The following is a 72,089-nucleotide window of genomic DNA, read 5'->3' on the forward strand; positions in this document are numbered from 1 at the left end:
AGGAATTGCCTTTTTTGAGTATATAAGTCTGGTCTCTCAAAAGAAACTATTAAATCTCCTTGGGTTTCTTATTCCTCTTTAGGGATCTTTTAGCATAACATCCTATGGAAACAATACTTATAATTATGTCTGCCTGAAAAAAAAATGTACTCCTGATTTCCCCGGGATAGTAAACACTATTTTACAATAGATTTATAGTGAGTATATCCAAGGGCTCAAAACTGAAGCATGTAGGGGCACCTGGGTGGTTCAGTTGGTTAGGCGGCCAACTTTAGCTCAGGTCATGATCTCACGGTTCATAAGTTTGAGCCCTGCGTCGGGCTCTGGGCTGACAGCTCAGAGCCTGGAGCCTGCTTTGGGTTCTGTGACTCCCTCTCTTTCTGCCATCTTCTGCTCACTCTTTGTCTCTCAAAAATAAATAAATGTTTAAAACAAAAGAATATTGTTATTTAAAAAAAAACCTGAAGCATGTATGACCCCATTCTAAAAAGGGGAGCCTGCCCAGGTGTGGGGACTCCAGAAGAAACCCTTGAGAATGGGCTTAGGGCAGTGGCTTTTCACAGACCACCACCTCCAGGTGCAAGGGGATTTCTAAAACTGAAACTGAATGAAGGAAAACTTCCTCTGAATCCTCTGTCCTCAAAGCATCACCATGAGCAGACTCCTAAATAAAAAGAAAAATCAAAACAGACAATGAAATGGAATTTCAGAAGAAAAGGATCAAGCAGCCCTCTGTGTAGGAATTTAGTGATAAAGAAATAAGGATCCTTCATTCTCTTCCTCTTCTAATCTGGAATATCCAGACTTTGAAGTGTTTTTGACATACTCAGAATATTCTCTTTTTGTCTCATGTCCTCTCTTGTGAACCAATCACCATTTAACCACTGATGCTGTCAGAAACTCTATGGGAGACTAATATTTTCCTTTTAACAAAAATTGTGATTTTTAGAGATTAAACTTAAATTCGAAATGTAACTACCTCCCTAATATTTTCAAGAATGAGAATTTCTTCTTTAAGCATCGTTATTCTTAACCCTATCCTTCCGAAGATTAGCTTGAAAAGCGGAAATCCTTCCATTTTCAGGTGCGTGCATTTTCAGAAGAGATTTTTAGTATGCCCTCCCCCATAAAGAAAATAAAAACAGTGCAGTGGAGGAAAAGGTTTTCCTCAACACTCTCAGGGTCTCTGGCTGGGACTGAAAATAAAACCAATAAACACAGATTAACAGGAGAAAAGGACACAAATGTATTTTGTGTGTTTATTTATTTGTTTATTTAGCTGTTTCCCTTCCCAGGCTGTGAGCTCTCAATGATGTACTCAGTAAACATTTTGTGAATAATTGAAAGAAATAAGAATAACAGATCAATAGGGGCGCCTGGGTGGCTCAGTCGGTTAAGCGTCTGACTTCGGCTCAGGTCATGATCTCACAGTTCATGGGTTCGAGCCTCGCGTCGGGCTCTGTGCTGATAGCTCAGAGCTTAGAGCCTGTTTCAGATTCTGTGTCTCCCTCTTTCTCTGACCCTCCCCTGTTCATGCTGCCTCTCTCTCTCTCTCTCTCTCTCTCTCTCAGAAATAAATAAAACATTAAAAAAAGAAGAATAGACCAATATTCAAGAACCACTATTTACACAGAAAAGAATCATTTGGAAACTCATTAGGGACATTTTATTTGATGCTGTCTATTATAGTGAGTAAAAATGACCCTTAGAACAATGGGTTCCTGAAACGTACATGAATAGTCTAAAAAAAAATAGCCTAAAAAGGGCAAAGCCGCGTTTTTAAGCCACATACTAAACAAATGAAAGCATTAGTGGCAAATGCATGTTACTGCCTTTAATAATATATGTCAGGCTTATTCTGTCATTATGGAAAAATAATAAACAGAACTATCCCACTGGTCTATGATTCTATATCAAAGGAGGCTTGATTACACTCAAAATCTGTATTCAAATATATTTCATCTCAGAGGCAACTCTTACATGACAAAATATATTTTAGAACCTGTCAAAATCAGTGATGACACTAATGACAACAGTCCTATTTTAGGATCCAACACCTGGTGAAGAAAGCTGGGCCAAAGTATTCCTGCAATAGAAATGTCTGGATGGAGGGCACAGCCCTGTGTCTGCGATTGTCCCTCGCCTGGGAAATGCTGGGAATGCTTAATACTTTAGCAGTCTCCCTAAATTTCCTTTACTCACAGGGTTCCTGCCTCGGGCCCGTCAACACTGCTTCCCTTGCACAAAACGAATTTGACACAGTTCAGCCAGCTTTCTCTCAAGTTTGCAACCACCTTCTCTGAAAAGATATTTTTTAATCTTAAAACATGCTATTTTGCCCTAAATAGCTTCTCTTGTTTTCTTAAGCAAGTTTGAGACATTCTGAATTTTAATGGGCTCTGAAGTAGTATTCGCGTGGTTAATGCATATTCTCCACTGTGGCCAACAGTTCCCAGGTGCCTTTACTGCTGCTGCATGTTGCACAGAATTCCAAACAGGCACAAAGGAAAAAGGAACAGAAGAGGTGTAGCTCTAATGTTGGATCACCTGACATAATGATGAGAAATAACTTACAAGAAAAGTAAAAAAGAACCCAGGATTCCTGTTCCAAGCTTCTGCTTGCTCAGCAGGAATTATTCACAGATTCTTTTTAAAGGTTTGTTTATTTATTTTGAGAGAGAGAGGGTGGTGTGTGTGTGTGTGTGTGTGTGTGTGTGTGTGTGTGTGTAAGAGCAGGGGAGGGGCAGAGAGAGAGAGAGAGAGAGCAAATCCCAAGCCGGCCCCCCACCATCAGCACAGAACCCAACTCAGGGCTCCATCACAGGAACATGTCATCATGACCTGAGCCGAAATCAAGAATCGGATGCTCAACTGGCTGAGCCACTCCAGGGCCTCTCTTCATAGATTTTCTGATACCACTTAGAATTCTTTCCTGGCTTCCACAGGAAATCTCAGCCAGGAATCTATATCTCCATAAGTGTCTCCGTTTACAACAATGAATAGGCCCATTAGCTCTGCCGAGTACAAAGCAATTCACAGTTAAAGTAATGGCGACTCATTTCCCTGCTGACCCTTTCCCTGCCATCTCTTTACTCCTGGTCCAATCCTGCTCTATTGTGGCCCCATCTTTGCCAAATCTAGCTTGTCAGACACCTGCCGTTTCTGTCTATAATACATGTCAACTGACACAAGAACTAACATCTGATTTTTCCAGAGATTGTAGGTCTGAAAGTGAGACTAGGGACTTACTTTGGGAAAACAGGATTACTCTACATGAAACAAACCTCAAGTACTAGAGATGTCCTTGAAGCATTCCAATTATCATTAATAACTTGCGACTTGTCTCCTCCAAGATTGTATTTAAGTCTTTTCTCCCACACAGAGAACTCTACGACATCTTCAAAGAGATCCCATAAGAAAATTTCAAATAGCCTCATCAGCTTTTTCTGGAATATGGTATTGAAGAAAAGCACCATTGCATTCTCATAGAAGGCTTCTCACAGGGCTTATAAATTTTCAACTGTAATATAATTATTCCTTTAAGCTTCATACATGGCTACCAATACTCGATAAGATAATACTGCACTTAAAAGACAAAGCTACATTCTCACAGAAAATCCTCGTCAGAGAATGGGTAAAACTACATTGAAAGAGTTGGACTTTAATTACTCAGTGTATCCAGTAACTTATTTTACCTTAGTGACCTTACTTACCTTAGTAACACAAGGTGAAAAACTAGGACATACTTAGACTGTGCATAAAACCAATAGAAGCTTGAGGGAGAGGCATGAACCCAACATGAAACTGGAAGCCTAAATATCGAGTATTCTTTCCTAATTTTTTCCACCCTTGGCCCTTCCCTCCAACCCATAATCAGCTTAAACAAATTCCACATCTGCACGCAGCAGTGACAATAGGTGTCTGTGTGTTCACCCTTCCCACACAGTGAGATGGAGTCATCTGAACTTGACTTCGGCACCAGCATCTTCCTGGCTCATGCCTGGCACCTAGAGGATGCCCAGAAACTGGTACCAATGGTATGATCTAAGGCATCTGTTCTGGAATCAAGTCTCCTACACTCAGCTCTCTAATTTCAACCTGTTCAGAGGGAATGTGCCAGGCAGCAACAGTGTCTTCCTCAAGGAATTCATGCTGGTTTTTTCTCCAGCATTTTTTAAACGTTTATTCATTTTTGAGAGGGTGAGGAGAGGCAGAGAGAGGGTGAGATTGGATCCGAAGCAGGCTCTAAACTATCAGCACAAAGCCCGATTCAGGGCTTGAACTCACGAACCCTAAGATCATGACCTGAGCCAAAGTAGAACATTCAACTGACTGAGCCACCCAGGTGACCCTCCTCCAGTTTTGTTTTGTTTTTTGTTTTTTTTTTTTTTAATGTGCTTTCACACAGCATCTACATTTGCATTCTTTCTCTCCAGTGTTCACTTACAAAGAATGGACTCATCAGCTGTTTTGGAGATTACTCACTCTAAGGAAAATGTTTTCTGAGTCCTCGTATTTAATTTCTTCTGCTCCTTTCACACTGAAGGACACATGGAACACAAAGATAGTTTTATTTTGAAAGCAAGAAAGTCTTCCTTGAATAGCTAGGGGTTTCTGTGAATTCTCTCATCATTGGTAAACTTCCGTCTTGTGCTAGATTTCACCTCAATTCCTAAGGACACAAAGAAAATAAGTTTTTAGTATTCTTGCCATTTCCTTGTCCTCCACTCCTAATTCTCTATTATGGTTCTTGGAGGACAAATCTTATCTTTTGTCATCTATCTATTCTTCATATATAATTAGACCCCTCAGTTTCCTTTCGCAAGCAGAGCATAGAATTGAGCACATTTAAATAAAAAACTGTATTCTGAGTCATATTGCCAGCATGCTGATGAGTGCTGTTGCTGAGGCTGGCAAATCATAATTATTGGTACTTTTAAAAAATAAAATGGTCTATAACCTTTAAATGCTATATATGAAGTGTTATATTACTCCCCACCACCAAGGCAGGAATGGGCAACAATTGCCTCCATGAGGTTCTATTATAGAAACACCTAACAGTAGGGCATCTGGGTGACTTGGTCGGTTAACCGTCCAACTCTTGATCTCAGCTCAGGTCATGATCTCATAGTTTGCGAGTTGGAGGCCTGCAGAGGGCTCCGTGCTGACTGTGCAGAGCCTGTTTGAGATCCTCTCTCTCCCTTTCTCTCTCTCTCTGCCCCTTCCCTACTCTCTCTCTCTCTCTTTCTCAAAAATAAATAAATAAACTTAAAAAGAAAAAAACCTACCCGTAGCAATTAGGAACAAACACACACACACACACACACACTCACGCACATGCCCAGAGGGAGGGAAGGAAGGAAAAGAGAAACAGAACTGAGATCTATCTTCTTTCTCTTTCCATTTCTCTTTCCCCCAGAATGATGCTATGAAATAGTAAAAATGGTCCAAAAGAACAGGGGCACAGGTCAGGAGACTGGATATTCCAGAATGAACTCCTGTGGGATGGAAGAGTGGCCACTTGTTTCTCCATGTGGCATACAACCCCAGTGCAGGACGAAGGGGCTGATGACAGAGGGTCACCAGCCCTTCTCAGTGCTTGCTTAGTGGTGGTGGTGTTGCTACTGGTGTTTTTAAAGTAGAGAGCCCAAGATTTAAGACTGAGTGGCTCAGTGTGTTGAGCATCAGATCATGGCTCGCAGTTCGTGAGTTTGAGCCCCATGTCGGGCTCTGGGCTGTCAGCATGGACCCCTCTTGGGATCCTCTGTCCCCTTCTCCCACGCTGCCCCTCCTCGCTCCCCTCCTCATGTTGTTTCCCTCAAAACTAAATAAAAGCATTTAATTTTTTTATAGATTTTTTTTTTTTACAAATAGTTTATTGTCAAGTTGGTTTCCATATAACACCCAGTGCTCATCCCCACAAGTGCCCTCCTCCATGCCCATCCCGCACTCCCCCCCCCAATCCATCAGTCCTCAGTTTTTGTCAGCATTCAAGAGTCTCTCGTGGTTTGCCCCTCTCCCTTTCCCCCACTATTTCCCCCCTTCTTCTCCCCCATGGTCCTCCGTTAAGTTCCTCCTAATCCACCTATACGTGCAAACATATGATATTTGTCCTTCTCTACCTGACTTATTTCGCTCAGCATAACACCCTCAAGGTCCATCCATGTTGCTACACATGGCCAGATTTCATTGTTTCTCATTGCCGTGTAGTGTTCCATCGTATAGATAAACCACATCTTCTTGATCCATTCGTCCGTTGATGGACACTTAGGCTCTTTCCATGTTTTAGCTATTGTTGAGAGTGCTGCTATGAACATTGGGGTACATGTGCTCCTATGCATCTGCATTTCTATATCAATTGGGTACATTCCTAGCAGTGTTATTGCTGGGTCATAGGGGAGTTCTAGTGTTAATTTTTTGAGCAACCTCCACACTGTTTTTCAGAGGGGCTGTACCAGTTTTCGTTCCCACCAACAGTGTAGGAGGGTGCCCGTTTCTCCACATCCTCGCCAGCATCTAGAGTTCTCTGATTTGCTCATTTTGGATATTATCCCTTTATCTGATATGTCATTTGCAACTATCTTTTCCCATTCCGTTGGTTTCCTATTAGTTTTGTGGGTTGTTTCCTTTGCTGTGCAGAAGCTTTTAATCTTGATGAGGTCCCAATCGTTTATTTTTGCCCTTGATTCCCTTGCAAATAAAAGCATTTTAAAAATTCATTTAGAATTTGGTAAAATGACTTCAAGCATTTTCTTGAAAATTTTAAACCTGGGAATATTTTCTATCTTCACTTTATCTTTAATGGTTTTTCCAAACAATTTCACTTTTAAATCTTTCTTTTTTTTTGCCAAAATAATAAAACATCTGGAGAATCCAACCAATACAGAAGTAAAAAAACAGAACCTGAAAGCACTTTCACAAACCCTGAAGAGATCTGACTGTATCACACTGGAACTTTTCTATACATTTGCAAACGTATAGATGTATAAGTATAGATGTTTATATAGACGTAGACTAAAATTGGTATATATACATATATATAAAGAGATTTATAGGTATATGTGTTTCTGGGTTTATATGTATTTCTGAACATAGAAGTAAATAGATACAGGGCAAAATTTGAGAAATACATAGCTGTGTGAGGCTGTATTTCTGGGTATATTTGTGTTCATGTGAATGCGTATGTGCATATGTGTATGCATAGATATATGTATACAAATGTGCATATATTACATATATACATATACATGTATTTACACATGTATCTGTTATTACTGGCACTGTAATTCCTCTCAGAGTGGCAACTGTATTTATTTAAGAAAAATGTTTTGCAAGGTCATTTGGGATGGGAGGTGAGATGTTGATGACATAGGTATTTGCAAGAGACAGAGTAACATAAGAGATGAACTAATTTTAAAAATCATCATTATCTTTGCTATGGCTAGTACTTATAAAATACCTACTATACGTCAGATGCTATTTTAAGATATCTAAACCATTCCACTGGAGTATATGAACAAAATGTGCTTCTGCTTCCGGGAGGACAGGAAAAGGGACAGAGTGGCAGAAAGGGTGGGGGAGAAGGCTGTCCAGCTGAGCTCTAAGTGAGGAGCAAAAACAGTGAAGCAGTCCCAGGAGTGAGCCCCATTTTCTCTGCCCATATCTCTTTTCTACATCTTTTTCCCTAGAGCAAAAGTAAATACTGCTCATTTTTTCAGGCAAAGAAACTTGGCCAATCTTTTTTCTGAACTTTGGTCAATGTATTTTTTTATGAGTGGAGGGGAATTTTTGATTTTGCTTTTATTTTTGTTTTGATTGTTGGTTGTCCTTTGGACATAAAGAAAGTTAATTTTCACAGAAGCAAGCTTATTTACATTTTTTTATGGGTTCTGGCTTTATGCTTACTCATAAAGACCTTCCACACCCCCAAAATTATATTTAAAAATTTCTCATGTTTTCTTTTGGCACTTCTGTGGCTTTATTTATTATATTTAAATCTTTGCTCTATCTGAATTTTTTTCTGGATTATTTTGTTTTTAAAAAGTAATGTAGGAGTTTATTAATGACTAAACACTTGTTTTAATATTATTTATTAATTCCCTCTTTTCACCCATTTTACTTCATTTTTTTAAAGTTTATTTATAAAGAGAGAGAGAACATGTATAGGGGAGGAGTAGAGAGAGAGGGAGAGAGGGATAGAGAGAGAGAATCCCAAGCAGCCTCCCCACTGTCAGCCCAGAGCCTGATGCGGGGCTTCAACTCATGAACCGTGAGATTTTGACCTGAGCCAAAATCAAGAGTCAGATGCTTAACTGACTGAGCCACTGAGGCTCCCCCCTTTCTCACTGATTTTAAATGCCACTCTTCTTGATATACTGAAATTTATTAGTTCTTACATTTATCTCTTAATTCTTGATTCCTTTCCATTGATTATACCACCCATTTAGTATAAGTTCCCTAAAGTAATAATTAAGGTCACTTTATAATGACAACAGCAATTTTATTTTGCTGATTTATTGAATGCTTATTATGTGCTGATACTGTTATGTTTTTTACAAGTGGAACATAGGACATAGAGAAGTTCATTAATTTACCCAAGTCCACACAGATATTAAGTGAAGGAGTCAAGATTTGAACCTGGATTATCCAGCCCTAAAGACAATCTCTCTATTTTCAGCTGCCTCATGTCACAATTGGATGTCATAAAGCTATTCTACTTCTGTGACTCTTCTCTCTCTGAATATTCTTTTATGTTTATTTTTCTAGATGAACTTCAGATTTATTTTTGACAGATTTTCCCCAAAATGTTGGCCTAGTTTTACATGGGGATCCTAATGAATATACACATTGATTTAAGAAGAATTGATAAGTCTAAGGAGTCTTCCTTTTCATGAATAAGGTATGCTTCTCTATTTATTTGTCTTCTTTTACATCCCTCTATAGAGATATTTGCAAACATTTTAATGGTAACAGGACTTGGTCTGTCCATTTTATTTCCTGATTATTGGTTATATAGGAAACCTATTAACTTTTGTATAATAAAGCCAAGTAGTAGTAAGGATGGCGTCTAAGTCTTACTTGTGATTTTAACATGAGTGCTTCCAGTGTTTTGCCATACATATAACCTACATTTTGATTTGACAGATATATTCTTAAATATTAAAGGAATGTTCACACCTTCCTATTTTGCTATGATTTTAAAAGTCAGAAACAGATATTAACTTCTTATCAAATACCTCTTCTATACCTATCAACATGATTACCTTTCCACCTTTGACCAATAAAGTAAATTGTTAATAAATATCTAACATTAAGCCTTTTTTAAAGTCCTAGAATAAACTCCACTTAGTTTTGTCTACTTTTTAGTTTATTCTAGGCTTTTATTTGCCTTGTTATTTAGGATCTTTCCATAAACATTCACATGTGAGACTAGCCTATAATTTTCCTTTTTGTGTGCTATTTTTGTCAAAATTTACATGCCACTTTTATTTAAAAAACTCATCTTTTTCTATGTTCTGGTAAAGTTATAAAGGCATCAGAATTATCTATTTCTTGAACATTTGAAAGAATTCGCTCAGGAAAACATTGGATCTCAATACTTCTTAAGGGTATAGCTTTTAGAAAGCCTGAATAGGACAAAAACAAATCTATAGTTAAAGCTGGTACCATTTTTGACAAACATAATAGTTGGCTCAGATTTCCATAGTTTGGGAACAGACTAGATTTAAGTAAATCAAAAAGGTTGTCCATAGAAACTACACAGAGTATAGCCAAGACACACAGCAAAGAGATCACCAGCATCACCCAGGATAACCAGAGGTGCAAGTTTCTGGACTCCAAAAATCCTCCCTAGGAAATGCACAATGCTTAATGGTACTAGAAGCCCAACTTCTCTCCTTCCAGGCAGTCCTAATCTGAAAGTGTGCTGTAGATCACCCCACCTGTGCTGAGGACACCTCAGCCATCATAGAATTATACAGGTAGCAGTAAAATCTCAAGGACAAACACCCATTCATTCTCCACTTCCAAGGCTCTACCAGCTGTGTTCATGTTCATTTCTGAACTCCATACTGGGAACCAGAATAAAGGCTAGTTTTCCAGAAGCCTCTGGGTATCATACTAGCAATCTTTAGAATAGTCTGGAGTGTGTGTATATCTACCTATCTCTTAAAGATAAATATAGTAGGGCACTTTGGGGATGAGCACTGAGTGTTATGTAGAAACTAATTTGACAATAAACTATTTGTAAAAATAAATAAATAAATAAATAAATAAAAGATAAAAAAAAAAAAAAGATAAATATAGTAGTTCCAAGATAGCTTATGATATTGGAAAACTATGTACTTGTCAGATCATAATCTTTTTGAGGCTAGGCTCCAGATCTCATTCAACTCCAGCAGCTCTATAGAGTGCCTGATAATCCAAAAATGATTTTTTAATTTTCTTTAAGTTTCTGTCTGCTTTCTCAATTCTCATATAAAATCCTCAACAATGATGCACTTTAGCCATAATAAAAATGTTTTCAGATTACATCTACACCCATTCCTGCTCTATGTTCTGGTGTTAATAAAGCTTTCTTCTTTCTGACTTTGAAGCAAGCATAGACTAAGATAGCAGAAGTGAGGTCAGAAATATACTTCCTGATAAAGGAGGTAAAATAAATAAAGGAAAAGAGACAAAAAAACAGGAAGCTAGTTCAATGATAAGTTAATGCATTTGCAAAGTTTGGCTTAGAGATTGGTGGGATGTAAAAGCCGGGTGATAAATTAGGGCTAGAAGTTGGAAACTGGGCTGATTTTATTTCAGGAGTAACATGGATAAATTCACATTTCGAAAAGCTCCTCCTGGCACCCAGGGGAAATGTGCATTGGAGATGGAAGATCAGAGAGTGGGGGGAGCAGAGGAGAGAGTTGATGAACACTTCCAAGAGAGCAAAGGCAGGAGGCATAAAGAAAGGAAAGGGAAGACAGACTTAAGATGTGTTGGGAATAACTAGCAGGACTTAGTGACAAACTAGATAAGGGGACTGAAGAAAACAAAAGGGCCAAGGATAAATCCTACTTTTATGAGACTCACTCGAACAAGGAGCACAGTATGAAAGTTCTTATGCAAACATCTTACTTTTAAGGTGACTGTGGGAATATTTACCTAGCAGTCCTGCTGGGCAATCTGGGTTGCTCAGCTGCTAAACAAACAAACAAACAAACAAGCAAAAATGAAACAAAAAAAAAAAAAGAAAAGATGAGTTTCAAGGATGGGGGAGGTTATTTTAAGGACACCAGGACTTGAGGCATAAGTGAAGTTAAAATCAAAAGGAAGTTATTCTTCTCATTATCCACCTCTCAACGTTATCAGTCTTTCCAGGCCACAGGCATCCAGTCTCCACCCTGCAGCCAGAGAGATTCTCCTAAAACAACCCAAATCAGGTCACTCCTGACTAACATTCATGGCCTTGGGAGAGAAGCTCACAATCCTTAATTTGACCTTGGACCACATTCATAGTCAAGCTCTAGCATACCCCTCCACCTCATCACCCACAACTCTGTTCCTTGCCACTGATGGGTCATAGGAGGATTAAAGGACAAATGAAGTCATAGAGAGATGATCTCTCATCTTTTTCTTTCTGCCCATCCGTGCACTCAAGATTTACCTCCTCTAGGAGGATCCAAATCCTGCTCCTCTCCTGTAACTTTTTTTTAAAGTTTATTTCTTTATTTGAGAGACAGAATGAGAGAGAGAGAGAGAGAGAGAGTGCAAGCAGGGGAGGGGCAGAGAGGGAGACAGAGAATCCCAATCAGTGCAGAGCCCAATATAGGGCTCAAACTCACAAACTTGTGAGATCACCGTCTGGGCCAAAATCAAGAGTTGGAGGCTTAACGTACTAAGCCACCCAGGCCCTCCTCTCCTGTAAATTTTCTTGCATGTGTCTCTGGCTTGTACAGACTCACCTGGAGTTCTGACATCATAGGTCTCAGAAATATTTTCTAATAACACAATGCAAAATTTCCTTAATTTCCCTGTTGCAATTCCAGATTCCCATGAGAGAGAATCTGGGTGACTCATTATAAGGGTCAGGTGACCACTTTCATTCCAATCAGCCTTGAATAAGGGCCAATGTCACACAGAAAGTAAGAGCTTTCCCAAGACAATTGGGATGGTCAGGCTCACAGAGTGGTGTAGGCAACCAAGGAAGTGATCTCTATCCCAATACTGTCCTCTTCATATGTGACTACTTTTTTCTAACTCCTCCATTTCTACTTAAATTTTGTTCTAATATTACAAAATATCAGTACCACTCACACAGTGTTTCCATCCCAACCAATTCAGTAGTATATGTGAATCTAACATGCTTGTTCTTGTTTTCCTTTAGCCAGATCACTCACAAAAACAATTTAAAGAGAAATTTGGTTTCCTAGTGTAGCGTCACAGAAGGCTCAGACCTCTTCCCAAAAAAGCCGGTTTGGAAGAAAAATGTTGTTGGGGCACCTAGGTGGCTCAGTCAGGTGAGTGTCCAACTCTTGATTTCACCTCTGGTCATGATCCCAGGGTTGTGGGATCGAGACCTGCATGAGGCTCTGCATTGAATGTGGTACCTACTTAAGATTCTCTCTCTCTCTCCTTTTGCCCCTCTCCCCCATTTGTATGCTCTTTCTCTTTCTCTCAAAAAAAAACCATTTAAGAAGAAAAATGTTAAAAATTAAGATGCTAAAAGCACAAGGTTATTGACTACATCTCTGTAGTAACAGATGGTAATACTAATTGTTGTTCAGAAGTTGCATATTGTTTCAATTTTCTCAAGGGTAAATATGAAAGTAGACATGGACAGATTTTTAATATTCCATTTCTACACTCACCATATGAGCTTTGCAAATTATGTGACTCTTAATAAAATGCATCTTTTTTTGAAGGATGTGGCCCTCTTTTAAGGAGAAACATTTTTAGAAGGTAGCAAAAAATATCACAAACTAGAAAAACTCTGAAATTAAGTTGTCTATTTGCAAGTGAATGAGGTGCTATTTCTGTCCATTTCAATATAATCAGCATTCTTCTTCCAGTAATATTCAAATTGTCATTGCAAATTGCCGTGATGAAGGTCTGCATTTCTCCTAACTCGAGAAGATTCAGAACTCACCCATGGTTCGTGGGCTTCTTTAGCCTTTAGATGAGATTTTCATAGTAGTTGGAAGATAAGTTTACCTCCTTCCATCCATGCCTGTTGGGTGGAAAATACAGCTAAAAATTAAAAAAAGTATATCATGTTAAAGAGGTGTGAGGTGGAGGGCATGTAAATAGTTGATCAAATCAATGTAACAATGTATTGTGCACAGAGGATGAAAGGGATCCTGAGCTTGGGACTTGCCAAATCCAAGCTCCATCTTTGAAAGGACATCTAATCTCCAATTAGATGTTACAATTCTTTTATATCTTGGACTTAAAACACAACCCCTGGACACAACCTAGATAATCAGCTTCAAAGGATGCCAGGATGAACTTTTCTGCCCATCCCACTCCAAACTATTTTACATGCTGCCTTGTCCTTCCCCAGAGCAGGCAAATGTACTGTGAGAGGGCCATCCCTTTGGATTAGGCATTGCCTTTGCTGGGTAGCATCTTTCAAAATGCAGATTCTCCTGAGAGAGGTAATATAAAATATCAGTGACATCGTCACCTGCAAAGGTTTATCAAAAGCTATGCAGAGAGAGTAGGATAGCAAGGGTGAGAAGGAGCAGAAAATGGATGTGCAAGGACACAGGTGATGCTTTCCATCCATGCTGCTTCAATTTTGGGCATTCAGTTGATGCTTTCCTTAGTGAAATACTTCTAATAACACACAAAAAATGTTTCAGGTTTGGTTTCTTCTTTGTTAGACTCATTTAAATCATGAAACTACCCTGATCAGACAGCCCATGTAATTTGGGTTATGTGTGTACCCAAAGGCTTTTCTACCATATTAAATACAGTGATTACCACCACCTTCGCTCCACACGGGGAACCCAAGTAGCCTGTGTGAGTTCATTTGCTAGTCAATCACAATCTTATTTTCCAAATCAACACAGAGTTGATATGAACATGTATATAGATGTTTAGCACCATCCCTGGATGTGCTTTTGGGGTTAGAACTGGGCATCAGAACAAAGATGGCCCATTTGATTTTTTTCTCCCAAAAAGTCGGTAATGAGGGAGGGATGGAGGGAGGCTAAGGAGGGAGAAAGAGAGATCCTGTATGACTGGGACTGGGACAATTCTCTGGACAGTGTGGCATGGCCATATTCCGCTCTTTGAACCCAGAGGTGAGAAAAAGTCAGACTACTAAGAGCAGGATACAGTGGTTATGCACAGAGGGTCCTGGAAGCTTGGCAATTATCAGCCCAAATTCCATACTGAGTCCAGCTGGGGTCCATGAGACACCCTTATGCCCACATAATGAATTTCTCACAACGGCCTTTTCATTTTTGTTCTCAGTCAGCCTGAATTGAATTCTGTAGCTTACAAACAGAGTTGAAACTAATACAGCTCTTAGGATGTTTTGCAGATATACCCTTATCTGTAACGGCAGGCTAAGATGTCACAGAGGAGAATTTTAGATAAGGTTCCCAAAGGGGGATGCCTTGTTCTAAGTAAGGGTTACTGTGTATTTCAGAAGAATGGGATGAATGTCACCCAGAAAACTGAGCCATTGGCCACTCTGTTCAGAGTTAAGGTCCATCACTGGCATCCCAAGAAAATGAAAATATGATAAATAGGATTGTCTTCTGAAGACATAAAACATAAAATCAACACACAATGCATCAGATTAGATACATGCCAAAGTATCATTTATAAAAATCAACGTGGTTCCTATGTCAAAAATTTGATTCTAACATGACTGAATGGAAGAATAATGCTGATTGAATTTTGAGATGAATTTGATCAGCAGCAGCTTGGGCCTGGGCTGGTAGGTTTCTGGTTTAAAAATAAAAGATGAAACTCTCAAAAAGTGTAAAACTTACAAAAAGATAATTATTTTCAATTGGCTTTATCTAGGTGGATATATAATACACTATATACTATTTATGTAAGAAGTATATAAAATTGATACATTGTTTTCAACTTTGATATTCCATAGTAATTTAAGACATGAAGAACCACATAACATCACCATATTTTCATCAATAATTGCACACCTCTGTATCCAATTACAAAAGTTGAATTGTGTTAGAGGAATTGGCAATATATTTGTCTCTATAAAAATATGGTTTAGTTCTCTCTATTTATATGAGTTCCTTTATATCATGAAACATTTACTTTGGTCCTATATATATTTAAATGTTTGAAGTGCCTCAGACTCTTAACATAGTTTCAAAATAAAACTTTCTTCAGTTCTAATAAATTTTGAGTAAAAACTTGAATAAAATCAAAGAGAGAGCCATGACTAATGGCTAAGAGGACACTTAGTAGAAATATGGGTGGAAAAGCATATGTTTACAATAAAAAAATAATAACACATAGTAAGTAGAGTAGTGGTTCTAAAATGTGGTTTTTTCAACCTTGAGAATCCCAAACCATTTTCAGGGAGTCCATGGGGTCAAAATTATTTTCTTAATAGTTGTAAAATTTTATTTGTCTTTTTTTTTTTACTGTGTTGACATTTTGGTGCAAAAATAGTAGTGATTAAGACTGTATGTGATTTAACATGAATCAAGGCAGTGGCACCAAACTATACTATACTGCTCATTACCATAGTCTTTATCACTATGCACTTATAGTTTAAAAAATCCACTTTCACTGAAGATTGTCCTTGATGCTGCACTAAATATGATTAAATCTCCACCCTTGACTACATATTCATAAAGTATTTCTTTTTGATTCCCTATTAAGATAGTTGCCTCAAGGAAAAATACTTGTGCGATTTAGTTACAAGCTGAACTGGCAGCTATTTCTTTTTTCATAGAAATCATTTTACTTCAGAGAATGAGTGACAGGAAACTGCAGTTATTCAGATTTTAGCATGTAGCAGATTTCTTTTCCTAATGAATGAGTCTGTCACATCAAGGAAAATGTTTGGTAATATTGTTGCCAAAGATAAAATTTAAGCTTTCAAGCAAAACTTGGAATTAAAAAATGCTTTTCAATTTTTTTTTTTTTACATTTATTTATTTTTGAGAGACAGAGTGAGACAGAGCATGAGCAGGGGAGGGGCAGAGAGAGAAGGAGACACAATATCCAAAGCAGGCTCCAGGTTCTGAGCAAGCATTCAGCACAGAGCCTGATGTGGGGCTCAAACCCACACACTGTGAGATCATGACCTGAGCCGAAGTCTAACACTTAACCAACTGAGCCACCCAGTTGCCCCTTAAAATTTTTTTTTAAACTATTTATTTATTTTAGAGAGAGACAGAGAGACAGGGCATGAGTGGGGGAGGGGCAGCGAGAGAGGGAGACACAGAATCTGAAGCAGGCTCCAGGCTCTGAGCTGTCAGCACAGAGCCTGATGTAGGGCTTGACCTCAGTAACTGTGAGATCATGACCTGAGCTGAAGTCAAATGCTTAACCTACTGAGCCACTCAGGTGCCCCACAGGTGCCCCACAGAACTTGAAATTTTAGAAAATTTGTATCTGCCACTATAAAAATTTTTTAAAGTTTTAGGACAATACCAATGGTGATTTCACAAATATGATTTTTTTGTATTATGTAATTAAATGTGTCAATATTCAGAATATCTCTATAATTCATAAATCAGTATCATCTATATGACCAATATATGATGCTACAAATGCATACCCAGCTAAAAGACCCATTCAAAGTGTAAGATAAACCAGTGGAATTTAAGGTGACAGAGTACTAAAGTTTCATTGATATGGCTTCAGATTCACCAATGCAGCTAACTTTTATCTGAAAAGGCTACTAAAATACTCTTTTGCCACCTGCATAACTATGTAACTCCAGGTTTTCTTCATATACTTTAATCAAAACAATATATCACAATAGATTGAAAGCAGAGGTAGATATGTATATCTACCTGCACATGTATATCTTATATGGATATAGCTTCTCCATTTTTCATTTGATAAAAGGATATTTAGCTGATGAAAAATTATGCTTTTCAGAGAAAAATCTATTTGGATCATTTTATATGGAGTGATACTATTATTTTTCTCAGACTTAACAAGAGCTTATATTTGGAAAGAAATGGTGTCCCAGGGCATAATCCCACTCCCAATTTCTGCTCAGGTCTTAATCCCAGGGTTGTGGGATTGAGCCCCAAGTCTCTCTCTCTCTCTCTCTCTCTCCCTCTCTCTCTCTCTCCCCTGTTCCTCCTCCTCCCTCCCTCCCCCCCAACCCCACTTCTCTCCCCAGCTCACATTTTCTCTCTCTCTAAAATAAAATAAAATAAGAAATAAAGAAAGAAGCAATGTCCCTAAGCAAATATTCATGGGGTGACAAATGAGTGTTAGAAATCCTAGAGATGAGCCTAAGACGTCCCTGAGACTGAGCAGGTGTCTAACTGGAAAGGAAAGGGGTTCTTCCTCTCAAATGAAAACAAAACGAAAACTAAAAGGAGACCCATGGTTTTAGTTTTTGTTTTGGTTTGAGGAAAGGACATGTCCTAAATCAAGAGTTCTGCTGTGTGCAATTGTCTCTTTCAAAAGAAAGGGAGATGGGAGAGAGAACATCTGGGGTCTATGTTTAGGATAATGGAAAATGGGGAAATGGGAGATTTCCAAGAAGCTGACAAATAAGTTTGAGTCAAGAACTTTGAGAGAAGTGCCACGTACTCTTCAGCAAAATGGTTTTACAGAAAGGGTCCTGTGATAAGGAAATGCTCCTGGTTTTCGTACCTCTACTTTTCTGGTTCACACAATCCCTCTCCCAGACTCTCTACATGTCTTTAATTGGGGAGTATGTGTCCTGAAAAGCTATAAACATCAATTCCTTCTCTTGGGGAGACCTTGGCTAATACCAAGTCTAATATATACAAGAAAAAGTATTTTGTGTGATAAAGCAGGAAATGCTCTAAAAATGGGTCAAAATGGTCAACATTACCATAATCAATGTTAAAAATTGGAGAAATGATAAACCTTCCTTACCATTGTGTATTTTACCTTTGTGTATTTTTATGAACTCTCTGTGAGACAGACTTATCTATTAGAAATATATCTCAGAGTATTTACGATATGGAAAAGTCATTTAAAAAATCCTCCCCAGTTTCTCTTTATTTTGCCTTTTGAAACACTTGTAAACATTTATATGAGATTCTTAGGAGCATTAATCCCCTGATTCAATTTGTATTCAAGGTCTTTGAAGATAGTCATCAGTTTCTGCTCTCTTTAAAATTCCAAAATTACACTAGCACAGCCTCTCCTGACATATGGCAATTGGTCTGATTTAAAACTTGCGGGTTTAAACTTGTACATTCAGTCCTATGCGGACTGAATTCTAAATATAACCCATTTCTCCTTAAGACAAGAGTTCGATGCAATGTGAATTCTACACAGAATTTAACCCAATTTTAGATGTTCACCTTAAATTTACTGCTTAAAGTTCTTAAAACACGGGTCTTTAAATTACCTAATCAGGTCACTGACTAATTAACTACTACTGCACTTAACATGTCAAAGACAGCTATTTTAAAATCTCATTTTGGTACTGCAAAGCTTCCAGTGGACTTATTTCAGCTAGGATCAATACCCAAATAGGAAAAACAGTGCATGATGGAAGACTGTCTAAGTATGTTTTGACATCAGGCACCATATCTCCCATCTGGTTAGCAGCTTTCAATGAGAGGCTGGGGAGCTATGTCTTGGATTCTGTTTTTGACCCAATAGGAGTAGATTAGAGGCTCCTTGGCTGAGACAAAACTCTGTGTCCATGTTTTCTCACCATCCAATTGTCTGTCTTGTCCTAGGTTCCTCCTTTGTGTAGTTTTCTGAGATGAACCTATTTCCTTCTGCAACTTTGACTTGGCTCTCCTTGGACCCAACTTCTTGTCCTTCTTCTACCAGCCCTCAGAATTGGCCTTTCCAATAGGAGCACATGTACCCCAATGTTCATAGCAGCACTCTCCACAATAGCTAAAACATGGAAAGAGCCTAAGTGTCCATCAACAGATGAATGGATCAAGAAGATGTGGTTTATCTATACCATGGAATACTACATGGCAATGAGAAACAATGAAATCTGGCCATGTGTAGCAACATGGATGGACCTTGAGGGTGTTATGCTGAGCGAAATAAGTCAGGCAGAGAAGGACAAATATCATATGTTTGCACGTATAGGAGGATTAGGAGGAACTTGACGGAGGAACAAGGGGGAGAAGAAGGGCGGAAATGGTGGGGGAAAGGGAGAGAGGCAAACCATGAGAGACTCTTGAATGCTGACAAAAACTGAGGACTGATGGATGTGGGGGGGAGGGGGGGATGGGCATGGAGGAGGGCACTTTGGGGATGAGCACTGAGTGTTATGTGGAAACTAATTTGACAATAAACTATTTGTAAAAAAAAAAAAAAAAAAAAAAAAAAAAGAATTGGCCTTTCCACTAAAGCAGTAAGCAGTGGGAACATCAGCATTGGGAAACCACATCCACCTTCTTCATTCCCTTCACTTCACATGTGTTCAGTTGCCTTACTGAACTCACCCTGCAGCAATCACATTTCAGTCTCTTATCTTCTTTCCAACCCACTATTCTTTCATATTTTTCCCTAAAAATAATTTTGTTGGCTACTCTTCCCTCCTTTCACCCTTTCTCCACCATATCAGTCTTCTGGTCTTTCTTCTTCCTAATATGTCTGTTTCTATGTCTCTTCTTTTTATTTTATGCTCTTTCATTGTTTTCTTCCAGTTTTTTTTTTTCTTTTCTCTTCACTTCTTTTTCTGCCACAACCAAAGTATTTACTCTGATACTTGCCAAGCAACAAGTATTGCCAAATGTGTGGTTTTGAATCAGACAGCCCCCATATTGGAGCCTTTTATCTGGGAAATCAGATGAGAAAATACCAGATACAATGGTTTCAAATTACGTAAAATCTGCTTCAGTGTATTTTGAAATGACCTCACTCCATTGTCCTAGGTTGCTCTTTGGGGCTCTACACACCTCTGCTCTGATTCTCCATGAGAATCTCACTAACCCTTGATGCTGGCACACAAATCATGGCCTCATAGTTCTAAATTGTCACGAATAACACCTACCAGTCAGAGGAATTACAACTTCTTAGTTTTGCAGACTATTTTCCTTTTATACACATACTATGCTCTACCCTTGAAAGGTTTATTTTTCCAAACATCACAGAACTTTTAAATGAAAAATCCAAGTTTAATCATAAAAAAAGAATAGCATTTTATTTATTTATTTTTTAATATTTTTATTTATTTCTAGGATAGAGAGAGACAGCATGAACAGGGGAGGGTCAGAGAGAGAGGGAGATACAGACTCTGAAACAGACTCCAGGCTCTGAGCTAGCAGTCAGCACAGAGCCCGATGCGGGGCTTGAACCCACGAACCACAAAATGTGTCTCCCTCTCTCTCTGACCCTCCCCTACTCAGTCTCTCGCTCTCTCTCTCTCAGAAATACATAAAACATTTTAAAATAAAAAAAAGAGTTTCCTACTTAATGGGAAGTACCTAATGCAGTGCCTGAATAGGATACGTATAATAGGTAGTTTAGCTGGTGGTGTTAGTTATATCTTGTTATCACCAAAAATTTATCAAGAATTTATTGAAAATCTATGACCACTCTGAGGACCTGTCTAAATTATACAGAGGCTTCACAACAATATCTGACAATGTGAAAAAAAAATTAATTGAGGACTCACAGAAAGTGATAAAAAGGAAGAGGAAGTTGATGGATCCATAAAGTAGAAGATACCAGTAGATAGGAGACAAAGAAAAGGAAGTAAACATGGAAATCTGAAATAAAGGGGAAGTAAAAGACAAACTAAGAAAATAAAGTAGCCTAAAAATATATCTGGTGAAACTGCACAGTGCTAGGATGGGAAGACAGTCAATAATTCAGGAACAGGAAACCAAGAACTATAGTGACCTGGTGATTTAGAGCAGTGCTCAGCAAACCTCTCAGTGTCTCCTATTGCTCAGGATAAAAGCAGCCTTTTGAAAAGTCATGCAAGTGGGACTTCCAAGAGCCTCAGTAGGCCCAAAAAGCACGTGGATTCTGAGGTCTCTCCTCTATCACCCACACCCCATACCCCAGCCTTTGCATTTAGCTAGTTCCAGAATCCTATAGCCTTCAGTTGGCATCAGATGATGAAAATGACAAAACAGGCAACATCATTTAAAAATAACTATGGCTATGAAGAAAGTAAGTTTTGCCCTATGGGAAGAGGATGGAGAGAAGGAAGAGAGAAAGAATAATTTGTCTCATTTCCACAACCTTGCATTACACCTACAGTGGGTGGGGAGGTGGTATTGTATAAAGAGTTTTGGTCAATTTGGATACACAAATGTTTAGTGATGTATATGAAATAGTCAAATACCTACTTGTTGATAATATTTTGTTTTTAATGTGATTACATATATACACTTCAGTCACATATTATTAAACACCTAATTCAGCAACGTTGATTTTTTCCACACTCACATTATATTAAAAGATTGTATTCAAGTTATTCACCTGTGCCTTTGGCATTATCATATTCACCATTATTCAAATTACTTTGTGAGTTATTGAGTACAGTTCTCTATAGCACAATATTGTCATATTTTATAAATATGATTCTGGCTCTGAAATGTTTATTCTAAGCCATCAATAACCATTCACAGAATACTGTCAGTTGGCTTTTTCACTCATCTTATACTTGCATAGTCTTAATCTCTAATCATTACCACCTGATGTATGATTCTTTAGAAAAATATATTAAATATTGAATAAATACAAAATATTTATAACATGTGAGTTATAATGACTAATTAGTCCAAAGAAAAATCTCATGCATCCTACCCTCAGCATAAGAAATGAGCACTGGGTGCCTGGGTGGCTCAGTTTGTTGAATATCTGACTCTTGATTTTGGCTCAAGCCATGATCCCAGGGTTGTGGGACTGAGCCCTGCATATGGCTCTGTGCTGAGTGTGGATCCTGCTTAAGATTCTCATTAATCTCAGTCCTTCCTCCCTACAAACTCAGCTTCCAACAGTATTCCACCATTTTAAAGTTTGTGTTTATCATTACTTTATATGTTTGGTTATGGTTTTAGCACTATGGTTGTATCCTTGTACAACATATGGTTTCATTTTGCACAGTTTTATTTCTTTAAAAACAAAATCATACATATCCTACAATTTATTTTTTGGCTTGATGTTTTATTTCTAAGACTTATCAATACTGAATGCATACAACTATAGGTAATTTATTTTCATTATTGTAGCATTCTATTTGTTAGTCATACCAGCATGTATTCATACTTCCAGGTTGTTTCCAGGTTTTTCCACTACGAACAATGCTACTATGAATATTCTTTTGAAGTTTCTGTGTACATTTGAGAGCTTTTTCTATGGTATTTTATTGGTTTGGGTACAGTTTCAGAGAACAGAATCTCTTCTGTATAATCTAAAGGTTCTATTTACAAAGTATGAAACAGATTTTAAGATAAGCTTCCTGTTACAACTCACAGCTATATGAAGAATGGGGATTACTTCTATACACTAATATAAAATGATCATCAAAATATAATCTTAGCTGGAAAAAAACAAGAAGAATATACATAGTATTAATCTAAGAAAAGGAGAAGAGAGAGAGAAAGAGAGAGAGAGAGAGAGAGAGAGAGAAAGAAAGAAAGAAAGAAAGAAAGAAAGAAAGAAAGAAAGAAAGAAAGAAAGAAAGAAAGAAAACATGTGCGGGGGGGAGGGGGACAGAGAGATAGAGAGAGAGAGAGAGAGAGAGATGATAGTAAAATAACCAACCTAAACTGATGCATGAATTTAGCAAAATATCAGAGAGATAATTGGGTACTGAAGAGTTGACCAAGATGGCAATATAGGAGGCTCCTGAGCTCTCTTCCTCCCTCCTCCTTATGGACACACCAAATGTAGAACTCCATACAGAGCAAATCCATCTAAAAGAGATTCTGACGTTAGCTGAGTGACTCCTACACATTAGACAAATGAGAAAATACATTGAAACAAATGGGAAAAGCTGAGATATTCTCTTACCATAAACCCCACACCCAGTACAGTGCCATACAATTGGGAGGAAACTCCCAACTCTGAGCTTCACCCTGAGTGAAGAGTTTGGACCCCATATCTAGCACCCTAACTTTAAAGACTCCCCCGAGAAGTCGGGGCTTTTAAAAAGCCCAGCTCTGAAAGCCAAAGGCTTGTGTCCATGAGACTTACAAGACTATAGCAAACAAAGAATCAACTCTTAACAATGCATGAGCACTCACTGCAACGACCCTCTCCTCCAGCCTAAGTGCAGAGAACATAAGAAAAATTGCCAACTCTAAGTCTTTCCCTGAAAGAAAGCCTGCATCTAGGTAATACCTGTAATCCACCTCTTGAGAACACTGATAGGTCTTGTTATACCCTCAACTACAGGAAACCATCTAGAAAGAAGGAGGTTTGGACAATCACAAAAATTTTGAGAGGCAATCAGGAACTCAAGCCAGGCTGATTAATGAGGCTCATTTTTCTTTTTTGAGTTTTGAGTATTTATTACCTTTGTTTTGAAAGTAACTTAATTGTAAGTTTATATCATTTAATTTTTTTTCTTAAATAGTTTATTGTCAAGTTGGTTTCCATATAACACCCAATGCTCATCCCAACAAGTCCTCCTCCATGCCCATCACCCCCCTTCCCCTCTGCCCCACCCCCATCAGCCCAATGAGGCTCATTGTCTAAGACTGGGAAGGGAAGCTGTTTATTTTATGTGCAGAAACCAACACAAAAAATAAAAATAAAAGAAAGTGAAAACACAGGGGAATATGTTCCAAACAAACAATAAGATAAATATTTACAAGCCAATCTTAATGAAATGGAGATATATCTTTTGCCCTATAAAGAGTTCAAAATAATAATCATAAAAATATACAACAAGGTTGGGAAAGCAATGCATGAGCAGTGATAATTCAACCCAGAAATATAAAATATTTAAAAGCCACCAAACAGAAATCACAGAGCTGAAGAATATATTAACTGAACTGAAAAAATTCAGTTCAGGGGTTTAATGGAAGAGTAGATGAAGCAGAAGAAAGGATTGGAGAACTCAAAAACAGGGCAATGGAATTCATCCAATCAGAGGATCAAAAAGGAAAAGAATGAAAAAGAATGAAGACAGTTTAAGAGACTCCCAGTACTCTATCAAACACACCAATAGACACACAAGATCTTCCATGATAACTCCTAGCTATGAGATAGAGCAGGGACTAGATTCCAGTCCCCTTAATCATGACTACAAAATCCAGCATTCTTTCGCTGCCTCCATAAGGAAAAGAAAAGGCTAAAACGCTATACCTCTTGAGTAGCGTATTCTGCGGGAATGCATAGGGAGGATGCTTACTGAAAGGGGGATGCTTCCTACAAAGACGGGTGAAGATAAGACCATTACAGTCTTCTCCAAGATGGACTTCAGACCTGAACTTTCACCAGCTTTTTTCCTAATTGTGATATTAAAAATCACCCCCAGGTGTGGTACCATGTTAATTAAACATGTGATGCATGAAAAAGCATGACCTTTAAGTGCACCGGTGTTAATAAATCCCTGCCTCTACATGCTTATATGTCACCCTTTTCCCACCCAACACTCTCTTAAAAACTCTCCCTGATCAGTGAGTCAGCCTGAGGATTCTTTCCTTTGTGCTGCTTCACTTGTACTGAAGCACAAGCCTCAATATAAAGTCCTGCCTGAAACTCCTGTTTGGCCTCTTGTCGATTTTTATTGCTTAGAAAGCCCCAAGGTTGGCCTGGTTTGGTAACAGCTAGATATTCACCATTATATAGTATGATGATATGATATAATTATAATATTAAATTATGTATTAATTTATGTATTAAATTATGTGTAGATCCTTAAATGAGTCCTTTTTTCCTTTTATTTTCTTTTTTCTTTTCTTAATAATGTTTTCTGTCCCTGAATGTCTTTCATGCCCCCTTCATCTAGAGGTATATTTCTAGACTCATTTCACATTGTTAGCATTTCTGGAGAGCCTCTTGTTTCACAAGAATAGTATTGTAGAAAGTACTGAAGAGCTTATGCTTCTAAAGAAGAAACCTTTTTCTTGGAATTAATTATTTGAAAACTCTACTTTCTCAAATGCCCACATCACGGAGTCAATAACTCAGTAACTGTCTTTGTAAACTGTGTCTTTAATCTGATTATATTTACGTCCTCTATTTTTGCTATCTCTTCCCTCATATGCTTCAGAATTAGTGGAGAGGTAGTAAAGAAATTATCAGAAGCTAGATATTAGGAAATACTTCCTTACCCTAGCAGGTGAAGAGATGGTTCAGCACCAAGGACAGGGGCACTCATGACCATCCAGGCTTACTCACCTGCTCTCTCCTCCCCATTAATATTTTAGTCATGTCATGACTGTGTTCCTTAAGAGTTCCTCCAAATTGCCAAATTTATCTCTATCTTAGTTGTCACCTTATATTAAAATTACTTGTTAATATTTCTTCTCCACTACACTTAAGTGTACTCTTCTTAGCCTCAGCACAATTCCTGGGGCATATAGACTTAGTAAATTGTAGATGAATTAATAAAAGTAAATCAACAAATGGCTTTCAGAAAAGAGTAAAATTCAAGGACATACTTAGATAAAACAAGTATGCAAGGAAGCAAAAGTCATATATTTGTCATTACTCCTTCAGACATCAGTTCTCAATTGTCGCTGTGCATCAAAATAATCTGTAGAGATTATCAAAAATACAAAAATCCAAGATGCTACTCCAGAAATGTAGAATAAGAATCCTGAAAGCTGGTATTTGTCATGTGTATTGAGAACAGGTAATTTCCAAGTGCATGAAGTAATTCTTCTACAGATACCTCTAAGTGCCGCTATATCCCTTGAGGGGGAGTTATCTTCTGGAAAGGGTAGGAAGCTCCAGCTGTTGTCATTTATTTGAGCAGCAGGGCCCAATCTTTTCAGTGAGGTGTAACAGAAAACAGCAGAAATTGTGTCTTTATGCTGACATCTGCTGGTCTCCCACTTATGGTGTAATAATGCAGATAAAGTTATTCTTTCAGATTCTCTCTTTCCCATCTGCAACCTATAAACAAACAGTCCTAAGAACAATTTCACTTCCCAGGTGGTGCCAGTAGCACAAAACAAATCCACTCTGCTTCAACTAGGGAAGCAAAGAAATGCCAACAGCACCATGAACATGAGAGAAAATCTGTTTCAACTTTTGATTTTCTTCCTTTTAATGAACTTCACCTTTCAGATTATCTTTGTAGAACTAGCTGCAAAAATTTTCCCAAAATATAAATGTGAAACATGTTTCATTAAAACTGAAAGCTCCTACATTTATAAGTAACTTGAACTGCCAAGCACATTTATATCATCTCAATTAAGGCTATTTAATATTTTTTCTCTTTTTGTCTAGAAAGAGGTTATTTAAAATTTTTTAAAATTTTTAATGTTTATTTATTTTGGAGAAAGAGAGCATGTGTGAGCAGGGGAAGGGCAGAGAGAGGGAGACAGAGGGTCTGAAGTGGGCTCTGTGCTAACAGCAAAAAGCCCAATGCGGGGCTCAAACTCATGAACTGCGAGACGGTTACCTGAGTCCAAGTCAGATGCTTAACCAAGCATCTGGGTGAGTCACCCAGGCACCCCTAAATTTTAAATACCCATGTAGAGAGCTTTATGCCAGATTTTCCAAAGATCTGGCAACATTTATTAAATGAACTTAATTATTCAATTCAGGAAAATTACTTCTGGGTCTTTCATTAAATCCACAGTTATAGCATTTGACCCAGTCCTGCACTCAAGGTGCTTATACTCTAGTTAAAGGATTAGGGTTGTTCTCAAATGGTGTGAATGAAGAATCTGGCCATTTTATAATGGAGACTGCTGTCTTTTATAACATAACTCTCCCAATCAAAAAACAAGTTACATAACAAAACTACAAGGCAACTTAATATTTTATTGCTTTATTAGCTATGATGTTGTCCACAACTTGTGTTTAGTATTTATGAATCTCTTATTAATATGGCAATGAGAATTGTTCCATTGCAAGAAAATATTCAAACTCTAAAAATTATAATCAATTTAAAAAGATAAACTTCATGTATTTTAAGCCATTCAGGAAAATATAAAAATTGCTTAAAAATAGCATATCTCTTTCAGTTAATATGAAATGAATATGGTTTCATTCTTTAAAAGTAAAAATAAAATTTCTACATTCCTGGTCCTTTTGGAAGGTTTAACCTCCAAAGTATAACAAAAATGTTGTTAGTTACGATACTTCTGTTGCTCAAGGAAGGGAATGGTGTCTTCAAATACAACTGGAATAAATATTTAGAGTAATATTAACACAGTACATGCCATATGGCTTCCTATTCCTTGTTTGTCAAAGTAGAAGTGATAAAAGAAAGACAGTGCTAAAGATACAGTGAAAATGAGGAAACTATTACAAATCATCTACAGATAAACATAAGCCCTCTATCTAGGCAATCTTGGGTGTGAATTATCACACAGAAGTTATTTAAAAAATTTTTAACGTTGGGGCACCTGGGTGGCTTAGTCCGTTAAGCATCCGACTTCGGCTCAGGTCATGATCTCACAGTCCATGGGTTCGAGCCCCACATCGGGCTCTGTGCTGACAGCTCAGGGCCTGGAGCTTGTTTCAGATTCTGTGTCTCCCTCTCTCTGCCCCTCCCCAGCTTGTGCTCTGTTTCTCTCTGTCTCAAAAATAAATAAATGTTAAAAAAATAAAAATAAATTTTTTAATGTTTATTCATTTTTAAGAGACAGAGATAGATAGAGTGAGAGTGGGAGGGGCAGAGAGAGAGGGAGGCACAGGATCTGAAGCAGACTCCAGGCAGGCTCTGAGCTGTCAACACAGAACCCGATGTGGGACTTGAACCCACGAACCTCGAGATCATGACCTGAGCCAAAGTCAGACTCAACCAACTAAGCCACCTAGGACCCCCCCAGCTCCCAGAAAGAAGTTATTTAAAGCATGATCCAGAATTGTGTCCATATTGATTTCTGTCTTGAGAGTTTAAAACGTAAAGCACTACAATGGTAATGCATGTAAGAAATAGTGTTCTCTTGTGTTAAGAAAGAAGTCTATATTTATCAAAAATCCAAAATTCTTAGTAATTTAATTCAAAATATTACCTTCATTCCATCTACAGTCCTTTTATCTTCAGACTGGTAATATATTTTTCCCAACCAGCTGTTTTTTGTACCTGGACTTGAGGCCATGTTCATACTCAGACCTGTAGTTTTCACCTTAACAAATTGATACCTTGTCCTTTTAACACATCTAAGTCAGATATAGGTAAGTTCTGCTACAGAGTTCTGCTAGGTCTCTGCTCTCAGAGAGCATCTCTCTCTGGGAAAGAGAGAGGTTGTTGCAATTTTTTCCTTTTTTTCTAATGTTTATTTATTTTTGAGAGAGAGAGAGAGAAATGGGAAGGGGCAGAGAGAGAGGAAGACACAGAATCTGAAACAGGCTCCAGGCTCTGAGCTGTCAGCACAGAGCCTAACGTGAGGCTAGAACTCATGGATCATGATCTTAGGGATCACGACCTAAGCCGAAGTCGGATGCTCAACTGACTGATCCACCCAGGCGCCCCTGTTGGAATCCTTTCTTAAAGACTCTCTTGAAGTACTATTGTCTTGTACAACAAACAATAAACTGGGAGTCAGGAAAAACATGTTCTGAGTAACTTACCTATCTTATTTGGGCTTTAGACATCTTTAGTAGCTCCCTGTTAAAAAAAAAATGGGGCTTTTTAAAAATTTAACATAGCAAAATGGCTACATTGTTGTCCAAAGTGTTGAGATTTCTACCAGCAATCAATTTATTGTCTCTCAGTTCCAAATCCTCCCTTTTTCTTACTTAAAAATAATTGTAACATTTTACTGAGATATAATTCATACACCATACAATTCACCCACTTATAATATACAATTCAATGATTTTGAGAATATTCACAGAGTTGTGTGATCATCACCATGATCCGTTTTCGAACATTTTCATTTTCTTTTTGAATTAGTCATATGAACACCACTCTAAAATAGAATCAATTACTTTCACAATCTTATGTGTGTTAAACTCTCATTGCAGTGCTATCTAAATCCACCTTTGCAAATTTAACACAGTACTAGAATCTCAAAATCTCTAGTAAACAATTACAAAAACTATAAAAAGAAATTCTAAAACTGCTGAATTGCTATCATCGCAATGAAAGAATTTGTAACTTTATATGACACTTTAAATGCTTCAAATTTTAATTAACTATCATTTGAAATATATGAACAAACTTATCCAACTCAGCCTAAGATAAAGATGGAATGGGATGCTTCATGAATTTGCAATATTTATATATCCCTTCAATGACAACTTCCTATCATATTTAACCATAAGTTAAACCTTTCTCTGACCAAGGTGATTTTAATGAAAACCAAGTTTACAGAGAGCCTGCTTTGGCAGGCATGGTCAAAAACTGGAATGGAACTTAATTATTTCTTCTCTAATTTATTTTTATCTTGGCACTTCCTTAAAGCTATCCTGTATTATGTCAGAAGTCTACATTCATGCCCAGTAGCCAGCATTTACTCTGGCATCTGCTGACTTCATGCTTTTATGAAGTTCATTTAATACTTCCTACCTACCAGATAACTATTGGTAAATCCTGATGTGATTTATTCAGGCTTCAGATTTTCCTGTAGAAATACAGCTTGACCTAAGTTACTTTGTACTATCATTTAAGTTGTACATAGCTACAGCTCTCAAGATGGCTACTTGAAAATATTTCTTTGAAAAGTTTCTCTTGAAATTCAATAGGCAGGGGCTTCAGTGTTGGGCTTATTTAAATAGAGCAGTCTTATGGCTATCCTGCCCAGTTAATAGAAACAAGGCTAAACAACCAGAATCTTGAAGTTGGGGAATCCCAATGTAGTACCATCTTTGGTTCCATTACATCCCTGGACATGTAATACCCTCTTTTAAGAAACAGTGGTGCAAGAAAAAGGCACAAAGTTTGAGATAGCCAAACAGGGTTCAAATAATGCCTCTGCCTGGACAAGGCTCATGAACTTGGTAAGTCATTTACTTCTCCACACCACCATAAAGAGAGTAAAATACCACTTATCTAACACAGTTACCATAAAGATTAATATATGTATATAGTTAATGTATATATGTATGTAATTAATTATGTAATATATGTATATAATTAATGTATATAATATATATACCATGTTCTAGCACATGATAATTGTTCAACAATGGTTATTAGGAGTGTGATGGGAATAAATGATATATGTGTGTTTTTAATTAGCTTACACACAATGAAAGAATGGTATTGATATTACTCCATTAGGTGTAAATGGCTAAAAAAAGAATGAAAGCAACTTCACATTAATCTGTGGTATGTCTATGCCTCTTATTCAAATATCAATTACAACAGTATCTTATAAATTAATTCTCCCAAGTATATGTGGAAGCTCCATCCAGTTGTCATAAAGTAAAGGGTAATTTACCTTTTCTGTGTGAAACTTTGGATTACCAGTTGTTATGAACTAAATGTCTGTGTCCCTCTCAAAATTCATATGTTGAAGTCCTAATCCCTAGAGAGGTTATATTTATATATATTAAGATTAAATGAGGTCATAAGCGTGGGATCTGATCCAATAGGATTAATATCCTTATAGAGACCTGAGAGCCCTCTCTCCAACCAATGACCCCTACACCCATACCATTCCCTCTGTGTCCACCAAAGAAAAAAAGAAAGAAAAAAAAAGGCCATGTGAGTACATAGCAAGAAGCCCAGGGAGTTAGCTCTGACCAGAAACCAAATCATCTGAGACCTTGATTAGACTTCCAGCCTCAAGAACTGTGAGGAAACAAATTTCTGTTGTTTAAGCCATCCAATCTATGATATTTTATTATGGCAACCCTAGCTAAGACATCAAAGTGTAATTGAAAGAATCATAAATCCCAGAAAAAAAATTATTTCTTCCTTAAGTAACTTTAATTCTTTTTTTTTTAATGTTTTATTTATTTCTAGGAGAGAGAGAGAGAGAGAGAGAGTGAGCAGGGGAGGGTCAGAGAGAGAGGGAGTCACAGACTGAAACAGGCTCCAGGCTCTGAGCTGGCAGTCAGCACAGAGCCCGACTCGGGGCTCGAACCCACGAACCGTGAGATCATGACCTAAGCGAAAGTCGGACGCTTAACCGACTAAGCCACCCAGGCGCCCCGTAAGTACCTTTAATTCTTATGTGTAGCAGTTGAGCTAATTTTTAAAGTTATAATATGCATAAATCAGCATCCCGATGTTTGAACAAAATTTACATATAATAAACTATAATTTATACCCCTAATATGGGATTTATGATATATGGATATATATCCCAGTACTAAAAGCTAGGAATTCTGAAATATATTCAATCAGAAATCTAGCTTTGATAAAAAGCTAGCTTTTAATAGAAAACTAGCTCTTACAAGATTAATTATATGATTAGGAAACATTGCATTAACAACAGTAAAAAATATTTAAGTGGCACGCACACTGCCACTTAATATGGCTGAAAACCAGCCACACACAGAGCCAAGAGCATCATCTGCAGCAGGCTTGAGAACCACAGTCTCATAGATCAGAGACTTTTACTTCTCACCAGCCCTTCAGCTTCATCTCAAAGCTTGATTTCACAACCACACCACGGACACAGGCTCCCTCTTATATGTCCAAGTTATTAAGCCCAATGGCACTGAATAGTGTTGAGGTATTGGTTATTCATAGCTGAAACAAAGAAGAACTTTTATCTTGGCTTTGGTACTGAACATTTCAGTCTGTCAGATAAAGCTCCTTTGATTATCCTCTAGACATGAAGTCTGCCTTTCTTTGCTCATTAGCTGGGTTAGAGGCTAGAACAAAGGCACTTTGCTGATCTCCCAAGTATTAATGGAATAGTCAACAAATCTGTAGGTGCCAACAGAAATGCTCCCAAATAGCTGCAAAAGACACCAGTAGTAAAGTCACCATCGTTCAATCCGATCCTATACATGGCTAAGTTGGATACTGCATTTTCTCCATTGGCCTTTTATAATTTTTAAAAAGAAGTCGTGCAATTTTATAGAGCAGAGACAATGAAAAAAAGCACAGCGATTATAACCATCTTTACACATTGTATGCTTACAACTGATTTTCGGGGGGTACTAATGCAAAGGAAACAAAGCAAACAAAGCAAAGTAACAAAAGGCAAGAATTCTTGAGGGTTCTAAAAATAAGGAAGTAATTAAAGTATGCTTGATGAAAGCCCCTAAAAGGCAAAAAAAGAGCAAGAGTATAAATAAATGTGATTAATAAATAAATAAAAGTCAGCATAACTAATAGGATTGATAGTTTCAGCATTTATACATTGAATATCATCATTTAATCCAACTTTAAATCATAAAAGCCTTATTGTTGTTACCATAGTTAATATGATGTGTAAGAAGCACCAAACACATTGTTTTAAGTGTTCTTAAGCTTTGTGTAAACCAATATGGGTATGTATTCACTTAACCTAAAGTTAGATCTACAAAATTTCCATAGCATTAATTTAGTAACATGCTTTGTTGTCCAAATAAGTATTAAGTCCTGAATTTACTATAATAAATACTTAAAATTTGAGTTTATATTTAACCCAACTCTAACCCCAACCCACAAGAAATAAAACTTATAAATAAGACTGAAATCTGTGTATATTTAAAAAGACAGATTGGGTCATCTTTTTATGGAATGCAGTCAGCTCACGATGACTCAAATATATTTCAAAAATACAGTTCTTTTAAATGTTGATATCACAATATGTAAACATTAGATAGTGTTCCCCAAGGACAATCCAAAAGCTGTCAATTCGGTTTCTTTATTCCCCAAGGAAGTTAGGAGGCAATCCATAAAAGAAATATGCTGGTGCCATGTTACTGAGCCATCCAATTGATCCTTCTATTTGCACTTCTGGAGAAACAGAGATCATAGTGTCATTATGAACCTCAAAAGAAGACCACAGACTTACAGTAGCCCACAGACTTCCTTCAGTCATCTGACCACCATGTCGCTGACCATTTGAGGCTGGTTGCATCTCATCATGAGGCAACTGACTTGAAGTAACTTTAATTATACTACATGAATGGAACAGCTTTAGATTAATGGCAACATTAGCAATGCCCTTTGGCAGGAAATCTAAAACACTTCTGAACAAACTCTCTGGAAGAAACCAGCTGTATCTACTTCTCATTGGATTTAAGTAGGTTTGTGCCTTACAGCCCCAGTAAGCAATCCTGTCTTGGAAATAGTGGCTGAAAGAGCAATAGGAATTGCTGATGGGATCCAGATGAAGCTAAAGATACTGTCATCAGAGCCATCTCCAAAAATACCATACATGGCACTGATCAGGTGAGAGAATCTCAAGGATCATCAGAGCTCCAGCCTGTACCTTGGTGATCCAGAGATTGAATGATGTATATGGGTAACTTACAGCAGATTTGCATATATTCATCAGTCCCACATGGATACCCTTCTTGCTGATATAAGAGATCAAGGACAACCCTTCATAGACATCAGTAGGACCCATGGAATACAAGGCCTGGTGGAAAACAAACGATGGTTCCAGATTTGGTGAACCAGCCAACCTTCCCATCATGTGATAAGCTGATTATAGGTGGGTCAGAGTTCATTTTAAAAATAGGGCAATAGATGAGGTGCCTGGCTGGCTCAGGCCATAGAGCATGTGACTCTTGTTCTCAGGGTTGTGAGACCAAGCCCACATTGAGCTTGGAGCCTACTTAAAAAAACAATTGTTTTAATTGGACAATAGGTAATTAGGTAGTGCGTCAATGTTGATGTCTAAGCCTTTGTGCCCATCACCCTCTGTCATGAAACCAAACAAGCAGAGTGGCATGTGAAGATCAACACATGGTAGTCTTTGCTTAGGTTGCAAAACTGATAAGTATTCCTGACGCATAATTCAAGAACATGGTCAGCTCCACCCGGGTCCTGCTGCTGACATGAGTACTCTGAAGTACTTCTCTTCAGGCTGCTCAGTTGACACCTAGTGAGCTCATATCCCCCTCCTCACTGTTATATCCCTTTAAAGAGAGGTGTAGAAGGGCACATGGTTAGTTCAGTCAGTTAGGTGAGGGACTCTTGATATTTGCTCAGGTCATGATCTCATGGTCATTAGATTGATTACCGCATCAGCTCCACGCTGAGCGTGGAGTCTGCTTGGGATTCTCTCTCTCACACTCCCTCTGCCCTGCCTCTGCTTGAATGCTCTCTCTTTCTTTCACTCAAAACAAATAAATAAATATTTAAAAAATAATAATAAAGAGAGGTGTAGAAAGTTTCCACACAGCTTCTTTCTAAATTTAAGATACTATTCTGCTAAACACTAAAAGCCGTGTATAAGCATTTTCATATATAAACATATATATACCCATATTTATTATATGTGTGTATATAACAGAAGGAATAGAAAAGTAGCTGAACCAATCTTTTTTTCAACTCTACTGAAGTATAGTTGATAAATCAAATACTAATATATTTAAAGTGTATATCACAATGACTTGATATATGTACATATCATTAAAAAATTCGTACCATTGAGATGATCGACACCTCTGTCACCTCACATATTTATTATTTTTTTTAGTGAGAGCACTTAGGGTCTACTCTCCTAGCAAATTTCAATTAAATACCATAATATTATAAGCTTTAGTGACTGTATTATATACTGGATTCTCAGATCTGATTTATCTTTTTTTTAATTTAATTTGAGTATAGTTCACATACAATGCTATATTAGTTTCAAGTGTACAACACAGTAATTCAACAAGTTCATACATTATGCTGTGCTCACCACAAGTGTAGCTACCATTTGTCACCATAAAACCCTATTACAGTACCATTGACTCTATTCCCTATGTTCTGCCTTTCAATACCATGACTTCTTAATTCCATAACTGGAAGCTTGTATCTTCCACTACCCTTCTCTCATTTTGCCCATCCCCCCATCCTATTCCCTTCTGGCAACCATCAGTTTGTTCTCTGTATTAATTTGTCTGATTCTGTTTTTTGCTTATTTATTCCTTTGTTTTGGTTTTCAGATTCCACATATAAACAAATCATATGATATTTTTCTTTCTCAGCCTGACTTACTTCACTTAACATAATACCCTCTAGATACATGTTGTCACAAATAGCAAGATCTCCTATTTTTTTATGGTTAAGTAATATCACACACACACACACACACACACACACACACACACACACACACATGGTATCTTCTTTAACCATTCATCTATCAATGGAGACGTGGGTTGCTTCCACGTCTCAAATATTGTACATAATGCTGCAATAAACATAGTGGTGCATGTATCTTTTCAAATTACTATTTCTGTTTTCTTTGAGTAAATACCTAGTAGTTGAATTACGGGATGATAAGGTGATTCTATTTTTAATTTTTTGAGGAAACTTCATGCTGTTTTCTACAGTGGCTATACCAATTTACATTTCCACCAGTAGTGCATGAGAGTTCCTTTTACTTTACATCCTCACCAACACATGTTATTTCCTATTTTTTTGATTCTAGCCATTCCATAGACATAAGGTGATATCTCATTGTGGTTTCAATTTAGAATTTCCTGGTGATTAGTGATTTGATCATCTTTTCATGAGTCTGTTGTCGATCTATATGTTTTCTTTGGGAAAATGTATCTTCAGGTCTTCTGCCATTTTTAATTGAATTATTTGGGGTTTGGGTACTAAATTCTTTATATATTTTAGATATTAACCCTTAATCAGAGAAATCACTTGCACATATCTTTTTCCTTTTCAGTAGGTTAGTTACCTTTTTGTTTCATTGATGATTTCCTTCACTGTGTAAAAGCTTTTTATTTTGGTGTGGTCCCAATAGTTAATTTTTGCATTCATTTCCCTAGCCCGAGGGGACCTATCTAGAAAAATGTTGCTACAGCTGATATCAAAGATGTCACTGCCTATATTTTCTCCTAGGAGTTTTATGGTTTCAAGCCTCACATTTAGGTCTTTAATCCATTTTGAGTTTATTTTTGTATATGGTATGAGAAAGTGGTCCAGTTCACTCTTTTGCATGTAGCTGTTTTGTCTTCCTAGTATTGTTTGTTTAAGAGACTGTCTTTTACCAATTGTATATCCTTGGCTTGTTTGTCATTGATTAATTGACCATATAAGTGTAGGTTTATTTCTGGGCTCTCTATTCTCTTTCATCAATTATTTGTCTATGTTTTTGTGCCAGTAACATACTGTTTTGATTATTATAGCTTTGCAGTATATCTTGAAATCTGGGATTATGATACCTTCAGCTTTGTTTTTCTTTCTCAAGATAGCTTTGGCTATTCAGAGTCTTTTGTGGGTCTATATAAATATTGGTATTTTGATAGAGATTGCACTGAATCTGTAGATCGCTTTGGGTAGTATGGACATTTTAAAAATATTAATTCTTCCAATCCATGAGCCATGAAATATTTTCCCATTTGTTTGTGTCATCTTCGATTTCGTTCATCAAATGATTTAGAGTTTTCAGAATATAGATCTTTAATCTCCTTGGTTAAGTATATTCCTAGCTTTTTTTTTCTTTTTAGTGCAATTGTAAATGGAATTGTTTTCTTAATTTCTCTTTATTTTACTTTATTATTAGTGTATAGAAATGCAACCAATTTATGTGCATTAATTTTGTATTCTGAAAATTTGCTGAATTCATTTATTGGCTCTGATAGTTTTTCAGTGGAGTCTTTAAGGTGTTCTATGTGTAGTGTCATGTCATCTGCAAATAGTGACAGTTTAACTTATTTTTTTTAACAAGATGGATGGCTTTTATTTCTTTTTCTTGTCTGATTTCTATAGCCAGGACTTTCAATACTATAGGAATAAAAGCAGTGATTGTGGACATTCTTGTCTTGTTCCTGAACTTAGAGAAAAAGCCCTCAGTTTTTCACCATTAAGTATGATATTAGCTGTATGTTTTTCATATATGGCCTTTATTATTTTGAGGTCTGTTCCCTCTAAACCCATTTTGTTGAGATATTTATCATAAATGAATGTTGAATTTTGTCAAATGCTTTTTTCTGCATCTATTGAGATGATCATATAGTTTTTATTTTTCATTTTGTTACTGTGGTATATCATGTGGATTGATTTGCAGATACTCAACCATCCTTGTATCTCTGAAATTAATCCCACTTGATTGTGGTGAATGAACCTTTAATGTATTATTGAGTGTAGTTTGCCAGTATTTTTTTGAGGACTTTTGCAGCTATGTTCATCAGGGATACTGGCCTGTAGTTTTCTTCCCTCCTTGCTTCCTTGCTTCCTTGCTTCCTTGCTTCCTTGCTTCCTTCCTTCCTTCCTTGTTTCCTTCCTTCCTTCCTTCCTTCCTTCCTTCCTTCCTTCCTTCCTTCCTTCCTTTCTTTTTGCAGTTTTTGTCTAGTTTTGGTATCAGGGTAATGTAGGCCTTATAGAATGTATTTGGAAGCTTTCTGTCTTCTATTTTTCAGAATAGTTTGAGGAGAATAGGTATTAACTCTTCTTTAAATGTTTGGTAGAATTCTAAGTCCTGGACTTTTTTTTTTTTTGGTAGCTTTTTGATTTCCAAATCACTTTCATTACTAATATCAGTCTGTTAAGATATTCTCTCTCTTCCTGATTCATTTTTGGAAGATTATATATTTCTAGGAATTTATCCACTTCTAGGTTGTCCAATTTGGGAGCATATAATTTTTTGTAGTATTATAATCCTTTGTGTTTTGTGATGTCAGTTGTTATTTCTTTGATTTCTGATTTTATTTGGGCCCTTTCTTTTTGTGTCTTGATGACTTTATCTAAAGGCTTATCAATTTTTCTTTTCAAAGAACCATCTCTTAGTTTCTTGATCTTGATTTCACTGATATGTCATTTGTTTCTGCTCTGATCTTTATTGTTTCCTTCTTTCTATTCACCGTGAGCTTTGTTCTTTTCCCAGTTCCTTTAGGTGTAAGTTTAGATTGTTTAGTTAAGTTTTTCTGGTTTCTTGAGGTAGGCCTGTATTACAATATGTTTTCCTTTTAGAACTGCTTTTGCTGTGTCCCAAAGATTTAGGACGATTGTGTTTTCATTTTCATTTGTCTCCATATATTTTTTTATTTATTCTTTGAGGGGGGAGGGGCAGAAAGAGAGGAAGAGAGAGAATCCCAATCAGGCTCTATGCTGTCAAAGCAGAGCTCAACATGTGGTTTGATCTCATAAACTGTGAGATCATGACCTGAGCCAAAATCAAAAGTCAGATGCTTTGACCCATTGGTTGTCTAGCAGCATGTTGTTTAACTTCCCTGTGTTTGTTTTTTCAAGTTTTTTTCTTGTGGTTGATTTCTAGTTTTATACTTGGTCAGAAGATGCATGATGTAATTTTAATCTTAAATTTATTGAGACTTGTTTTGTGGCCTAATATGCAATATATCCTGGAAAATGTTCCATGTGTACTTGAAAGGAATGTGTGTTCTGCTGTTTTTATTTATGGAATATTCTGTATATATCATGTCCATCGTGTCTAAGGTGTCATTCAAAGATACTGTTTCCTTATTGATTATCCACCTAAATGATCTATCCACTGATGTAAGTGGAGTGTTAAGGTCCCCTACTGTTATTGTATTTGTCAATCTCTCCCTTCATGTTTATTAATATTTTCCTTATGTATTTAGGTGCTCCTAATTTGGGAGCATAGGTATTCATAATTGTTATACTTCTTATTAGATTGATCCCTTTATCATTATGTAATCCTCTTCTTAATTTGTGTTACAGTCTTTGCTTTAAAGTCTATTTTGTCTTATATAAGTATTGCTACCTTGTTTTTTTTTTCCACTTCCATTTGCATGGGATATCTTTTTCCATCCTTTCATTTTCAATCTCTATGTGTCTTTAGGTCAGATGAGAGTCTCTTGATCTTATTCATCTTTTATTTGAAATTGTGTACCCTTATATCAGCCTCTCTCTATTTCTCCCACCTTCTCATCTAGCTTCTTACAACTACCATTCTATTCTTTGTTTATATGAGATTGGTTTTTTTTTTAAATCCAAATATAATTGATAACATGTAGTATTTGTCTTTCTGTGTGTGGTTTACTTTATTTAGCATTATGCACTCTAAGGTCACACATATTGTCACAAAATGCAAGGTTTCCCTCCTTTTTTAAGGTTAAATATGGGGCTCTTGGGTGTCTCAGTCAGTTAAGAGGCTGACTTCAGTTCAGGTCATGATCTTGCAGTTTGTGGGCTACAGCTCCACATCAGCCTCTACAGAGAGCTTGGAACCTGGAATCTGCTTTGGGTTTTTGTGTTTCCCTCCTTCTCTCTGTCCCTCCTTCCCCCCAAAATGAATAAACATTTAAAAATTTTAAGGTTAAACAATATTCTATTATATGTATTCCACATTTTCTTTATTCATTCATCTGTCAGTGGGCACTTAAGTTGTTTCCATATCTTGGTTATTGTGAATAATGATGCAGTGAACCTGGGAGTACAGATATCTCTTTGAAATACTGATTGTTTCCCTCAGATATATACCCAGAAGTGGAATTGCTGGATCATATGGTAGTTCTATTTTTAATTATTTAAGGAAATGCCATACTGTTTTCCATAGTGTATCTGAGTATGGGTCCCTATAGTCTTATCTTATTTGTTACTCTGTGGGTTCCTGCATCTGATACCTGTTTCTTTCCCCAGGTAAGAGAATTGTTTAGCCCGTATTTCTTTGAATATACTTTTTGTCCCTTTCTTTCTTTTTCATTCTTCTTGGATTGGTGTCCTTAAAGTCTCTTAAGCTAGCTTCACTCTTTTTCATTATTGTTGTTGTTGTTCTTGGTATTTTTTTTAACCAAAAGATTCTAAACCTATGAACTCTCCAAAAGATAACTAGCTCAAAGGGAGGGGGGGAAATGAAACAGAAAAACAACAAAATTTCTGAACCACAAGCACCAATCATTTTTTTCCAAAAGTTAGTGAGCTAATCATGCCATGAGTTTCAATGAACTCCCCTAAATTATCATAATTCAAACTAAATATACTTCCAAGTTCCAAGGCAGAACTTCTAAAACTACATACATGGCCCACTGGACACTCTAACCTAATCAGACAACAGGCTTAAATGAAAATTGCTGGCTACTCCCAAAAAAGGACTTGCATGATCCTGTAACACCAAGATCCTTTGCTGACACATGGGAAAAGTACCACAGAAACCTCAAGGCATCAATCAGCCTAGACTATATTTTCAGGCTTCTATCTTCAATCAACAACTTTTCTAATCCATATCTCATTAAAAGTTCTCATAAATTTTTCTAATACATGCCTCATTAAAAATTCTCATAAAAATCAAGTTCTCTGCTAGCCTCATCTATAGTCAAAATACACTAATCCCTCGCATGTGCAGTTTTCCACCCTGAATCATCTCTCTTCTTCCTAGCAACTAATGATGGGAAGAGTGATAAAGAGTAGTCCCTTGCTCTCAGCTCTCAGTAAGAGGGGAAAAAGCAGGAGCTTCCTTGCTCTATTCCGTCAGCTCAGTGAGCTCAACCCACAAAGGAAGGTGTTCTGGGACCACAGTCTTTCATTCTTTTTTATCACTGAAAAATGGACTCTGCCCAGAGAGAAAAGAAACCATAATTTAACCCTGATAATGAACTCCTCCATCAGCCATGAGGGAGTTCCTCCTTTATCATAGAACTAGTCCTAACCTTTTTATGAACTGGGTCAGTTACCTGAATTCAAGGAATCATCCAGGAAATCCAAACAACCTAACTCAAGTCTTTTTGGCTTTCAAATGCATTGTTAACATCCAATTCACATTTTAAATTACATACACCTTTGCTAATGAGTAAACTACCCTTGTGTTTCCTAAAAATTCACAGGCAGAGGTTGAGGGATTTAAAAAAATACCGAGAAATAAAAGGAAGAAATTTAGACCTAGAATTTTTCCCAGAAAGTCCAGAAATTTACTAATCTGTATGCACTTGAGCAAGGATCAATGGCCTGTGTGTTTAAATTTGTAAGAGGATGTATTTGTTTGAAAAAGCCTCAGATGCTCAAATCTGGGCCTGTTATTATCATTTCCTTCACTGTTACGAAAACTAGGTACTTCATAAATAGATTACCATGAGGTATTCAGACATTTTATCTTTTCACCACATATATTTGGAGATTCAATGTATTCATCTCTATCCTGAAAAGCACAATAATCATAAAAATAGAGATGATATAAGGACACTGAAATGCTGACTTGGCCATCTTATTTTGAGGAAAATATGTACCTTTCTCACCAAATTATGAAAGATAAAGAAATTTGGAGCTAGAAATATGCTAGCCAAATTTATTTATATTGTTTGCAAATTTGTACATTAGAGATTATTTAGGTTACACTACTTTTACCAATGTATTTTTGGCAAATAAAGCTTTTCAGTTTGTTCACTATGTACCATTTAAAAATGAATTTGAAGTATTTTATATTAACATATTCACATTTAACCAAGTAAAACTAAACTTAAAGGTCATAATTACTTCAACAACTTTAGAGAAGACAGCCCACTGCTTTACAGAGGTATTTTTAAATCCTTAATTATGATAGATAAAATTATAATACTTCACCTGATGGATTGATCCATGTCTGTGAAACATTCAGACAAGTGGGGAGAACCCAGCAGGGCAGAAAGTTCATTTTTCACACTGTGATGGTCTCTTAAAAATTGCAAAATTCATCACTTTTGCAAAGGCTACAGTCTAAGAAGTTTCCCCCCACCCCAACATTAATTACTTTCACAGCAGCTTCAACTTTCTGCAGTGTATGACCTCTGGAGATGATATCTGATATGATTCTGCAGTCCCTGAAGATGAGTTTCAAAAGAATGCTGGTCATACTCCTGCAAGCTATGGAAAGACATCTGCTTCCTAGTATGGAAGAATATGCCATACGGAACCTTCATCACTTCCATTTGCTCATGCATTTTCTTCCACTGGTCTAGAATAGCTGTTGCTGGTTAATCAATATTTGCTGTTGTTTTGTGAGTTTCTGGCACAAATCAGGGATAATCATGTGCTGGCTCTTTAGCATCTCCACAAATTTCTCTTGTCCCTTTGCAGACTCCAGTTGAAGGACCGGTGCATCCTTCGATGGGATTCCATTTTCTCCTGCAACAGTTAGAACAACCATGATGTTATACACAACTGCTTGCCATTTTCCATTTCAGGCAATGTGTTGAGTCTAAAACAGCAATGTTAAAAATATGACTTCTTATTTTAGAAACTTTAAACTTAAAGAAATCTTAAGTGTCCTGAACGTGCTATCTATGCACCAACATGAAGTTGTAAGCAATTCGCTTTTTTGCGTGTATGAAAACTTTATATTATTTAAGGTTTTAGAGCACCAAAATGTAATAGGTGCTTCTAAAAACCAAAAGTACTAGACCTTGATACAAAAACCATGTGGTTTTAAGCTTTATATACAACCATAGGTCAAGGTATAATGCCACATAGTCTATGGTTACACAAAGCTAGCCACAGAATTTATCAGTAAACAGAAAATGCTAACTTTGCAGTTTATCACAGCTGTTAGAGGAGATGGATAATGAGATCACAGCTTTTTTAATGCATTTATTTGTGTACATATAAGTGGCAGGGGTGTATGCATATTTATGTGTGTCTGTGTGTGTGTCTGTGTGTGTTTTCACTTAGGGTTCTTTTCTCCAGAGGGTAACCAATCTGATGAGGCATAGGTTCTGTTCATTTTTTATTCATAAATTAAGAGTTTGTTTATGGAATAAAAAAAGGAAAACAAAAACCACTAGTGAATACCAAACACAACTTAGAAGGGAGTCAGGAAGCTTAATTAGGAATACTAATTTAATATGATAACCACAATATACTAACATTCCTTCCCTTTTTCTACTCATAGTCACAAAATTTGTTTAACTACATGGGTGTAATTTCGCTAACTTTCAGACAATTCTGGCTAAAAGAAATCACACAATTTCAGAAAAGAGAGTGAAAGATTTTTATCTAATGCTTAGAAATGTTAAGTAACCCTTAACTATACCTATCAACCAACTCTACAGAAAAATTAGTAACTGTGGGCCCAACAACCTGAACCAATGTTTGTAGTTTTAAATAGGCCTGTTAGCGAAGGAAGTCAAAGTAATATGAGATCTTTCTAGGTATTTTCCTGATAAAAGTTGCATCCCACACACTGATTTTTTTTTTTTAACAAGAAAGACTCTTTGAGGAGTTCTAGCCGTAAGTTTTCTACAAACCACTTTATGAAAGCACCTTAGCCAGCCCTGAGATGGTCAAAAAAATTATGTAATCATATTTGGAATAACAAGTCTCCCTCCTCAAAGCTTACATTTTGATAGTATACTAAAATCACGGTATATACTTAAATAGTGTGAGACAGTCAGAAATACCTGGGGAAACTTCATTAAAAACTTCTCTTTTACAGTGAGAGGGCTGCTCACACTGTCACCATCTCTTCACACCCAAACCTCCACTTTTCATTCCAGGTTCTACTAAATAATTATCTTCTGATCCAGGGACCGACCAAACCAGACTCCTACTAACCACTTCCACTCAGTGTGAAGGCTGTCATTTACCAACACTCTCATCCCAACTGAGTTGGAGTGGAAACAGTCTTTTAAACATAATTATAATTATTCCGTGTGTGTGTGTGTGTGTGTGTGTGTGTGTGTGTAATGTTCTTGCCAAGAATACTTTCCCAATTATTTTAGCTTTACATGACACCAAATTTTCAATCAAATTAATTACCTACAATACCCAATCTGCCTTCCTTAATAAGGCTCCCAGCAACCTAACAGTGAAGAATCCCCTTAGATCTCTTCAATGACCACCTAGAACAGTTCAGCCCCTTCCTAATGAGTCAGCTAACAACAGTGATAAAAGTTCCCGGAGACAGCTCAAATTACTTTTGGTGGCTTTGGTGGTCTGATGTACTAAGGAATTCCATCCATTTCTCTCTGGGGTTCAATATTAAATGTGATGGAGTTTAGCCATGCTCTCTACTACAGACACTTGGAAATGAGGAGTGCCAGAGTCCCTATGGACCACCCCCCACCACCAAGTTCAATTCTCATTTTACAGATGAGAAAACTAGTTCCCGGGGGAGAAGTAACTAGCCCCATGGATTATGAGCAGAGCTAAATATCCTGACAGCTTGGATGGTGCTCTGAACTTGATGATTTATATTTATTTCCTGATTAATATTCCTAAACTCTCCCAGTTACTTTTGTCACTGAGATGACTCCAGCTGTCTTAGAGACATCTAAGTTGTGCTCAACCTGGACGAGGGAACAAAGCTCAGAAAATGTTCTAGATTTAACCCCAGGAGATGCACCTTGTTCTGAACAAGTTCACGTCACATAATGAAAAGAGTATTAACTGGAGTCTCAGTTCTGTCATCTGGTCTCGTATCATCACAGTTGATTTTGACCCAGTGGAATGAGACCACTACCTTGGTTCTAGGTTATACTTGGCTCATATTTGTCTTGAAGGAACATTCTTAGTGAATAAAGACTTTCTAGGACTTGGGGTTTGGGTCCATATAAGTTAGATTGTATAAACATGTAAATGCCTGAGCAGGAGGGATACATACAAATGAATGTTGACAGCATTAAACAAGGGCAAGGAGATGATAAAAAGCAGTGACAGCAGCGGTAGAGAAAGGGAGGATTAGCAAAATTTAAAAGAGGCCTCGCCTCTTTGTCCTTTACACCTCTATTGAAATTGTATATCAAAGGAATAAAGAATAAAGAATTGAGGAGCGCCAGGGTGGCTCAGTTGGTTAAGCGTCCGACTTCGGCTCAGGTCATGATCTCACGGTTCGTGGGTTTGAGCCCCGCGTCGGGTTCTGTGCTGACTGCCAGCTCAGAGCCTGGAGTCCGTTTCAGACTCTGTGTCTCCCTCTCTCTCTCTGACCCTGCTTCTGCTCACACTGTCTCTCTCTCTCTCTCTCGCAGAAATAAATAAAATATTTTTAAAAATTTTTAAAAAGGAATAAAGAATTGAATAATACTTCTGAAGCAGCAAGATGTGTTATGAGCATGTAAGAATTGAGCTATCTAACTTTTTTTTTTTTAAGTTTATTTGTTGGGGCATCTGGATAGCTCAGTGGGTTAAGCGTCTTTCAGCTCAGGTCATGATCTTATGGTTTGTGAGTTCAAGCCCTGCATCAGACTCTGTGCTGACAGCTCAGAGCCTAGAACCTGCTTTAGGTTCTGTGTCTCCCTCTCTCTCTCTCTGCCCCTCGCCCACTCACATTATGTCTCTCTCTCCCTCAAGAATAAACAAATATTTTTAATGTTTTATTTTATTTATTTATTTATTTAGAAAGAAAGAAAGAGTGAGAGGGGAGGGGCAGAGAGAGAAAGGGAGAGAGAGAACCCCAAGCAGGTTCTGCACCATCAGTGCAGAGCCCAATGCAGGGCTGAAACTCATGAGTCATGAGATCATGACCTCAGCTGAAATCAGACACTTAACCCACTGAGTCACCCAGACGCCCTAAACTGTGTAACTTTAAATGCTCTTCAGACTATCTGAAAATGTCTTAAATGAGAAACTGTCAGTAAGTTAACTATCTGTATAAATTAATCATTTTTATTTATTTTTTATTATTATTTTAATTCCAGTATAATTGACATACAGTGTTCTATTAATTACAGGTGTACAATATTCAATCTAACAGTTCCATATAGTATCCAGTGCTCATCATAAGTGCACTCCCTAATCCCCATCCCCTATTTCACCTATTCCCCCACCCATCTCCCCTCTGGTAACCATCATTTTGTCTCTCTAGTTATGTGTAAATTAATCATTTAAGCCACGTTCAGTTTTATAAAAGTTGTCTATCCTAGGCATGTCCATTGGTTGATGCAAGCCACTTTGTCTCAACTAGCTTGATGTCACACTTGTAGCTTTTTCTTTATCCTTAGGCTTATTGGAGGCATGACATGAAATTCTACTTTGTACAAAGAAAATAACCAAAACCCGCCTACAGGCAGTTGACTCCCCAGAAGTCTCAAATGATCTAACGCTCATGGTAAAATGCAAATTCCCAAGCTGTATCAAGTCCAGCAGAAGGCACCCAGACAGTTATATGGTAAACATGTTCCACAGTTGAATATGCTGCACATGGGGTTTGGGAACCACCGGGTGGACTTCCCTTATCCCAGCCCACTGGCCCAATGTCATGAGGGAGCTGCATACCAGGGCCTGTGCCTCCCAGCTGGGCGGCAGTGTGGGCCAGCTCACAGGTGCCTGCCTTAGATCCCTGGCCCCTGGAGCGGCACAGCAGCCTTGGGGACCCAAGTGGCTGGGCTCTAGGGGTCAGGTGTTGTGGGCAGTAGTGAAGGATGACAGTACAGGGTTCTACCTGCTCACAGGCAGGCTCTACCGAGCCAGCAGGGGCCCACCTCAAATGAGAGTCCAGTTTGAATTTAGAAGCCATGGAGTGCAGACCTATAAATAATGCCCATTCTTCTTTTTTCAAGTCTGTTATGTCAAGTTATGCTACTGCTCTCCAATATAGTAATATTTTGCGCTCTAGGAAATACATACCTCAAGAAGACTAAACATATACTTTCTAATTGCCTTAATACATGATACTAACTATAAATCACCTGAAACAGAACACTTTATTTGTGCATTTCATGAAAGTGAGAATGATTTGCAGGAAGGATGCTTTTTCTAAATATCAGGCAATACCAATTTAACTGTTTTTTTAACATATTTTTGCCAGTTTAAAGTTTTTTTAATCATAACTGAACTAGTCTCTCTCTCTCTGACACTCATACATACAAATACACACGCACACACACACACACACACAAATCAAGGAATCTTATTAAATGCTTTTTTTCACTTGCCACCAGTATTGTGCAATCAGTAGTATCCAAGTTGTAAGCATCTTTTATGCCTTACTTAAAATTAAACATTAAGAAAATAAATTACTAAATATTAGGAACACAAAAAAGAGTCAATATTTTCTCCTGATATGAATATAGTTCTATACTAGCCACCATTTATTAAGCCAAATATGTACCAAGTATTTTAAATAGATTTTCTTTAAGTCAGACTGCAGTCTTATATCTAATGATAGCTACCACTTATGGAAAACAGTACTTATCATGTGCAGGGCACTGTGCTAAGTTGTGTGTGTGTGTGTATGTGTGTCTATAACATCTGATTGTGATTCCTCACAATAATTCTGCCAGACAGGTACTATTATCCCTACTTTATAAAAGATGAACTTGCAACTAAGAATTTGCCCAGGGCCAAACACCTTGGAAGCTCTGGAATTTAAGCCCTGATCTGTATAAATCTGAACTGGGCTCTGTCAGGATCCAAAGTCTGAGCCTTTTTTAGCACATCATTCTGTCTCTTGATGTTGCCTAATTTCTAGCTGTTTAGAAGGATTAGAAATAAATACTCAGTTTATGCCACATTTGCTTTATCCCCTGAGGACAGATTTCTAAGAACCTGGCATGTGATAAAAAAGGGATTTCTGTCCCCTGAGGAAAGGATGAAAAAGTATAATGGAGGCTAACCGTGTTATTCTATGCATTGGGAGCAGGGTGGACATTGAGCACTGTTCAAAACAGAATTCAGTTTTAACTGCCATCAGTGTTTCCATGTCATCTGTTACAGCATTTCCCAGTGTTAAAACCATGCTCTTTGGTTTTTCACGCCATCCTGGAACGTAACATGAATTACGCCCTTGAGGATGCTGAAAAACCTCAACAAGGTCAAGTGACTTGACCAAGCTCATGATTGCCAGAGATACTCCAAACAGGACTTCAGACTCCAAAGCCGGGTCTTTTTATGTGAATTTCCTGTCCATCGGCATCACTTCCTATCATTTTCTCTTATTTATGGTGATTTTTTTTTTAATTTTTTAATATTTTTTATTTATTTCTAGGGGAGAGAGAGAGAGAGAGAGAGACAGCACGAGCAGGGGAGGGTCAGAGAGAGAGGGAGTCACGGACTGAAACAGGCTCCAGGCTCTGAGCTGGCAGTCAGCACAGAGCCCAACGCGGGGCTCGAACCCACGAACCGCAAGATCATGACCTAAGCGAAAGTCGGACGCTTAACCGACTAAGCCACCCAAGTGCCCCACTGGATTCTTTTTTGAATACTTGTACAGTGGAGATCAAAGAGGTCCCACCCAGGCGCCCCTATGGTGATGTTTTTTTACACGAAGAAATCACCACACTAATTTATACTGAAAACTATTCTTTCAGATTTGAATTCAAATAACATTTACCCAACACCTCTTACATGAGGACTCTATACCAAATATTCTTGTGTGCATTTTTCTCCTAGCCTCATGCTAACTATTTAAGTATGATTCATTTAATAAACTGCTAGTTCTCACAACTACCCTTCAGGAGTTTCCAGTTTAGTAGGCTGCAGAAAAATTACCACTGGTTTAATGTACTAATATCCCCATGGTATTTGTACCTCAACTTTCCTTACTCTATCATCCCCCTCCTCTCCTCATTTTCTTCTGTAGACCCCATCTGCTATCACTTCGGCATCTCCCTTCCTGGGAGTCTTAAATCCCTCAGTGAACCTGTGGTTCAATACCCGGTTGCTAAACACATAGCCACTTGGATGGGGCAATTCGTAATTCACATGCCAACGTCAACTGGACACTCCTTGCTCCCCAGCTCTCCTTTTGTGTTTCCCTCCTCAGGCTCCACCCTGCTCTCGACAGCAGCTCTCTGGAACCTTTCGCCTCTCAGGTTCACTTACTCTTAGCCGATGGTTTTACCTCCTGCTTCACAGAAAAGAAACTAAAAGTCACCAGACCTCACCTCCAACAACATTCTGCCACTATAAGTTTATCTGTATCTACACTCCTCTCTGCCTTCTTCTTACTTGGCAAGGCTAACCCCTTCCCTTGGCTATGAAACCCATCCCCTTCTACCTCACAGGGACCTCGCTGCCTTCCAGTGCCATCGCCTTCCCCTTCTTATTAGCTCCTTCCTGTAAACAAAGAGTCTCTGCCCTCTCTCTTATTAAGCAACAATCAATAAAAGGTTCTCCCTTAATCCCATATCCACTTCCAGCTAAAGCCCCTGCATTGTGCCTCATCATTCCGCCTTCAACGACATCACTTTCTCTGACTTCTCTGGTTGGAGGAAAATCTCCTTCATTATCTTATCATCCTCTGCCCATTCCTTAGTATCCAGTGTCCCTTAGAGTCCCATTCTTGGTCGCCAGCACTGCACCGCATGAGTCATACACTGCCTATGACAATCCCACCGGTCATCGTCCCTACACAAACCCCCAGATGTCATCTCTGGCTATGGTTTTTCAATTACCATATATATGTTGGCAACTCCCAAATCTGTATCTCCAGGGCTAATGTCACTGTTGACCTCCAAACCCACATATCCACACACGTCCCCCCCAACCTCATCTTGGAAATCCAAAAGCAAGCAGCAGCATCTTCATCTCCTGCCAAATTGAGTCTTCACTCTAAATGAAAAGCACTATCAAGAATGGTATGTTTGATCCCTGCCAGTCATTAGTCCTTTCAAAACATCAACTGCACTTGGCAACAGCCACTCAATGTCCTTATGGATAACCTCGCCCTACGTCTCATGGACTTAATGTTCCTCCTAGAAGTGCATTTCCTTCCAAATGGAAGCTACCCCAGTTCATCAAGCCTGGATGTTTTTATAACTGCTTTACTACCTCAAGTTAGGGAGCACCTGTTCTCTATCACTACTGATGGGATCCTCATTTCAATACAGCTGGCAGGTGGTCCAACTCTACAGTCTCTTTGTAGCCTCTACCTTCTTGGACCTTTCCTGGCACCAACTGTTAGAGGTTGGATTGTGGACTTAGAGATGGAGATTAGAGTGCAGGAAGTTTAGTGGGGGGTTATCTGTAGGTAAATACCTGAAAGGGGAGGAATGAAGCAGCATTGGAAAGGGGGTGACATTAGTCTACTGTGCAGTCTTAACAAACGTCTCAAGCAAACTTTTTGTAATGAGGATGGCCCTTCAGAGCTGTCCCAGACTGCAGGAAAAGGCCCAGGGCTTCATGTGTCCACATTAACCACTCTTGTGTGCAGACTGTCCCCTGGAGAGGGTGGTGACATTGAGCAAGTCATCTCTAGAAGAAGGGAATTTCCAGAAAGGGTCTGACAGCTGAGGACTCTTAGCTGGCAGCACTCCCAGCTACTGGGGATTTGGGCAGTGTATCACAGAGACCACCACACTAGCTGTGCTGTTGTAGAGTTACTTGATTTCTCTGTTTACTTGTCTGTTAATTGGCAAGGAATAATTGTCTTACCTGCTGGGTTTGTTGTAGGAATTAAGGAAAACCCATGTAAAGTGCCCAGTAGAGTACCTGGTCATGTACATAGTTAAGCCATCAGTAAATAGAAAACTATAACTGTCATTACTTTTATTACTTTGCTATATTTTATCATAATATTTTATTATTGTTATTCATTCAAATCTCACTTATCCAGAAAGTCCCAAGATTATGTCAACCATTCCTCTTTTATGCTCTCATAGCACCTTAGGCCTTATCATAGCATTTAAGATACCCTATTTTCATTGCCTTTTCACCCATCTCCCTTACAAGAGTGTAAACTCCTTAAAAGCATTCACCTCTTAGCCTTACCTAAAACCTATCCAGACTGCAGCATGCCCCAACCGTGTCTACGCATTCTCTCCCATGTGGCCCTCAGTGTTGGGAAGTCCTCACTGTTGGTGTTCTCTACGCTCCCCATTTCCTCTTCAAACTCTTATGAAACCTCTGCTCTTCAGGCTTTCATGCCTTTAGGCTTTATCACCCCTTCCCCTCCTTGTCACCGAAATCACCAACCAACCCTCCCACCAATGCTAGTCACTTACTGATGATTTAGACAACTGGCTCACACTTTCCTTCTACCTCATTTTTTGCCATCATATGATGTGACCTCAGTGCCCACTAGTACAATTCAGACAAAATGCTGATCCCTCAGTTCCTTGATCTCTTTATCCCCAGTGATGCTTCTCTCAACTCCCCTACTATCCATTCCCTATGCTTAACTGGGGTTTGTGTCAATTGACTGGATATCCATCTGGTTGTTCACTACCCCTATTTTACAGTTGTTAAATATTTTTAATATTTCCCTAACCATGAGCACATGCTAAACCATGTTCAACTTTTCTGACTAAATAATTCTTCAACTTCACTAGACCAATCTATTGACTCCTCTGGTTTCTCCAAACCACTGGCCTCTCCTTCCTTTGTTTCCACACTCAATTAGCTTGTAATTAATGATCCTTCATCTCATCAAGATGCTGCAGAAAACTTTAACTGCCTCGTCCCAGGGTCTTTTCATAGTCCCATTAAGAGTTTGCAAGATGCTGCTTTCTCCATAGCTCTGTCAAGCACTACCAGAGAAAGTCACACACCAGGGTATATTGGTAATCCCATAAATCCACCCACCCAACCTCAGATGGGTGCTCAGTGGTGCTTCCTGATTGGTTTTCAAATTGTTTGCCACCCTTTTGCCACCCTGACCCTCTTCCCCAAATCTCAAACCCCTTCCTCCTATCTTCAGCAAATAAATTGACCTTAAAGGGTTTTTCTTTTCTACATATTTTATTTTATTTTTATATATTTATTAATTTATAAAAATTAAAGAAATACCTGCTCATTGTAACAGGAGAAATAATCTAAGACATAAAGTGAAAGATAAACTATGCCGGGGCATCTGGGTGGCTCAGTCAGTTAAGTGTTCCACTTGGGCTCAGCTCATGATTTCATGGTTCATGAGTTAGAGCCACGCGTCAGGCTCTGTTCTGACAGCTCGGAGCCTGGAGCCAGCTTCAGATTCTGTGTCTCCCTCTCTCTCTCTGCCCCTCCCCTACTCACACTCTGTCTCTGTCTCTCTCTCATGAATAAACATTTTAAAAAAATTTTAAAGATATGCTATGCAATCACACAGCTCTATTCCCATTGCCTGAAGAAATCAATGTTAATAAACAGGTAGGTATTTCTTAAACAAATTTCTCCAAACTTACATGAGCAAATGAAAATATATAGAGACATATACAGGAGTGTATCTGATCTTACAAAATGGTATCATAGTATAGATATTTCTTAGTACTTTGTCTTTCTTATTTGATTATAATAATCATGGAACCTCTCCACATTTGTCAACACATATCCAGATCATATCTATATATACATATATATGTGATATATATATTGATATACTAATATATACAAGCTATATATCAATACACATAAAATATTATAGACATAAACTACACTCAGTTTGGCACGTGCAAAACTCCAGGATTATTTAACTGCATATCTAGGCAAAGTTCACTCTAGCATGCCAAACCAAAACAGAACAGATGATAAACTAGAACACCTAAACATCTTCATGTTGAGAGGTTTCAGAGATAAAGAAGTAGTTCTTGCAAAATATTGAAATCAAGGTCAGGGCACTTCCTCCCCTAGAGCAGTTTTTGCTGCAGAAACATGGTCACATAACATAGTTCCATGTCAGTAGGTTTTCATGAATGAATGTATCTCTGACTTTTGAACATCATTCTAAAGTAGTCATTCACTAACTGACAAGCAACCAAATCATCTTCAGTTTCCTTGCCACTATAAGCAATGCAGTGATAAATATTCAGGAATATGTCGTTTTACATACCATTATCTCCATAAGGTAGATTTCAAAATGGGAATTCCTATGGCAAAGAGAATGGATTCTTTTTATTTTAATAGATAATCGATTACATTCAGAAAGAAACATAGTAATCCACTACTGTGGAAACAAAGTAAGAGAACACCTGCTTTCTTATACCTCTGACAGCTCATGATGTGATCTCTCCCCTTTGTTTCTTTTTCTTTTTTTTCCTGCCAGTTACATGATTTAAAAATATAAAGTCCTTGGGATGCCTGGGTGGTTCAGTCAGTTAAGTGGCCAACTCTTGCTTTCGGCTCAGATCATGATCTTACAATTCAGTTTGTGGGTTCAAGCCCCACATCAGGTTCTGTACTGACAGTGCAAGATCTGTTTGAGATCCCATCTCACTCTCTCTCTTCCCCTCCCCTGTTTGCGCTATCTCCCTCTCTCTCCACCCCTCCTCTGCTTGTGCTGTCTCTGTCTCTCTGAAAATAAATAAATAAAAACTTTAAAAAGATGTATGTATATATATATAAATATATATATATTTATATGTATATATAAACTCCTTAACTTCCACCAATTTGACTTCTAGCAAGTTTTTCATCTATTTATTTGTCATTACATTTTATCTTCTATGAATCACCTCTGCCCTTTCTTTCCTGTGTGTTTTCTATGTCTTATTAATCCAGAGAAATTATTGTTATGGATATTAATAGTTTTGTCTACAATGTCTATTGAAAATCTATTTTCTAGTCTGCCTTTTTATTTAGCATAAAAATTGCCATGAACCTTTAAAAACATATATGTAGAAAGACATAAATCTGGAGAATTTCCCTATTTCAAAATTCACTCTCCAAAATTATATCTAATTGTTTATTGTTTTCTAATATGAAACCTTTACTATGTCTATATATAGTAGGAAAAAGGGGTCTAGCTTTGTTTTTTGTTGTGGTTATTTCCCTATATATAATGTGTGTGTGTGTTACATATATTTCAATGTCCATCAGGTAGAGTGATGTAACCAAAATGGCAGAGTAGCCTATCTTCTGTCCCTCCAAAAGTATCAACAATTATATAACTATCCATGAACAGAAAACAGCTCTAGGAGAGCTCGGGAGTACGTAAGAAATTTCAGTAACATAGTAGAACAAAAAACTTGAGAATAACTGCACTAAAAAGGGAAGAAAGACAGCTTGATTTTGCCTGCATCATCCCATTCCCAAGCCAGCACCGAGAGGGAACTTCCCAATTAGAAAGAGTTCCCCCTCATAGGGAGAGGAAGAGTGGGGTGAGTGACTAGCTTCCTTAGCCTTTTGGGGCCCTGCACAAAGGTCCCACTTCAGTTTGCTGATTCAGAGATCAGCAAAGCTGAGATGTATGGACACATGGCTAGTAACAAGAAAGAAAAGCAGGGGTACCAATAGTAGCCACATAGCAGGAATAATCAGTTTCCCAGTAACCTGCTCTGGAGACAAACCCAGCATCTTTCACCACTGGAGAAACCAACGGCCAGCACAGTCACTACAAACTCCTTACAGCCTTCCCTGGCCTTTACCCCTCAGGCACCTTTAGCTGGTCCCCACAGCCAAGTATGTACGTACCACCAGCTCCAACCACAGCCACTGCTTGCCCTGACCCCCTGGACCTGGAGATGCTATCTTAACAGCACTTGCAGCCTCTCTGGACCTCCTTCCTCTCCCTTCACAGTGCCCACCAAGTACCACACAGTTGTCAATGCTATGGGATCCAACAACCTGAGCCAGCGAGCCACCATGGGCCCCTGGTCCTGGTGCCACCACATGCCCCTGAACTTGGCAACTGGTACCATTACACCTGGGATCACAACATGCTCCAGCCTCCCCCACCCACAAGTGAAAGTCCTCCCTTAATGACGAGATTATAATTATACTATCTTTGCTGATCATAGTGGTATGAAACTAGAAATCAACAATAGGAGGAAAACTGGAAAATTCACAAATATGTGGAAATAAAACAACATGCTCCTGAATGACCAATGAGTAAAGGAAGAAATCAAAGGGAAACCAAAATACATCTTGAGACAAGGAAAATGGAAACAGAACATATCAAAACTTCTGAGGTGCAGCAAAAGCAGTTCTACGAGGGATGTTTATAGCAATAAATCTCTAATTAAGAAAAAATACCTCAGATAAATAACCTAATTCTACACCTCAAAGAACCAGAAAAATGAGAAAAACTAAGTCCAAAGTTAGCATAAGGAAGGAGATGACAAAGATTGCAGTAGAAATAAACTTAGTAGGAATAGGAAAACGAAAAGACTAACAAAACTAAGAGTTGGTTTTTTGAAAAGATAAAGAAAATTGACAAACTTTTAGCTACACTTGGGGCACCTGGGTGGCTCAGTTGGTGAAGTGTCTGACTTTGGCTCAGGTCATGATCTCACGGTTTGTGGGTTCGAGCCCTGCATTGGGCTCTGTGCTGACAGCTCGGATCCTGGAGCTTGCTGCAGATTCTGTGTCTCCCTCTCTCTCTGACTCTCTCCTGCTCCCGCTATCTCTCTCTCTCTCTCTCTCTCAGAAATAAATAAAAACATTAAAAAAAAACTTTTAGCTATACTTATTGAAAACAAAAAAGAGAGAATTCAAGTAATTAAAATTACAAAAGCAAAAGAAGGTATGTAACTGATACTACAGAAGGGATCATAAGAAACTACAATGAACCATTATATGCCAAAAAAATTGGACAACCTAGGAGAAATGGATAAATTCCTGGTGAAACAACATACCAAGACTGAATCAAGAAGAAATAGAAAATTCGAGCTGACTAATAACAAGTAAGGAGATTGAACCAGTAATCAAAACTCTCCCAACAAAGAAAATCCCAGGAACAGATGGATGCATGGGTGAATTCTACAAAATATTTAAAGAAAAACTGAAGCCAATTCTTTTCAAACCCTACAAAAAAATTACAAATGTGGCAACACTCCCAAAGTCGTTTTACAGGCTCACCTTACCCAAACCAAAGCCAGATAAGAACACTACGGAAAAATAAATATAAAAGTTAATATTCCTGATGAACATAGGTTCAAAAATCCTCAACAAAATGTTGGCAAATGAATTCAACAGCACATTAAAAGGATCATACACCATGACCAAATGAGATTCATTCCTGGGATGCAAGGATGGTTTAACATATGCAAGTTAATAATTGCAATACATTACATTAATAGAATGAAAGATAAAAAACCATATGATCATCTCAACAGATGCAGAAAAAGCATTAAACAAAATTCAACAACCTCTCATAATAAAAATTCTCAACAAATTGGGTATATAAGAAAAGTACTTCAATGTAAGAAAGGCCATATATGTCAAATACTCAGCTAACATTATACCCAGTGGTTAAAGGTTAAAAGCCTTCTCTTTAATATCAAGAACAAGACAAAGGTGCCCATTTGCACCACCCCTATTCAACATAATACTCAAAATCCCAGCTAGAGCAATTAGGCAAGTAAAAGAAGATAAGGCATCCAACTCAGAAAGAAAGAGGTAAAATTGTCTCTGTTTGCTGATGACATGAGCTTGTACACTGAACGTCCTAACAACTCCACCAAAAAACTGTTATAATCAAAGAATTCAGCAAAAATTTTACAAAACCAACATACAAAACATCTATTGCATTCCTATATACTAACAATGCAGTATTTGAAAAAGAAAGAAATAAAACAGTCCCATTTACAATATTATTATAAACAATAAAATACTTAGGAAAAAACTTAACCAAGGAAATTAAAGATCTAGACACCAAAAATAATATGGCATTGAGGAAAGAAATTGAGAAAGACACAAATAAATGGAAAGATACTCCATGCTCATGGATTGGAAGAAGCAATATTGTAAAAATGTCTGTACTACTCAAGGCCATCTACAGATTCAGTGCAATCCCAATACATCAAAATTCCAAAAGCATATTTCCAGATACAGAAAAAACAATACAGAAATTTTTATGGAACCACAAAAGATCCTAAATAGCCAAAGAAATTTTGAAAAAACAAAATTATACTTTCTGATTTTAAACCACATTACAAAACTATAGTATTCACAACAGTATGATATTGGCATAAAAGCAGATGCATAGATCAATGGAACAGAATAGAGGGCCCAGAAACAAACCCATGCATATATGGTTAACTAATATCTGACAAAGGAGCCAAGAATGCTCAATGGGTAAAGGATAATCTCTTAAATAAACAGTACTGGGGAAACTAGATATTTACATGCAAAAGAATGAAACTGAACTTCTATCTTACACCACTAACAAAAATTAACCTCTTGATCACAGGGTTGTGAGTTTGAGCCCCACATTGGGAGCAGAGATTACTTAAAAAAATTTTATGAGGCTCCGAGGTGGCTCAGTCAAAGTGTTCATCTCTGGGTTTCTGCTCAGGTCATGATTTCATGGTTCATGAGTTCAAGCCCCACACTGAGTTTGGCAGTGACATTACAAATTCTGTTTGAGTTTCTCTCTCTCTTTCTCTCTCTCTCTGCCTCTCTCAAAACAAACAAACAAACAAACAAAAAGTTTTTAAAAATAAAATTTAAAAAATTCACTTGAAATGCATTAAGGACTTAATTCCTAGAAGAAACTCCTAGAAGAAAACATAGGGGAAAAGCTCCTTGACACTGATCTTAACAATAAACTTTTGGATGTAGTTACCAGAAGCATAAGCAAAAAAACAAAAATCAACAAGTGGAACTACATCTTACTAAAAAGCTTCCATACAACAAAATAATAATAATAATAATAAACAAAATGAAAATGCAACCTATAAAATGGGAGAAAATATTTGCAAGCTATATCTTATGAGGAGTTAATACTGAAAATATGTAAAGAACTTACACAACTCAATAGCAAACAATCCGATTTAAAAATGGGCAGAGTACTTTTCAACCGACAATTTCCCAAAGAAGACATTCAAATGTCTGGCAAGTACATGCAATGGTCAACATCACTCATCATTAGGGAAATGCAAATCAAAACCACAGTGAGATATTACCTCACACCTGTTAGAATGGCTATGGTCAAAAAGACAAGAGAAAACAAATGCTGGTGAAGATGTGGAGAAAAGAGAGCCCCTGTGCACCATCGGTGGGAGTATAAATTGGTGCGACCACTGTGGAAAACAGTATAAAAGTTCCTCAAAAGATTAAAAATTGGGGCACCTGGGTGGCACATTCAGTTGAGCCTCTGGCTCTTGTTTTTTTCATAAATAACAATGTATTTTGTGCAATTCAGTCCTCTCTAATGGCAAAGAAATTGGCAACATATTTCCAGATTCTAATTGCATTGTAGGTAGATGAATCATAACATTTTCTATGACACATCTGTTAGAAGCCTTTTCGCTTCACTTAGTCTTAATTACAGTAAGCCTCTGCTCTTGATCTCAGCTCAGGTCATGACCTCATGGCTCTGACAGCACAGAGCCTGCTTAGGATTCTCTCTCTTTTTCTCAAAATAAATGAATAAATATTATTTAAAAAATTAAAAATAGAACTACCATATGATCCAACAATTCCACTTCTGGGTACATATCTGAAGGAAATGAAATCACTATCTCAAAGAGATATCTACACCCTCGTGTTTATTGTAGGATTATTCACAATAGCCAGGTCAGGAAAAAACCTAAGTGTCCACTGATGGATGAATGCATAAAAAAACACACGCACACACACATTTTGCAATGTATATGCATATAAAATCATCACATTACACACTTCAAACTTCTACAAGGTTATATGTCAATTATATTTCCATAAAGCTGGAAAAAATAGCTATGATTAATATGCTCAAAGAAGCTAGACGACAAGATGGAAAATCTCAGTAGAGAATGAAAAACTGGGTTTTGTTTTATTTTTTGTTTTTGTTTTTGTTGGTTTTTGTGGTTGTTGTTTTGAGAGAGCAGGCGAGCAGGGGAGGGACAGAGAGAGAGAATCTCAAGGAGGCCCCATGTCCAGCGTGGAGACCGACACAGGCTTCATCTCATGATGCTGGGATTATGAGTCAAAGTCGAGTTGAATGCTTAACCAACTGAGCCATCCAGGCACCCCTGGAAACTGCTTTTAAAAAGAATTAAATGGAAATGATAGAACTGAAATGATGAACAAAATCAAATGCATTTAGCAGTAGATTCCATAGCTGAAAGAGGTAAGCTAGAAAATAAATCAGAATATTAATACACAGAAAGAAAAAACAGGATTCAAAACTAGAAACGTGTGTAAGAGACATAATGCAACAAAGTAAACACATTTAACGTGTAAATTAGAGTCCCAGAAAAAGGAAAAAGAGAGGAAACAAAGTGACTTTTGATGGGCTAAGAGTGAGAAGTTTCCAATGAAACTTCAAAAGACATCGAACCACAGATTCATTTCTTCAGTCATTTCTTCACAGGGAGAATTAGCTCACCCTCCCATCTCCTTCCCCATTTTCAGGTGTGACTGCCCTGAGGTGGGCCGTGTTCTGCTCCCTCCTCTCCACCGGCCTTTGTAATGATCCAGCTCAAAGGTTTTCAACCCTTGTAGTTTTGCAATATGCACTGAGAATATTTGAGGGAGATTTTTAAAAAATGCACCGATGAGATGATTTTTCATCTCACCTGGGGGCAGGGGGCTCAAGCATTTGCTGTCTTAAAAATATCCCCAGGCAAGGGGTGGCTCAGTCCGTTAAGCAGCCAACTCTTGATTTTGGCTCAGGCCATGATCTCATGGTTCGTGAGTTCAAGCCCTGCATCAGGCTCTTTGCTGTCAGCATGGAGCCTGCTTCGGATTCTGTATTTCCCTCTCTCTACCTCTCCCCTTCTCTCAAAAATAAATTAACATTAAAATAAAAAAAATATTAAAAATATGCCTAGGTGATTTGAATTTGTGGCCAAGATGGAAACCACCAGCAGCTGCTCAGCTGATACCAGGTGAGTTCAGTTCTGTGGGAAATAACAGGAAGCCATGTTTGCCCCAAATCGAGCCGAATTCTCAACAGAGACTTGTGAATCACAAAGCTGCTCTTTTTATCTCCATCTGTCAGAGACCAGAATTTGACCTTCAGATGGCTTATTCGCAGCAAAGTTTCATGTGAACTGTGACATTGTATACGTATGGCTCATACAACTTTGACATGTTTCTGATGTAGTTTAATCATATTTGTTGCTAAAAAGCTGCTTTTGCAAATGCAATTTTTATACTAAAACGACTGCTATTTGTGCTGCAATGCATTATAAATTGTTACTTACCTTCTTTGTAATGGTCTTGATTATTTAACCCAGTGGTATTTAAATATTTTTTCTCTTAATCCATGTATTCTTTGCTTCCTCAAATAGCATAGGCAGCAACTGGAATGGGAACGAACCATCTCTGCCTCCATCATTACATGGCCACCTCCCTTGCATGTCCTCTCCAAATCTCCCTTTTCTCATGAGGTTACCAGCCATTGTATTTACGGCTCAACCTATTCCTGTAGACCTTGTTTTAACTTGACTGCATCTGTAAAGATCCAAATAAGGTCACATTCTGAGGTTCTAGCACACATGAATTGAGGAGACACTGTTCAACTCAATACAGTCCCGTTATTAAGCAAAGTATACTACTTATCAAAAGTAATTGCCTACAGGGGCGCCTGGGTGGCTTAGTCGGTTAAGCGTCCGACTTTCGCTTAGGTCATGATCTCGCGGTTCGTGGGTTCGAGCCCCGCGTCGGGCTCTGTGCTGACTGCCAGCTCAGAGCCTGGAGCCTGTTTCGGTCTGTGTCTCCCTCTCTCTCTGACCCTCTCCTGCTCATGCTGTCTCTCTCTCTCTCCTAGAAATAAATAAAACATTAAAAAAAAAAAAAAAGGTAATTGCCTACACTCAATGAAACATTAACAGAGAAACTGGAGAGTCTGATGACCATGCAGCACCTAAGTCTCAGAGAAGAAAGCAAATGCTCTGCCAGATTGACTTAAGTGAATGAGCAAGGAACTATCTGTGGCTCCTTGTTTCCAAGTGGCACCAAACCCCAGTCCCATCTTTACCCACCCAGCCTTTTTGTTTTGATCCACGATCCCCCCTCATTCTCACCTCCCCCTCTCCACACCATCCCCAGTCCCCACGCCAGGTACAGAATCTTAAATTTGGAAATTTCAGGCATGCTGTGAGGATATCTGTTTTGTACATTACTTAGTAGTAAAAAAGTTGAAACTTTAATAATTTCTTTTTTAGGCCGCATTAAAATATCCCTAAATCAAAATGTCTGGATAGATACAGATGAGGTCACATGTACCCTAGGTTTTTTTTTAATAGTTTATTGTTAAGTTGGTTTCCATATAACACCCAGTGCTCATCCCCACAAGTGCCCTCCTCCATGCCCATCACCCCCCTTCCCCTCACCCCCATACCCATCAGTCCTCAGTTTGTTCTCAGCATTCAAGAGTCTCTCATGATTTGCCTCCCTCCCTCTCCCCCACTATTTTCCCCCCTTCTTCTCCCCCATGGTCCTCCGTTAAGTTCTTCCTAATCCTCCCATACGTGCAAACATATGGTAGCTGTCCTTCTCCACCTGACTTATTTCGCTCAGCATAACACCCTCAAGGTCCATCCATGTTGCTACACATGGCCAGATTTCATTCTTTCTCATTGCCGTGTAGTATTCCATTGTATAGATAAACCACATCTTCTTGACACATGTACCCTAGTTTTGAAGGAAGAGTGCCCTGATCAGATTAGACCATTTAAGAGGCCACTCTGACTACACTGTGGGGTTCCCGCTAAGAAGAGGTGAAGTGCATGGTAGTATGTCCAGGTAATATTCACCAGAATTCCACCTCCACATATGCTTCCCTGTAACTACAGACTTTCCTGGTCCTACCCGCTTCTCAGCCCAGACATCCGTGCATGATCTAGAGGGTCTATAAGGCAGGGCTGTCTCAGCAAATCTAGAGGACAAGGTGTCTTATTTGTGGCTTGGAAATTTCAGGCATCAAGCTCCTGGTGTCAGAAATCTATGAGTGTATATAATCAACAAGAACTAGAATATTTTTAGTCAATTTCTTTGCTCTTAAACTCCCAAAATGAAGGTTTCTGGGCATATTAGATAGGAATCATATTTTTCTGTGTGTGTTATAGTCCCCCCAATTAATATGTTAAAGCTAACCTCTCATTGTGGTTATATTTGGAGATAAGGTCTATAAGGAGGTAATTAAAGGTTATATGAGGTCATATGGGTGGGTCTTAATTGAACAGGTGTCATTATAAGAAGAGGAAGAGACACCAAGGATCACTTCCTTTCCTTCCCCTCCTCTTTTCCCTTCCCTCTCTCTACGTGTGTACAGAGAAGAGGCCGTGGGAAGACACAGAAAGAAGATGGACATCTGCAAACCAGTAAGAGAGATTTCTGGCCCTTTGATCTTGGACTTTTTGCCTCCAGAACTGTAAGAAAATAAATTTCTGTTATTTAAGGCACCCATCCCATGGTATTGTGTAATGGCAGCCTTGTACACTAATGCAGCAGAGATCTTAAAAACTGGGGGCTTACTCACACAGGGTTTACTCCCACACAAAATAACTATCTAGAAGTAGGTAGTCAAGGACTAGTGCAGCTGTTCCACAGGACCCTCAAACACACAGGCACCTCTTAAGCTGCTTTTCTGCAATCTTTAGTGTGTGGCTTCTATACTCAAGGTCGGCTCATGGCCCAAGAGATCCAGTCCCAGGTTCGGATGTCAAGCAGCAGGAAGGAGGATATGAAGAAAGGCACATCTTAAGGGAGCTTCTCAAAAGTCCAAAATAATACTATTACTTATCTCTCATGAGCCAAAATTTACTTGCATGGCTGCAAGTAGCTTCAGGGGAGTTTGGACACATTTTTCAAAATTCCATATTATAGAGACAATGGATATTGTCCAATGGATATTGGATCCTAGTGATGATCTATAACACAGAATATAAGGCAAATAGATTTGAAATAATAGGTGATTGAGCAGAATTCACTTTTCCCACTTGCATTTCCAGCCTCCAATGAGACAAAGCTTGGGTGGGAAGACAGAATCTGGGAGGAACAGAGAAGGCAGTTGGTATGGGTTGCCCAGCCTTTCAGCCATGTCTGCAAAAAATAAGAGTTCTGATTCAGGTGGACCCATATCCTGATTCCAACCTGGTTGCCCTTGCAAGGAGCCAGTGTTCCCCCCACACCCTCACAGATAGAAAAGTAAATACAGCTGCATGGCAAGCCAAAGAAGATGAGTCAAAAAATGCCTCTCACAGTCCCTGAGTCCCAGCATAATGTTGTGATTTGTAATAAGAAATATATTTTTGGTCTATGTCCTGATTCCTGGCACAGAGCTCCTAAAAGCCTTGGAATTTCCTGAGCTGTAAGAGCAATGGGAGTATCTTTTGTTGTAATATTTGGTCTCTTGTCCTTAGTTCCTGAAATTACTTCAGAGCCATAAAGGTGAAATGGGTGTCTTGTTATTCGAAACAAGTGCCTTTCTACCATAACTGGGTTTATGTTAACAAGGTGACTAGGAAAGCACCTAAAGATGGAGGCTGGCTGCCAGGGGAACCAACCATGAAGAGAGGGGTGGGACTGATTTCTGGGGAGGTGAGAGGGGCTAGATGTTGGAATCAATCATCAATGGCCAATAATTTAGCTGATCATGCCTATGGAATGAAGCCTCCATCAAAAAAAAAAAAAAAAAACCCCAAAAGACGGAGTTCAAAGAGGTTCCAGATTGGTGAACACATGGCGATTTAGGAAGAATAGTGCCCTCAGAGGGAGCATGGAAACTCTGTGACCTTTCCTCATATTTTGCCCGGTACATCTCATCCATCTGGCTGTTCTGGAGTCACATCCTTTCATAATAAATGGTAATCTAGGGAGTAAACTGGTTTCCTGAGTTCTGTGAGCCACTCCAGCAAATTAATCAAACCCAAGGAGGCAGTTGTGGGAATTTCCAGTCTGTGGCTGGTGAGTCAGAATCCCACATGAGACTGGCATCTGAAGTTGTGGGGGAGAGGCAGCTAGTGTCCTAGAATTGCATGTTGGTGTGGGGAAGCCCCCCACACACACACACATTGGAATTGAGTGCAGAATCTTTACCCAGAACGATATGGAAAAGAACCACGTATTTCTCCTGTGTGCCCAGAGTGGTAAAGATAGGGCAGAGAGCTTTCAACTGGGAGAGTTTCCATAGAACTGAAAGGGAAGAGTGTCATGGGACCCAGACTGTGTGGGACAGGGGACCTGTCTTTAGGAGTTTGCTGGGATTAGCTTCACAAGATACAAATGAAAGAAAATCCTATCATCATGAAAAGTGTAAGAAAAAATATAAGAAAATTATAAGTAGAAAAAAATTTGAGTAACAGTCCTTTTAAAAATAATAAAAATAACTCAGAATCAGTTGAGAAAAGGATGGAAACTGAAATTAAAGAGAACTGTGGGCAGAAACTGGTTTTACCAATTGCCTCACTGACTGATTGTAAGACAATATGGTTTTTTTTCCCCTTACTAAGAATGAGTTACAATTAAAAAGTGGGAAAATAATTTTGATATGGTTCTAATTAGAAATTTAAATCCCTAACAATGAATGATATACTTTTATCTGAGATTACAGGATATAAAACTGGATAAAGTAAAGCAAACTAGAAGTATTTGAGATAGATTTTGTGAGCTCTTAGCAACTCTGCCTTGTCATTTGATTACACCAGTGCCTTCTGCCATGTATTTTACTGACCTTGAAATTCATTTGTTCATATAAAATTTTTCAGATTGACCAGATTCCTTCTTCAGTTGACAAAGATGAGAAGGAAGGGAAGATGGGAGGGAGAGTGGAAAGGTAAGGGAGAAAGAGAATGGAGAAGGGAAGGATAAAAGTTTCCCATTTAAAGTATATTTCTTTGCTGTATTGATAGAAAGAATAAAATAAACATATTATTACTAACTTGGTGTCTGAGGATTGCTGCAGGAGCAGTAGTGGAGTAGAGTCTGTTGAGGTCCCAGAGCAGGCAATGAAATGCCTACCAAGGGCTTCTTTATTGAGCACATTGAGCTGACCGCTTTGTCCTTGGCAGAATTCACAAAGGGAAGGCACCACTATAGTGTGAAGACCACATTAACCTGAAATTATTAACATCTGTTTCTATTTACAGATTTCAAAGCAATCTTGCATATGTTCTTTGAACACCAACCCTGTGATTCAAGCAGGAAAACATTATTAATTGGCCTCATTTTACAGTTGAGGATAGGGTGAGAATATTGAAAAAAAAACCAACATCTTATGTTTCACAGTCTGATCACAGGCGCAGTCTGTGCACACTACTCTTAGAAAAGGCACCAGTTTAGGAAACTTTGCAGGAGAAATGAAGCCTCCCTAAGTTCCCTTGGCCCCTACCTCCAGCCTGTCCCTTTCCTTGAACTTCAGCTACTTCTCCAGATCTTTGTGGAACTTACTTAACAAAGACAACACGTCATCATAAAGTTGAGACCGAAAGGACAAGGAGATGTCATTCAAGCAAAGAGCCAGATATGCATTCCAGGCAGAAAAGAACAGTTTTCAATTTTCAAGAACAAAGAGGAAGACAATATGCCTTTAACTTAGTTTGCTATGGGGACAGACAACTCTAAGATGAATTTGGAGAAGTGGGCTTGGCCCCAGATCTTATAAGATCTTTTTTTTCTTTTTTAAAGCAAGAGTATTTTTTAATGTTTATTTAAAATATTTTTATTTTATTTTATATAATAAAATATTTTATTACTTATTTAAAATAAGTAATATTTTAAAAATAAAAAAATAAATTTATTTTTAGAGAGAGAGAGAGGGTATATGCAAGTAGAGGAGGGACAGGGGGAGGATGGAAGGGGAAGAGAGAGAGAGAGAGAGAGAGAGAATCTCAAGCAGGCCCCATGTTGAGCATGGAGCCAGATGTAGGGCTTGATCTAATGACCAAGAGATCATGACTGGAGCCACTATGAAGAGTTGGATGATTAACCAACTGAGCCACCCAAGTGTCCCAGATCTTATAAAGTCTTAACAGTCATGTCAAGGAGTTAAGATTTTATTCTAAGTACAAAGGCAAGTTTAAATTTTATGGAAACAAAGAATGACAGTTCAGAGAGGGAAGACATATAGTGGCAAATAACCCAAGCTCTATCTCATATTGCTCACAAAAATTAACTTGAAATTGAGTTTTGCTAGTCTGAGAAATTTGTGTGTTTTGGCTTCTATTACCAGAAGCCAATGGATCTACCAAAAAGGAAGATAAAATAACTTAATTTGGAAAAAAGAGACCTGTAGTAAATTTTGTGTTCTGAACTTTAAAACTATGTAACACTAGTGTTTCTTAAACCATATTCTTTTTTTTTCAGTGTTCAGTCCTGGTACAAAACCCTCTTTTCTGTAGAAACACACCTACTATTATTTTGCCACCTTCCTGAAGTACATGGAAGGCTCTGCAATATCCAGTAACTTGTTGTAGCCTATGGTATTTCACAGAACTTCCAAAAAATTTGTAATATTTGATTTCTGACTTCTTCCCATACAATTTTATGCTCTCTCTCTTTTATTTATATTTTAGATCAAGGGTTCCAACAATAAAATGTTCAGCTTTAAAAAATCAAAGGCAGTGATCCTTTCTTATCTATCAATATTTGTTGTAAATTAATATTACTATTTAAATTTTCCCTTATTTTGATGAATAAGATTTTAATTAAAATTTAATATGTTTTTAATTACATTTTTGAAATCACGAATTAAAGAACAGTCTAAGGTGGGTTTTCTTTTTGTAACTTTACTGAGGTACAACTCACATATAGTAAACTGCACATATTTAAAGTAGACTATTTGGTCAGTTTTAACATATGCACACACCAATGGAAACCATCACTAAACTCAAGAATATGAACATGTTTGTCACTCCTAAAAGTTTCCTTGTGTCCTTCTATAATCCTTTTTTCCCCTCTTCCCTCCCCTTCATAGTGCTTTTTTTTTTCCTTAGTGCTTTTACTTAGTACAAATTAGTGTGAATTTTCGAGAATTTTATTTAGATGAGATCAAACAAGATGCATTCTGTATTTAATCTGACTTTTGTCACTCAGCATAATTATTTTGAGATTCATCCACCTTGTTGGGTGTATCTGTAGTGTATCTGTATTCTTCCTTTTTGGGGGGGGAGGGAGTGGTATTCCATGGTTTAATTATTACAAAATTGATTTACCCATTCACCTCTGATGAATATCTCAGTTGTTTTCAATTCGGGCTATTACAAACAAAACTGCTATGAACATTCATGTTAACAGGTCTTTGGGTAGACATATGCTTTTTTTAAATGTTTATTTATTTTTAAAGAGAGAGAGAGAGAACAGGAGCATGAACATGGGAAGGGGAGGGGCAGAGAGAGAGAGAGAGAGAGAGAGAACTCCAAGCAGGCTCTGCACTGTCAGCACAGAGCCTGATGCAGGACTCCATCCCACAAACTGAGATCCTGACCTGAGTCGAAATCAAGAGTTGGAGGCTTAACCAACTGAGCCACCCAGGCATCCCTGCTTTTATTTCCTTGGATAGATATGAACACTTCACCAAAAAAAAGATATGCATATAATAAATAAGCATACTAAGAGATGCATAACATCATTTGTCATTATTGAAATGCAAATCAAAATGACAATGAGATACCACCACATACCTATTAAAATGGCCAAAAAAAAAAAAAAAAAAAGACCATGCCAATTGCTGGTGAGAATGAAGAACCATAGGAGCTCTCATTTATTGTTGATGGGTATACAAACTGATACTATCACTTTGGAGGATGGTTTGGCAGTTTCACACAAAGCTAAGCAGAGTCTTACTATATGAGCCAGAAATCATGCTCCTACGAATTTAGCCAACTGATTTGAAATTTTATGTCCATACAAAATCCTGCATGTGAATGCTGAAAGCAGTTTTATTCATAATCACCCCAAATTGGGACCAATCAAGATGTCCTTGGTGAATGGATACACAAACTACAATAACTATCCAATAAAATACCTTTTAGTGACAAAGGAATGTGCTATGAAGCCACACAAAGACTTAGATCAATTTAAATGCATACTGGTACATGAATAAAGCCAATCTGAAGAGGCTATACACTGTATTATTTCATGTATATGACATTCTAGAAAAGGTAAAACTGTAGAGAATAGTAAACAAAAATGCCATTTAAAGATAATTATTCAGTTTGTCTTCTGGATAAATGTGGGTTTGGGGTTGTTTATTTTTTTAATTTTTACATGACCTCTCCACGCACACATCCCTTTATATACAAACACTGACTTTTAGAATCATATTTATTTAAATGTTTGCCACTATTTCAACAAAATCATAACTGCTCTTCCACAAAAATGTTAGGCAAATAATACCCGCTTTAGAGACTGACTACCAAATCTTTACTAATTTGCATTTACATTCAAAGACAAATTACAATTGTTTTGATAGATGGATTTTAGCAAACATATCAGTTAGTACCCAGGAGATAATATACCTCACAAAAACTCACTTCCAGAGCCAGAGCTGATCAGAACAGAATATACCTAATCAAACATGGTCAATCAGATTCTAGCTCCCAGGAATTTGAAAATGGAAAGTAAGGACTCTCTTCAGTACCAGTTGGTGTTTGAGATGGGACATGAGGTCAGTCTAGACTAGGTTGCTGAATGGATGCCCCAGGCTCAATGTCTCCTTTATAGCAGTGGTTGCTGCTGACTGCTCATACTTGAGTCCCTCTCCAGAAATTGCCCTTGACCAAAAGGAGACATTCTGTCTAAGGGCACAGCCTCCTCCCCAGAGATAGCCAGCATCCAATGGCTGGTTAATAAGGGGCAGGCAAAGGCTCTGCCTCCCTTGCTTAGAGCTATCTGTAAAATTGGCCAAGGTTTCTATTGCCAATATATCATAGCTAAACTTCTCCATCTCAATCCTTCTTCCTTCACTTCTTTGCAAGCATTGTCCCTGAGATCACAAAAAATTTTCTGCACAGAAATATCTATCTTAGAGTCTGGAGTCCAGGGGATCTGCTCCAAGGCAGTGGCCATGTTTGACCTATAGCAAAAAAGTTGATTTGAAGAAATAAAAGAAAAAAAGGAGTTAGGTGGAGAATATTAAACACAAATCATATGAGCACAAAGAAAGAAATGAAATCCTCAACAAAATAACTAGCAAATCAAATTCAGCAACATGTTGAAAGGATTAAACACCATGACAATTTATGTGCAATTTATTCCTGGAATGTAAGGGTGGTTCAGCAAACGAAAACCAATCAATATAATATACCACAAAAACAGAATGAAGGAAGAGAAAGTCACAGCTCATTTCAATGGACAGAGAAAAAGCATTGGACAAAATTCAACATCCTATCATGATAAAAATTCTTAAGAAATCGGTAATAGAAGGAAACTACCTAAACCTAATAACAGTCATATCTGAAAAACCCATAGCAAAAATCACACTCACTAGTGATAGACTGAAATTGTTTTTCTCTAGGATTGAGAGTAATACAAGGATATACACTCTTACAACTTTTATTCAGCATAATACTAGAAGTTCAAGCCAGAACAATTGGGTACAAAAAAGAAATAAAAGGAATCCTAATTGGAAAGGAAAAAGTAAAATTATCTCTGTTTGCAGATGATATGATCTCCTCTAAAGAAAACCCTAAAGATTCCACACCAAAACTAACAAACAAACAAAAACTGTTAGAACTAACAAATGAATTCTGCAAAGTAGCACGATACAAAGTTAGCATGTAAAAATCAGTTGCATTTCTACATACTAACAATGAACCATCTGAAAAGAAATTTATAGGAACAATTCCATTTACAATAGCATAAAAAAGAATAAAGTATTTAGGAATTAATTGAACCAAAGAGTTGAAAGACTTATACAATGAAAACCACAAAACATTGCTTAAAGAAATTAAAGATCAATGTAGAGAAATTGGTTGCATTTCTATACACATATAATGAAGCAACAGAAAGAAATCAAGAAACCAATCCCATTTACAATTGCACCAAGAACCATAAAATACCTAGGAATAAATCTAACCAAAGATGTAAAAGGTCTGTATACTGAAAACTAAAGAAAACTTATGAAGGAAATTGAAGAAGACACAAAGAAATGGAAAAACATTCCATGCTAATGGATCGTAAGAATAAATATTGTTAAAATGTCAATACTATCCAAAGCAATCTACACATTCAATGCAATCCCAGTCAAAATTGCACCAGCATTCTTCTCAAAGCTAGAACAAACTATCCTAAAATTTGTATGCAACCACAAAAGACCTCGAATAGCCAAAGTAATAATGAAAAGGAAAATCAAAGTGGGAGGCATCACAATCTCAGACCTTAACCTCTAGTGCAAAGCTGTAATCATCAAGACAGTATGGTATTGGCACAAAAACAGACATAAAGACCAATGGAATAGAGAACCCAGAATTGGACCCACAAATGTATGGCCAACTAATCTTTGACAAAGCAGGAAAGTGTATCCAATGGAAAAAATACAGTCTTTTTAGCAGATGGTGCTGGAGTACTGGACAGCAACATGCAGAAGAATGAAACTAGACCACTTGCTTACACTATACACAAAAATAAACTCAAAATGGAGGAGACAGGAAACCATCAAAACCCTAGAAGAGAAAACAGGCAACAACCTCTTTTACCTCAGCCACAGAAGTTTCTTGCTTGACACGTCTCCAAAGGCAAGGGAATTAAAAGCAAAAATGAAGTATTGGGACCTCATCAAGATAAAAAGCTTCTGCACTGCAAATGAAACAATCAACAAAACTAAAAGGTAACTGACAGAATGGGAAAAGATATTTCCAAATGAAATATTGGATAAAGTGTTAGTATCCAAATCTATAAAGAACTTACCAAACTTAACACACGAAAAACAAGTAACCCAGTGAAGAAATGGGCAGATGACTAGACACTTTTCCAAAGAAGACATCCAAATGTCTTCATCAGGGAAATACAAATCAAAACCACACTGAGATATTAATTTACACTGGTCAGAGTGTCTAAAATTTAATAACTCAGGAATAAACAGATGCTAGTGAGGATGTGGAGAAATGGGAACCCTCTTGCACTGTTGGTGGGAACGCAAACTGGTGTAGCCACTCATGAAAACAGTGTGGAGTTTCCTCAAAAAATTAAAAATAGAATTACCCTATGACCCTGCAAGAGCATTGCCAGGAATTTATCAAAGGATACAGGAGTGCTGATTCCAAGGGGCCCATATACCAATGTTTATAGCAGTGCTTTCAACAATAGCCAAATTATGGAAAGAGCCTAAATGTCTATCAATGGGTGAGTGGATAAAGAAGATGTGGCTTATATATAAAATGGAATGCCACTTGGCAATGAGAAAGAATGAAATCATGCCATTTGCAGCAACATGGATGGAACTGGAAGGTATTATGCTAAGTGAAGTAAGTCAGTCAGAGAAAGATAGATATATGTTTCAGTCATATGTGGAACTTGAGAAACTTAACAGAAGACCATGGGGGAAGGAAGGGGGAAAAACTAGTTACAAACAGGGAGGGAGAGAGGCAAACCACAAGAGACTCTTAAATAGAGAGAACAAACTGAGGGTTGATGGGGAGTTTGGGGGATGGGGGAAATGGGTGATGGGCATTGAGGAGGACACTTGTTGGGATGAGCACTGGGTGTTATATGTAAGGGATGAACCACAGGAATCTACCCCCAAAACCAAGAGTGCAATGTATACACTGTATGTAAGTCAATTTGACAATAAATTATATTTTTTAAAAACCCAATTCAAAAATAAATAGATGATGATGATAGCTGGATAGATAGATAGATAGATAGATAGATAGATAGATAGATAGATAGAAATTAAAGAAGACATAAATGAATGGAAACACATCCAATGTTCATGGGTTGGAAGACTTAATATTGTTAAAATGTTAATACTACCCAAAGCAATCTATAGATTCAGTAAAATCTTTATTAAAATCTCAATGACATTTTTTTGGAGAAATAGAAAATCCCATCCTAAAATTCATATGTATTCGCAAGGGACCCTGAATAGACAAAGCAATCTTGAAAAAGAACAAAACTGGAGGACCCACACTTCCTGCTTTCAAAACTTACTACAAAGCTACAGTAATCAAACACTGTAGTACTAGCATAAGGACTGACATACAGAGCAATGGAAGAGAATAGA

The 72,089-nt window shown here is 37.8% G+C and overlaps 1 long non-coding RNA gene across 1 annotated transcript; it reads right to left on the bottom strand.

Moving 5' to 3' along the window:
• Positions 1–4,591: 4,591 nt before the first annotated feature.
• LOC120222625 lies at positions 4,592–49,202 on the bottom strand. The gene is made up of 4 exons (XR_005526090.1): positions 49,143–49,202; positions 41,798–42,337; positions 28,834–28,870; positions 4,592–4,672 (listed from the first exon to the last, which is right to left on the bottom strand). It is a non-coding gene; the product is annotated as an uncharacterized LOC120222625 (long non-coding RNA).
• Between the last annotated feature and the right edge of the window lie 22,887 nt (positions 49,203–72,089).

This window comes from Hyaena hyaena, unplaced genomic scaffold, assembly GCF_003009895.1.
Source record: "Hyaena hyaena isolate Hyena2069 unplaced genomic scaffold, ASM300989v1 scaffold_896, whole genome shotgun sequence".
Lineage (NCBI taxonomy): Eukaryota > Metazoa > Chordata > Mammalia > Carnivora > Hyaenidae > Hyaena > Hyaena hyaena.